The following is a 53,754-nucleotide window of genomic DNA, read 5'->3' on the forward strand; positions in this document are numbered from 1 at the left end:
AGGAATTTGCAGTAATTAGGCAAGAGTATAAGCCCTGCAGCACCTCCTGATTTAGTTTTTCCAGGAATCTTTTCACTTCAGATCTGTTAACACCTCGGTTGTTACTTGTGTACAAAGCCAGTTTAGATTGACAAAGAAAAAACACAGGCCACTGGCTTGCTCTTTTTAATTTTGATTTTAATTTGTTTACTTGGGGAAAAAAATGCTGCTCAAAACCGGAAAAGAATGGTTCTGCACTGAGTTTTATGGTTTGAATGCTGATTGATATCTGAGAGTGGTGAGAGGAGCAGCTCTGGTTTGAAAGCCACCAATGCACAAAAGGCCTTTGCAGAAGTTTCACTTGGTAGTTGTTATTTCTTCACATAAATGCTGATGTTCTTTTACATGCATCCCTTGTACTTTGGTGGCTTCTTAAAGCTGTTTATTAATATAAATCCCATAGTGAGTGAGTGAGTCAGAGTAAAATGTGACCTCTGCCTTGTTCGGAAACTTCATCCAAAAGATGAATTGAAAGTTATTGTGGTTTAAGAAATTCAGATAGGTTGATTTCCTTCGTTTCTGTTACACTTCTGCCCTAGGGGGAGAAGCAAAAGTGCAGAAAAGATATGAAAGTGCCTGTAAGGCTTCCAGTTTTATTTTGTAGGCCAAAGAGATTCAGATAAGCTGTAGAAATCATGCAAATTCTGGACTGATCTCCAAGGTAAATAACAGAAGTGCTGTCTCTTGAACAAAGTCAACTTGATTAAACAAAACATGTGAGACACAGGGGAAAACAAAGAAGCAGCAAAATGGCAACATATCCAGATTTAAATACGATATATTTAATGTTATCTTCAAATATGCTACAACAAATCTTTCTTCAAACAAACAAAAAAAAATTACAACTTAAATACAACATTTAAAAATCACGACAAATTAAGGCTTTGCTGTGAATATTTTCAGAAGTGGATTATTGAACAGGCTACCTATCACTTTTTTTTTTTTAAAGTAACCAAAACCAAACCAAAAACCCCCACCTTCTTTTCTGGACTCAAGTGCAGATATTTTCATTTACCTCAAATCAGGCTGTGTTTGTCCTACTGAAGTCACCTGAGAATTTCGACGTTACAGTGAAGAGAGGTTTGATTTACTGATAGCGAGTCTGATGGCAGAAAGGATGCTTGGAAAAGTATTTTCTGTCTCCTCTGGCTGAGGGTGTGAGCCTCCTGCCTTCACATTGAGTACTCCAAAGAGTCACACTAGACATCCAGTTTCAAAGATACGTGGCACAATTCTCTGTGCTGACCAGTTGCAGGTATTCCAGGGTACCTGATCGGTAGCTGGCTACCCGTGAAAGCTTCCGTGTCCTGGAGCCTTCGTTTTCCCTTTTCTGAAGAATATTGCTTATCATCTCTGCTAAGTCATCTTGTAACCGCTGCTGGTTCTCCCTGAAAGCAACAGGAGGGGGGATAGGGGGGGTAAGAAAGTGGTGATTGACACATTTTTAGTGATCCCCAGTGTTTTTTAAACATTTCTATCCCACATTGATTTTATACTGCTGATAAAAAGTGTGGGCAGAACCAAACTGAGGTTCTATATTTGGGAATAGACTTCAAGTTTTCCAGGTGATTTTTCCTGATACTATAGATCAGAGTCTCTACACAGGAGGTCGCTACCTGTGACATTATCAATCTTAAAACAAAACAAAACCATCATTTGCACGAAAATGAAGATGAATTAGGTTCATGCCCAGTCAAAACAGATTCTAGCTCTCAGCAACATTGTGGCTGTAAAACTTCATGTGACCTTCAGTAAGAATTGAATTGCAGAAGAATTTCCAATTTGATAATTCTGATAGTCTCAACTGATCATATTAATTGGCAGCAGAAGTAAGTTGTATATTTATTTTCACTGGCCAACTAAAATGTGCAGTATAATCGCTTCAAGTTGTACTGAAACACTGTCAATTCAGTGCAGATGACAGCAAATTCCAACTTAGTAAAGAGCAACAGTACACAGAAGTTCAGAGGAGAAAGTGAGGAACTTCCACATTTAGTGAATCTGCAGGAAATGATGCAAAATGCACAGGAACTAAACACATCCAGTTAACCTGGCTTCAGTTTTGTGTAGTTCCTCAAGAACAACACTTGTGCTGTTACTACATTTTGTTCAATACTAATGCAAAATGATAGCTCAGTTGCAGGACATCAACTTCTTCAGCGTCCCTCCCCCCCACCCCCTGCCCCAGTAACTTAGCTCTTATGTGTTAGTACGCTTTTATTCGGGTTTTAAAGACCTCACACCTGTGCAATACTACAATAACTTTGCCTTTTCTAGCAGAACACTGCTCAAAATCCTTCAGGTTTCATTCATAAAATCCTAGAATTGTTCTGGTTGGAAAAGACCTCTAAGAGCAAGTCCAACCTTCAGCCTAACATCGCCACGATTAAACCATGTCCCATGTGCCATCTCCTACGTAGTCACCCACAAGAGCTCACAGGCATGACACACATTCAGTTGTGGTTACCCTCTCACTATACTGTCACACACAGGTGTCATTAGGATTAAAGTTTTGAGAATATTAATGTTTTTCATTTTTCTGCCCACCTCTTACACTTAACCCCATCAGCGTAAGCACTTACATGCACAAATAACCTTCAGCACAAGTATAGTCCTGTGTCATGAATAGTTGTACATTTATATGCACATACACTGTTAAGCCTCTAACTACTGAAGGCAAGTTAAGTTGTATTAAAAAAACCACAAGTGCCAGGGAGGAACAGTGAAAGCTGAAGTGCAAAGACTGTGAATTTCTATTCCTATTTCACATATAAAACCATCTTACACAGAAGGAGGTGTTGGAAGATTGTATTTCTTGTCCTCAGTACCGGTCAACCAGTAGGTAACCTCTGTTCCTCTGCCCTAAATATGTATGACAGAGAAGAAAAAGAAATTAGAATGCTATTTTCTGTAGTTAATTTACTTAATAATACTACATAGCATATTGCTGTGTTTGCATGTTTTCAGTAACTGATGCTCACAGGAAAGGATTAAAAATCAGATGTGAGAAGAAAGAATGATGGGGGAGATACAGCTGCACACCCACTCCCTTTCTCCATGCCCTGAAACACATTATGGGAGAGGTGAGCTGTACTGCCTGCCATCAGCTCCCAAACAGAGACATCTGCCAAGTGTAATAGACTGGAATAAATGGATTGGTAGATAGATACTGGAGCAAGAGCAAATTAACAATAGATTCAGCCTCCCTTCTATCAGATTAATTCACAATTCTCTGTTACAAAAAGTATGTCTCATTTATTCTCAGCATCTTTATGTTGCTGTAATTTTTGACTTAGAGAGATGTTCACTGCCTGCATTGTCTTTACAGAGGTATGTTCAACCAATAAGGACTGTGATACCAACTGATCTCTAACACTTGTTCCCCCAGATGTCAATTAAGTTGCAGGGTACTCAGCTCAGTATAAAATATCCCTCTTCTCTGTGTTCATGCATGCTCATGGTAAAGGTTACCTTCAAGTATGTTTCTCCTCTCACTTCATACTGGAATTGGCAGTCTGTTCTTTTGAGAATGTTAACAGTGGAACCATTTACATGAATCCTTAAAGCTAAAAAATAAAGAGAAAATGAAAGCTTGGCTTGGAAATGTATCACAGAACCATGTGAGGTATGTATGAAAAATGATGCTAGTAGTAGAAGGTCCTCCAGTTATTAACATAAATTCTGAGAGTCAAATCAAATGAGAATCAGCTGTATGAAAAATCTGACTCCACTGTGTTAAGGGAGGAATAGCTTGATCTGAAATACAGGTGACTGTGATTTCTGATGCATTTAGACACCAGAAGGGAAAAGAATAATTGGGAGTGATCCATATAGAGAATAGCAACATGAAGACACTGAGCAGAAGAAGACAAACTGGCTCTTGGCACAGTTCCCTAATGATGACGATGAAAAACATAATTGCTTCAACTCAAAATATACAGTCAGCGTATAAATACACAGCGATGCCGTAATCCAATTCTAGGTCAAACTAAAATCTAACATTCATAGAGTAAAATTAAATTCCAGACACATTAAGTATCATATCTTCCAGAGGAACTCTGCCAACGATCTACCCTACATACTCCCTGTCACCAGCACTGAAGCACAGACAAGAAACAATTCTTTGTTGCCCAGCAGGACAGTAAAATAATCATTCATCAAAACTAGTAAGTCTTCTCCATCTTTAAAACTTCTGCAAGCTGATACTAATTTGTTCCCAGCTGAAAGCAGACGCTTTGATCACAGACTAACCAGTGGCCTGTGGGACTGTTGCGCTGAACAACTAAAATGAAATCCTTACGCAAGCCTGTGGACTCCATCCGCGAAGCTGTGTTCACCGTGTCTCCAAACAAACAGTAACGAGGCATTTTTATCCCAACCACACCAGCTGCACATGGACCTAGAAATGGGATGCAGGGAATGAAAAAAGGTCGATTAAAAGATTGTTTGGAAGGTGTCTCACTGTTTCAGAGCTGTTGCAAAGCTATTGCAGAGTCCAGTGTGTGCTGGAGCTCTGTGTTCTTCACCGATGGCAATACTCTGTACCTCACTTCCCAAAGTATCTATTGGTCTCCTGTTCCAAACCAAGCTTCCCTCTGTTAGTCTTGCATGATCAAGTAAGAGCATATAGAAGAAGTAGCTGCACACTGTTAGTTGTAGTTAAATATGATTTCTGTGCAGGAAAAGAATTGTCAGTTTTGGAAGCAAGAGAAAAAGGGAATAAGCTTCATTATAGAGGGATGCATAGTGGTGCCTCAAGCAGTTTCCCAGTGCTAGAGTCATTTTCACTGATATGTTCCTTCTGGTGTTCAGCAGGTTGTTGAAACAAGTGGAAATAAGATGCCCCAAAGTACTTAGGATAGTTGAGCTATCTGCAATTTGCCTTTGATAAAAAGTATTCTTATGGGTAAATTAAGATATTTATTTCCACACTGGCTTGACAGAACTTTTGCTGCCAAAGCATAAAATATAGGCCCACATTTTTTGGCTAGACAAGCATGACTGGCTATGGCTGATCTCAGCTTTGGCAGGGGAGTAGTAATCTGCATAGGGTTATTTGATATAACTGGCTTAATGATACCAGGAAAAATGGCAGTTCCTATTCCTAGCTACTGAGTTAAGCAATGAATTAATGGGTATGGGATATTTCACCATGTGGGGGGCAAACCAGTGGCTTATTTGCTTCTCTTGCTCTTCCTCCAGGTACATTGTTTTCAACCTGATTCTTCATGAAGAGAGCAGTGAAGTGTGATGTACTACCAGATCTTCTATGGATGTCATTGAAGCTTAAAAACAAGGCAAGAGCATTGTCATTGTGATCTGACACTACTGTGTACCAGAATGAATTCCAATGCGAATCCAAACAGGCAGACCAGGCAGATGTCTCAGTTCAAAAGACCCCATGAAGCTGAGGATGTCCAGAGCCATCATGGAGATGTCTACTGCATGCCGGTTGCCATTCCTCTTTGGCAAACCGCTCACCACCATGTAGGCATCACCAATGGTCTCTACCTGTGGAAACAAAGTTAGAACTCACAACCCACAGAGACAGAATATGACATGTTTAGCTAAAAGCAGAAAGGCTTTATCTGATCCTCTTGTTCATGATTAAACATCTCTTCCCTGGACAGCAAGATTGATTAGTTTAAGGCAGCTGATACCTTTTTGGCATATGAGTGATTATAACTGTACTCAGCATTCCAGTTAATGAATCTGTGACCAGCTGGTACAGACAACTTGGTACAAGCAGGCACAGTGAAAGCATATTGAACTGAGGTAATCTTGACCTGTTTTCCTCCCTTTGTCTAGAAGGCAGACTCCCAAATTCACCACATCGTCAAATTTGATTTGTGTGTCCCTTGGTTGTTAACTGAGCAAAAGTGCAGAGCTAATCACCTTGTAAACATCATGGTGGTCAAGAATGTGGTCAAAGTTCTTGTAGATATCATTCAGCATATCTACCACCTCCATAGGGGTGCTGTATTTGCAGAGTGTGGTGAAGCCAACAATGTCACTGAAGTAGATAGTGACTTCTTCAAATAGTTCTGGCTCTACTAGGCCAGTCTCCTTCAAAGACTTTACTACTGGTCTGTGGAAACAGAGAAGGCAGGAAAGCAGATTAATAGTGTTTAATAGTAAATGTATTTTTTCATGCAACCCAACCACATCATCACTTTCTGTGCAGGAAACATCACATAGTTTGCTGAAAACTGCCACTCTAGTTGCATTTTAGATGCCCATAATGCCTTTCAGCCAGGGACCTCAAAGCATTTACTAATGGCGATTACTGTGCTACACCCTTACAAAATCAAAATGTATTAATAAGTGTAAGGAAACAGGCATGCAGAACTGAGCTTCCTGAGTAATGTCAGAAAAAGGGATATTGGGTCAAATTTAAAACTGACATTCTGAAGCTTCTGACAGGTGGAACTACATTCTACCCACACAATAAGTAAGAACAGACATATTTTTCTGTCCCCCCAGCACAGAAGTAATTCCATCCTAATAATTACATCACTGCATCCTGATCCCAGGTGGGATATCATAGTCTGATAGTTTTATGGAACAAAAGTTCAATACCATGACAGTCAATATCTATTCAGAGGAACCTTCATTTTCTTGCATTTCTAAATTCAGGAAAATATCTGTTCCTAGTGGAGATATTAGAAGAGAATAACTGAAAGCGACCACCAAAATTACTGGGTTTGTGTGATGCCCTGTTCCATCTACAATGAGATGATAATAGAGAGCAGGAATAACACACAGTGGAAGCAAACAGATTCCTTTTCACACAGTCTGCACAGATAGATCATTTCAAGTTTCCCCCCAGACTGGATTGAACAGATTATTTTTTATGAGTCATAAAATCAATACCCTTGACTACTTAAATACCCTTAAAACTAGTAATGACATGCCAGGATACATTTACTATTACAAAGGCACACAGTACCAAAATTACTGGCATTAACTATATTATCAATAATCACAGAATCACAGAACATTAGAGGTTGGAAGGGACCTCCAGAGATCATCAAGTCCAATACTTGCCCTATACCATACTCTGAAGTATCCATCCAGTCTATTCTGGCCCAGTGTGGCCCAGCTCACCTCAGCCCCTCTGTTGCATTGCTAAACCCCAGCTTGAAGTTGGACTGCACTTCTACTCTCCAGCAGACTCTCCTTCTACTTAGCACAGTGCTGCACCAGAGCAGAGCTTTGTGATGCAGGATTACTGTAGATCAATGTCCTCCCAGGGAGACAGGGAAAAAGAGGTTTGTACTAGAAGGGGGGATCGTGTGCACAACAGGAAGTCAAGTACCATCCTGGCATGACACTTCACCACAGGGAGGAAACATTGGGGACAATTTCATCTACTATCCTCTCTAGCAGAATCAGATTAGAGAGAAAGGAAGTAGAAGATTAACAATAATCCCAAAGCCAGTGGAAATTGTCCTGGGCACTTACCTTGGAAGTAACATGAAGTTAAGCCTGTCTGCTCTGTCTCGCTCTGCTTTGTATAGCTCTGTCCTTTCCTCCACCAGGTGCTCGAGGTTCCGGGAATACATCTGTAAACGCCGGATCAGGGTGTCCATGTAGCTTTCATTGTTCTGGCCATGGTAGTTACTGCAGATAACAGAAATACACAGGAGCCAATAAGAAAGGTTAAGGGAGACAGGTGCAAAAAGGGGCAAAAGAGGAACACCAAGAAACTCCACTATTTGTTTTCCCTGTAATTAGAATGGAGTGCCTCAAGTGTATCATTCTTTTTCTTGATTGGAGGGCTTATGGATATGAATTGAAAGTCTGTGATCCACACTGCTCATTTGGAGCTGGTAATTCATAAAGAACCCTTAAATCACCTAGCCCTGCTAATATTGTCAACTCTGGGATACGTTGGGCAATCCATGAACATTCATCTGTAAAAAGTAACTGACAAGCTCAAATTCTAAGATGAAGCTAAAAATAGTAGGTAAAAAATTGCATATAACATTTAGCTGGGGGCTTCAGCCAGAAAGATTAAGACAATTTGGAGTTGCCTGTGTAAAAGACAGAACAACTCAATGTAACAATTGGCAGCCCCTGGGCTATTTGTGCTCACAAGCTCCTACGGACTCCAGCCCACTAACTCCTGGAAGCAGAAGTGCAACACAAGCTACTTATAACCCCTGTTTGTGTGGCTAGCCTGCACTTACCAAAATAGTCTGAAAGCAGATGTGGCCAGGCTGATTGGAAGAGTCAAATTAGTATTGTACCCAACTGGACTTTAAAACAACTTTTAAAGAATCTTTATGTCTTACACCCTCCATAAGGAAAACAGAGTTGCATGTGGCAAGAGGCAACCACTTTGCTCGTGTAGGATGGAGGCTTAGGAGCTGAACTAGGACATCTTTCTATTACGCTGCAGTAAGATTGCTCAGCTGATACATTCTGTTATGCATGGTTCAGTTGTCCTTCTGCCTATGGAAAGCGTAAAACATTGCAAGTCCTGTTGAGGATTGTTGGCAAGCAGAGCTTTAACAACTGGGGAAAAATTTGCCAGGAGAAGTAATTGAAAGCTCACTGTTTGAAATCAAAAATAATTAATTCAGATCAAGCTCTGTCAGAACAATGGACCATCAGCCAGGTGAAAGGCCTGTATGACCCCACAGGGTTTATCCAGTTATGGCACCTGTTATCCCACAGCTTTATACCAACAAACCCTGTAATTAATCCTTCTGGCAACTTACAACCCCGCTTGCAGTCAGCTTGATTTGGGACCATCCAAACTCATTGATGGCACAAACCAGCTCATCCAAACTTTCTAATCATCCTCCAAGCATTTATGTACATTCACTTCCCTGAAACTTAGACAACATGAGTCACTATCCAACTTTTCACTAGAGACAGGGGCTGAATTAGTTGAATGGCTTAAATCTCTAATTATCCAGCTTGCTACTTTAATAACATGGCAGTATGAGGTACGGCGATCGTCTTACCTTCACTCAGCTTATACATGCATAGGTGCCCATGTAGACACCCTTCACTCAGCTAACACATGCATAGGTGCTCATGTAGACACTCTTCACTCAGCTAACACATGCATAGGTGCTCATGTAGACACCCTCCATTCAGCTAATACATGCATAGGTGCTCATGTAGACACCCTTCACTCAGCTAACACATGCATAGGTGCTCATGTAGACACCCTTCACCCAGCTAATACATGCATAGGTGCTCATGTAGACACCCTCCATTCAGCTAACACATGCATAGGTGCTCATGTAGACACCCTTCATTCAGCTAATACATGCATAGCTGCTCATGTAGACACGTGTACATATGCACATGCTCACCTACTTTTCTGACAAAGAGTAAAACAGGATCTAAATGAAGACACTCAGTTCTTCCACTGGCTGAATCATAATCACATCAGCTTACACAATTAAAAATATGATCTTTCTAAAACTTAGGAGGAGTTTGGAGCATCTGAAAAAAAAACACCCCAAAACCAGAGCCCTTGCTGCTCACCTGAATATTTTAGCCAGAGTACTTTCAATTTTCTTAAAGTCAGGCCTTTTCTCTGGATCTTCCTCCCAGCAGCTCTTCACTAGTGTATACAACTTCAAAGAAAAATTTAAGGAAAGTCCACCTGAGTAATGGCTGCAGAAGGATAATGGTGCTAAACAGCACTAGTTCATTAGGGAATTTCCGGTTACTCTTGACTGACAACATATTAAAATGTGTGAGTAACTGTTTTGAATCTATGGTGAGGACACTCATGCCAAACATCATAAACTTAACTCTGTGGTGACTAGTGACATGGTGTTGGATTTGCAGTGCATAAATGAAAGGCAAATGAAATGGATCCAGTCTTGCAGCTGGTGCCAAATACAGTTATTGACTTGGAGATAAATGCTGTGGTAAATATATTGCAAATAACCTGGGTTGGGGATTTTTCTGACCTTGATGATTCAGCCAAAAATAATGCAGTTCGCTGCTGAATATGTGAGTGTCTTCAATACAGACATTTTGCCCTGAGAAGGAAGCTTTAGTGACTGTATAATCACTGGAGAGGTATATGTGACCTGTGATTCATTCCTTTTTAAAGGTATCTAAAACAGGTCAGAAGAGTGGCACCATATAAGCATCCATTTCTTTCCAGTGAAATAATTTTCCTGATTATATTTCATTTCACTGCCACAACTATAGAACTCCATTTTTTCCCATGAGGTTAGGGCATTTGGCATGAGATGTCCATAGCTTTCATCCTCCCATGATCATGATCATGAGCTCTAGTTTGGCCAGGACTTCCACCCTTCACCCAGAAAATGGCTTCGTTAATTATTAGCTTACTTCCACCTGTTTTTCTCCCACTGTTTCCAAGGTCAGGTCTGGTCGAAAAGGCTTCAGTCCTTTGCCACTCTCCACTCTGTAAAGTTTCTCTTAACACAGAAAAAAGATGCAAAATTTTGAACAAACAAACAAAAAAATCAACACAAGAAGGACATTCCTTGCGGGCAGAGTCCTACGATGTTACGAGTTACTGTACAGACAGAAGCCTTGAAGATGGCTCCCTGTAGGAATCCTGTCTACCAATCCTGGATGCAAATCACCTTGTGATTACATCATGGATCAAGAGGTGCCCCAACAAAGGATAACCGGACTGCAGCTGGACTACCACAATAGCCCAAGGACCCCGCCATCACGCATTCAAGACAAGATCATTCCTAGCTATCAGATACCCCCAGGAAGGGAGGGTGATGAGTCAATGGACTCTCCACCTGTCTCCTGATGTGTGAGAAGTGGGTAAACAGGGAGATGGAGAGGTAGGAGGCGGAGGCCCCCCCCCCCTCCATCCAGACCACTGTTCAAACTCACATGAATACACAAAAAGACTTCCTGGGGAACGATACCTGGATACTTATGATCTCCTGGAAAGATTTGATGGGGGACAATACCTGGATGCTTACCTAAGGATGATTTCCCAGAACAATGTCCTGGGGACCAACACCTGGACACTTGCCTAAGGGCTAAAAAACTGTATAAAAAGACCTGAGCAACACTGTCAAGTTAGAAGAAAGAAGACGGCACCACACGCTGGAAACATCACGGGGCAACACAACGGATCTTGGACTCTGAAAACCTCCCCTCTACCTCTGACCGTTGGTAATATAATCCCTTCCCTAACTCCTTTCCTCTTCTCTATCTCTCCCTCTCTCTATTTTCTTCACCCTCTCCCTTTCTTATTTCCATTTTCTCTATATAATAAATAGTCTAGCTGTTGATATTTTGGCCTCGTTTGTGCCGATTAATTTCACAGCACGGGAATATTCAAAAGAACTAGTCTCCTTCCCTCTCCGGACCGAGACATTTAATTGGCGTAGTCGGCAGGATTCCCGTGCAGTGAAAGTATCACAGCAAAACTCCTGTATTTCTGAGAACCCCGAGATGTGTGTGTGTGTCTGAGACGTACTCTGAGTACGAAGTGAGTGCGGAGTCCAGATTCGCGTTTTCACTCTCCCGCGAGGGAAGTGGCCGGAGAAGGACGAAGCGAAATTTTCAGAGAGACTGTGTGGGAGTTCTCAAAAGCTTTCTATGTGTGTGCTTTCTCAAGGAAGATTATCTGGGGTACAAATTTTGAATTTATAGTGTGACCTCCTTGAGAATCCTCTGTACCCTGCTTTAAATGTGTGTGCTTTCCCGGGGAAGATTAACTGGGGTACAATCGTTGATTTTATAGTGTGGCCTCCCCGAGGATTCTCAGTACCCTGTTTTGGTAAACCCAGTTTTTTGTGATATTTGTAAAGTGTGTGTTCTCTCAGGGAAACAGAGATTCTTCCTTAAGAATCACAGGTTTCTTGTCCCGGTGTAACAGAAAATTTGAGGTACAAAAGCCGAGAAGCTTTTGCAAGTGTGGGTTCTCTCAGGGAAATTGTGTTACCTCCTTGAGAAGCCCAGGTTGGTTGGTTGTTTTTTCTTGTGTGTGACCTCTCCTGAAAAATCTATTGTGCATTTTTCCTGGAGAAGATTAGTTTGGAGTAAGCTTTTAAAGGTGTACGTTTTCCAGGGAAGATTTTGTTGGTACAAACAGTGTTTTTGATCTGACTCCCTGTGAAACTTAGTGCCCTGTTAAGAAATGCTTTGTGAAACAAAAGAGATGGCCCGGAGTGAGAGGCTTTTTAACCTTTTAGAAGCTCACGGTGCCCGCCCATCTATACAAGGTCTTGATTGGGCTTATGAAAACTGGAATAATTTCCAGAGTGTGGCTGATCGTATTTTGGCTCTGCAAAAGGAAGCGAGGGCAAAAACCGGAAAAGGGAAAGCTTTTATTTGTGCAGTATTAGGTGCTTGTTTAGCAGCTGCAGTGAGAGAGAGAGAGGAGTGGCACGACCAAGAGAATAAAACTATTTCCTCTTTGCAGGACTTGGTAGGCTCACTACGAAGCCATATTGCCACTTTAAGAAATGTAATAGCAGACCTTAAAATTCAGTTAGAAGCAAAGCAGGAGGGGAATTCCCCGGATCCTGTCTCCTTATATCCTCGGGCAGAATTGACAGCAGCTAAGGAAGCTGCTGTGCATATGAGACCTCTCATTAAAACCGAAATTTTATATGAGGATGGGGAAACTACCCCCACTATCACAACCAAAGAGATGCCTTTCTCTTCAACTGAACTGGCCAAAATTCGTAAAGAATTTACACGCTCCGCTGGAGAGTCTGAGGTGGAATATGTGTGGAGAGTTTCAAAAACTGGAGGTGATCAGATTATGTTAACAGAAGCTGAAGCCATGGGTTATTGGGGTGATAATGTTTTTCTAACCACGAAAAACAGGAGTGGACCCTGGAGCCTTACTCAGCGAGCTGCGTATTGGGCAGGGGGGTTTGATCCAAAGGAGAGAGGAGAACCTGTAGTTTTGCGAGGAGGGATGAATCAGATAATGGAGAATGTGCAAAGGGCTGCATGCCTGCAAATGATCTATGAAAGAGAACTAAAGCATCATTTTGAATCCCCCCTTTCTCTCCTGGTGGATGCAAACAGAATGACTCCTCTGGTCAGGGGTCTCCCTGACTCGCTTAAAATAAGAGGTATCCAGCTCCAAAAGGAAATAGCTGATACCCCATTTTCTTCCAGGATGCAGGCTGCTCTAAGAGACAACTTGACATCCGGGGGCAGTCAGTCTGACTTGAAACCATGGACATGGGAGGAAGTCGGACGGGAGTTATTAGACTATGCCAGGCAATATAGTATTCCTGAAGAAATTAAAAAACCTGACACTAGGGGCTTGAGGCATGTAAAAACGAACCACCCACCCTCAAACTCTCAGGGGTTTAACCGTGCCCCCAGCCGGCTTGGAACAGGGGGCAGGGAACATATGAACACCCGGCAATATTGGTGGGGTTTAGGCCTAAAGAAAAATATCCCCAAAGAATTAATAGATGGGCTAAACACAAAGCAATTAGAAATGATTGTGAAGAACTGGCCTGAGCCCAACCAGAAAATTGAGCCCACCGCTCCCCCCTTAATAGACTTATCTGATGAGAATAAAGGCGTGCCTTCTTTTCAGCCTCAGGGAAACTGAAGTCTTCACTCCTCAATGGTGAGCGGAGGGGTGAGGGGTGGATGTATATTCGTCAGCTCACCGAAAATGGCCAGGGCGATTTACTAATCACTGGCATTGTAGGACCAAAACAAATTCCTATTACATTTTTAGTAGATACTGGGGCTCAGATTTCAGCTATTAAAACAAGGGATGCTACTGATTGTGGAGTGGTGCTCTCCAAACAGAAATTGCTGGTAACCGATGCTCTGGGTAACACCCATGCACAGGCATTAGCAACCATCCGGTTACGCTTGCCGGGAGAGGATAAGGACACAAAGGTGTTAATGGTCGTAGGGGAGTTTCCAATTAACCTCCTAGGGCTTGATGTTTTAAAAGGGAAGACCTGGACAGATAACAAAGGGCGAAAATGGTCTTTTGGGTCTCCCATAATGAGCATTCGGCTGCTGAAAGCAGTACCTCTACTGCCCCACTCAAAGCTTACAAATGTCAAACCTTATCCTATACCTCTGGGTGCTAAAGAAGGAATAGTGCCTGTACTGGAGGACTTAAAGAAACAGGGTATCGTGGTTCCCACCCACTCTGCTTTCAACTCCCCAGTTTGGCCTGTACGAAAGCCTAATGGGACATGGAGGCTAACCATTGATTACCGCAGGCTTAACGCAAATACTGAACCATTAACAGCTGCAGTGCCAAATATTGCTGAGCTCATAGCTACAATCCAGGAGAAAGCACACTCAATTATGGGTACAGTAGACGTGAAAGATATGTTTTTTATGGTCCCGCTGCAACCTGAGGACCAAGACCGCTTTGCCTTTACATGGGGTGGTCAACAATTCACATTCACACGTCTCCCACAGGGATTTAAGCACTCACCCACTTTTGCCCACCATGCCCTGGCACAGGAACTGGAAAAGATCCAACTGGAACCAGGGGTCAGTATCTACCAATATATTGATGACATTCTGGTAGCAGGAGAAAATATTGAAGGGGTACGAATAACCCAAGATAATATAATTTCACATCTAGAAAATTTGGGGCTGAGAATACCACCTGAAAAAATTCAGACGCCCTCAAGTGAAGTGAAGTTTTTGGGAATCTGGTGGAAGGGGGGAATGACCTGTATTCCACCAGACACCCTTTCCTCCCTGGACCAGATCAAAATGCCAGAGTCCAAAAAGGATTTGCAACATGCACTAGGATTACTTGTGTTTTGGAGGAAACATATTCCTGATTTTTCAATTATTGCAAGACCCCTATATGATTTGTTACGCAAAGGGGCTCAGTGGCAGTGGGAAGAGGCCCACGAAGAAGCATTACAGCTGCTAGTATTTGAAGCCACTGCCCACCAAGCCCTCGGTCCTATTCACCCTACTGACCCTGTGCACATTGAATGGGGATTTGCTAAGTCCGGTTTATCAGTACACCTATGGCAAAAGGGTCCAGAAGCCCCTGTCAGGCCAATTTCATTTTACAGTCGTAGCTTTAAGGATGCAGAAAAAAGGTATACGGTGTGGGAAAAGGGTTTGTTTGTGGTTAGTTTAGCCCTTCGGGAAGCTGAGAAGACCATTAAACAACAACAAATAGTGCTGAGAGGCCCATTCAAAGTAATTAAGACAATTCTGGCAGGAACTCCACCACCTGAGGGGGTGGCTCAAAGGGCCTCTGTGAGGAAATGGTATGCCCAGATAGAGCACTACTGTGATATCTTTTCAGTATCTGAAGGAACCACCAAAATGTTGACCTTCCAGGAAGAAATGGGTCCAGACTGGGAGGCTAACAAACCCTCCTCTGTAATACAAGTAGCCCCTACATTCTCTGGACAGATACTGAATGCATGGTTCACAGATGCCTCCTCTAAGCGGGAAGGGAAGACCTGGAAGTACAGATCTGTGGCACTCAGTGTGGACACTGATGAACAGATAATTACTGAAGGGGAAGGTAGTGCCCAAGTGGGGGAATTAATTGCAGTTTGGAGTGTTTTTCAACATGAGGCTGAATCTACTTCTCCTGTCCACATCTATACTGATTCCTATGCTGTATTTAAGGGCTGTACTGAATGGATACTCTTCTGGGAGGAGAATGAATGGGAAGTTAATAGAATACCTGTATGGCAGAAGGAGAAATGGCAAGATATTCTGGCCATTGCTAAAAAAGGAAAATTTGCAGTGGGATGGGTGGCTTCCCACCAAGAGGATGGTTCCTCTGCTAGCCAATGGAATGGAAGAGCAGATGAACTAGCCCGATTGGCTCCCCTGCAAAACACCCAAATAACAGAAAATTGGGAACGATTGCTAGAATGGCTGCATGTGAAAAGAAAACATTCTGGAATAAAAGATCTGTATTGTGAGGCCCAAGCAAGGGGTTGGCCAGTTAGCAGAGAAGAGTGCAAGACTTGTGTCTCTGCTTGTGACCAATGCCGCACCCGTTTGGAAAGACACCCTCTGGAAAATGCCCCCCTGCACCTAAGAGAGGGGAAAGGGCTGTGGGAAGCTTGGCAAGTGGACTATATTGGCCCTTTTCGAAAATCAGAAGGGAAGCAATATGTATTGGTTGGGGTAGAAATAGTGTCAGGATTGGTCTCAGCTGAGGCATTTGCCAGAGCAACAGGAGAAAACACAGTAAAGGCACTGAAGGGATGGTTTGGTACATTCCCTAAACCACAGTCCATCCAATCAGATAATGGTTCCCACTTCACCGCCAAAACAGTTCAAGAGTGGGCAACCCAGGAGGGAATTACTTGGGTATATCATACCCCCTATTACCCACAGGCAAATGGAATCGTGGAACGAACCAATGGCCTGCTAAAACGTTTCCTTAAACCCCATATGCCAGGATGGGCTGAGCGGCTAAGGGAAGCATTGACCAGTGTTAATAGCCGTTGGGGGGTAAACGGATGCCCAAAAATTACAGCCTTTTGCCCCAAAGCCCCAGAAATCATGCCAACCATACCTGACCATGAGTATCCCAAATCTCCCTCATACTCTCCAGGCCAACCAGTTTTGACTGAACTCCCCACTGTGGGAACAGTACCTCTGGTACTCGAAACTCCAATTAATAAATATACCTGGAGGGCAAAAGATGCTCACGGAAAAGAATTCAAGATTAATACAAGGTGGATTATTCCATCTTTCTAATAATAAGTGCCTACCGGTTCCCTAAAATGGACCGAGTCCGTTTTCTTTTTCCCTTCCAGATGAAGGATCCGAGGTCTGCCTCAAAGAACACGTGGAGCTGTTGATCATCTGCATTGATCGTCTGCATGACCTTCTGGGAAACCGCCTTGTTATAATTGTCTATGTGATATTCCCTATAATATGAACAAGATGCTTGTCTCTCTCTTTTGGTGTACCCTCGGAGCATTAACTTTTGATATTTCTGCATCTGCTTCCTCAGATCCAAATGAGGGATTTCTTGTGACCAATCTATTTATGCAGTTAGCAGAAGAAGTGTCCTCTGTATACAACCTTACGAACTGTTGGGTGTGTGGAGGGCCGCAGGGATTCGAAGCCTGGCCGTGGGTTTCAACTTCACTAGCTCCCAAATGGCTTGTGAGCTCCCTTAGTGAAGTGGACAAAAACACCTTTTGGGCTGAAGACGATACAGCCCCATGGCCAATCCAGTATCCAGGCCAAGGAATCTATTGTCTAAACCGCACACAACCTGGTGGTGTTTTTGTAGGTATAAGTACATGTCAATGGACATTTACATACCGCAATCTGAGATCACAAAACCAAAAGAAAAGGCCCAGTTTTAAACGAGAAATACACACATCTGGGTGGATATGGGTTAACAAAACTGGGGGAGTTAAGGACTTTGAGGGGTTTTGGTCAAGTGAAAATGTGTCTCGTGTATATGATTTCAGAGAAAGATATGGTCCACTCCTCTACCAATCGTGTGAGTGGAAAAATGATTCGGGTGCTTGGTATTGTACAATGGTGGGTCATGCCCACCCCGAGGGGAGATGGAACCGTGTCCTTTTCCCCAATCCATTGGGCATGATAAATTCTACATATTTCCAAATGCCTACAACCCCCACAGGCCTGTTTGAGAATGGAACTACTGCACTGAAAGGCCATTATTGGATATGCGGGCACCGGGCCTATAAAAAATTGCCACCAAATTGGACCGGGATATGCTATATTGGACTAATCCACCCATTATTTTCCCTACTCCCAGGTGGAGAAGGGAATGCCCTGGGGATCAAAGTATATGATAACCTGGGAAAAAGGAAGAGGTCCATCTCCACTCACTTGACCGGGGGTAGTAGTCAACAATGGGGAAAGGGTGAATGGACTCCCCAACGGATTATTGAATATTACGGTCCTGCCACCTGGAACCCCCATGAATGGATTAGTGGTGCTCGAGAACCAATCTATAACTTAAACCGTATCATAAGGCTGCAAGCCATCTTAGAAGTAATCAGCAATGAGACAGCTCGTGCCCTAGATTTATTAGCAGATCAAGCTACACAGATGCGAACAGCCATTCTGCAACATAGGATGGTTCTTGATTATTTGTTAGCAGAAGAAGGAGGGGTTTGTGGGAAATTAAATGATTCCAACTGTTGTTTACAAATTGATGACAATGGAAAAGTAGTAAAAAAAATATCATCTGGACTTAGGAAGCTAACACATGTCCCTGTCCAATCCTGGGAGGGATGGGATATGAGCTGGCTCTCCTGGCTCCCAGGAGGACCGTGGATGAAACAATTTTTGTATTATTTGTTATGTGTTCTGGCCTTGTTACTCCTTTTACCCTGTATTATTCCCTGTTTTATACATTTGATTCAACATGTAGTGTCTAATATGCAATTTGTAACTAATGATGATGTAAAACAGATTCGTGCCATTAGGCGACCAAAATCTATTGTGAAAATTGTGTAAACCCATTTTCCTATTTTCCCTGCAAATCTTTCTCTTTCTTTCTTTCCCGTCCCTCTCTTATCCTTTATTGAGGTCATGGGGTGGTGTAGGAATCCTGTCTACCAATCCTGGATGCAAATCACCTTGTGATTACATCATGGATCAAGAGGTGCCCCAACAAAGGATAACCGGACTGCAGCTGGACTACCACAATAGCCCAAGGACCCCGCCATCACGCATTCAAGACAAGATCATTCCTAGCTATCAGATACCCCCAGGAAGGGAGGGTGATGAGTCAATGGACTCTCCACCTGTCTCCTGATGTGTGAGAAGTGGGTAAACAGGGAGATGGAGAGGTAGGAGGCGGAGGCCCCCCCCCCCTCCATCCAGACCACTGTTCAAACTCACATGAATACACAAAAAGACTTCCTGGGGAACGATACCTGGATACTTATGATCTCCTGGAAAGATTTGATGGGGGACAATACCTGGATGCTTACCTAAGGATGATTTCCCAGAACAATGTCCTGGGGACCAACACCTGGACACTTGCCTAAGGGCTAAAAAACTGTATAAAAAGACCTGAGCAACACTGTCAAGTTAGAAGAAAGAAGACGGCACCACACGCTGGAAACATCACGGGGCAACACAACGGATCTTGGACTCTGAAAACCTCCCCTCCACCTCTGACCGTTGGTAATATAATCCCTTCCCTAACTCCTTTCCTCTTCTCTATCTCTCCCTCTCTCTATTTTCTTCACCCTCTCCCTTTCTTATTTCCATTTTCTCTATATAATAAATAGTCTAGCTGTTGATATTTTGGCCTCGTTTGTGCCGATTAATTTCACAGCACGGGAATATTCAAAAGAACTAGTCTCCTTCCCTCTCCGGACCGAGACACTCCCTCATTTGGAGAATTCCAGCTTTGGAGCTTTCCTAAATTTATGGCACAAGATCAAAACAGGATGGCTTGAAGGCCCTTGAAAGCAAAATTAATAGGAATGTACATGACTATTTATTACAGAATCACAGAATGTTAGGGATTGGAAGGCACCTCAAAAGATCATTGGGTCCAACCCCCCTGCCAGGGCAGGATCACCTACAGTGGGTCACACAGGAACATGTCCAGGCAAGTTTTGAATGCCTCCAGAGAAGAAGACTCCACAACCTCTCTGGGCAGCACATTCCAGTATTTTTTCACCCTCACAGTGATAAAGTTTTTCCTTATGTTCATGTGGAACCTCCTCTGCTCCAGCTTGCACCCATTGCCTCGTCCTATCATTGGACATCACTGAGCAGAGCCTGGCTCTGTCCTCCTGATAATACCCCTTTTTATAAAAATTAATGAGGTCACCCCTCAGTCTCCTCTTCTCCAAGCTAAAGAGCCCCAGCTCCCTCAGCCTTTCCTCAGAAGGGAGATGTTCCACTCCCTTCATCATCTATATGGCTCCACACTGGACCCTTTCAAGCAGTTCCTTGAGGTCCTTCTTGGGCTGAGGAGCACACAACTTGACACAATATTCCAGATGTGGCCTCACCAGGGCAGAGTAGAGGGGGAGGGTCACAGTAGACCTGTTACGGCATCTTCCCAAATGAATGTTGGGCATTATTAGTCTCAGCATGAAGTATAGCTATATTAAGAAACTATGTAAAAAGCCCACTGCAACTTGATAAAAATATATGGAAACCTACAGTTCTCATCAGAGCAGTTCAAATCATCCTGCAGGTGCTTAACTTCCTTAAACTCAGTCTCTTCATATATATATGGATTACAATTACAAACACTGCAGTTGTTAGCTCATCTGTTCTCTTACTCCTGAGATCTGGTCTGTGAAAGTTACTTGGATTCCAAACAGATGAGAATGCAGGATGCATTTGCATGACTTGATTTAAGCACAGTAAATGAAAGCTAAAACAAAAATGTCTCTTTTTGTCCTCCTTCAGACCTCAAGAGTTCCAGAGGGAAAAAGTTAAAAAAGAGAAGCCATTTTTCACCTCAAGGGGAGAGAAAGAGAAAGAGAAACTGAAAGGGATATGTGAACAGGCATGAAACCCATTTATTAACAAAGTCTGATTACATTTGGGAGACAGTTTTACTGAAGGAAGCATATAATGAGATGAGGAGTGTTTGTAATCATGTTGGTATGTGCAAGTCTAGAGTAGCTTGCAATGCCTAAGCATGCCCAGTGTGCATGATCACCCTAAAAAAGATGCAGTAGCTTCCAGATTTGTGGTACAAAAATTACAGACTAGAGAAAGAGTAGAAGACTTGAGTGTCCTACATACTGTGGAGTGGAGAGGCTGCTAAGAAGTCTTCTATGGGCTAAGAGACAGAAGAATCTGTGCAAGTTTCACATATGCAAGAGGAATGCATTTGATTTCCACACTGCACAAACCTGAGAGGGGAAGTAACAGCAGCTATTAACAACACTGCAATTAGCCAGTGGCAAAAAGTAGTGGAAGGAGGAGGCAGCTTGAACTGAGCTTTGGTACATGACAAAATTTCACAGTCTTGAGCAGTGAACACAGGGTTTCTACAGAAGAATGGAGCAACCAGCTGGCCTAACAGCTGTCTCACAGAGAAGTCAGAGGAGGACTATGACCTAGATACTTCTATATCTGAGAAATTCAGTTCTATATTCCTGCTGTCTTTGTGAAGTCTTGGAAGAACCAGTTGAAAAGCTGACCTGAAATATCAGTATTATGTCTTCTAACTTGTAGAGATTCGCTTTTGATAGCCTAGCCAATGAAAGGCTTTCTGCTGGAGACTTAAAACCCAAAAGAATCTAACATGCAATGGGGACACTTCTTTGCCCATTGCCATTGACTCTAACTTGGTATTCTTTTCCCTCTTTTTATCATAGATATTTGTACATCAATGGTCATTCCCAGTTCGAACTGCTGTCTTCCAGAGTTAGATGATGTCACGAACAAAATTCAAAGGTGCTTGAATAAGTATGGTCTGCTGGCTTCCTGCCTCATCTGGCTAATGAATGAATCCAGACATTTAAATGAGGAGCCACTTCAGCAATATATAATAACACTCATTGCTTTCTGCTACATGAAATTTGATGACCTGCTGAAACTAGGCTGAACACATATATTCAAACTGCATAATCAAGAGTAACACCAGAAGCCATTAGATCAGCAATACATATTTTAGACATCTACTAATGCTTTTTAAGGAAAAAATCTTGGGGGGGCAAAGCAATCTCCTCACTGAATAGAAAACTTAACATTTCAAGCAAAGCTTACAAAGAAGATTTTGGTTTTTAAAGTTATACTGAATCCAGACTTACCAAAAAGGCTTCAGGCCCAGTAAGTTTATAGCTGTATTACTAAACATGCTGATATGTGTGACTATCTCCATCAACAGCACCTAGAGGTGCTAAAAATCCTCTCAGTTGGATGGATTAACCTAATGCTATTTGAAGGTGGCAGTCTTTCTAAAATGACAACATGCAGTGTTAAGAAACAGGTTGAAGTTAAAAAGAAGGAAGCAAGGTCAAACACAGAGCATTGAGGATGCCATCACATCCCAGAAGAGCCCAAAACCACTGTGATGAGGCTAACTTCATAAACATTAGCATAACACAGAAAGGCTATAACTGCTTAGCAAACATTTAAAAGAATGTGGTTTGTTATAAATTTTCTTGGCAAGCCAAAGTGAGCAAGGAAGAGCATTGCTCTTTCCATTCTCCATGTATTTTGCAGTATTTGTAAAATCCATGAATTTGTGAGGATTGTGCCTGCCTCTTCCCAAGAAATAGGAACATGAAGACTTCGTTGCTCTACCTTATCTTAAATGGAGTCCTGAAGAGTCGACTTGAGGGGGTACAGGAATTTCTAATCTCTTCTAGGTCTGGGTTTGTATTAAAGAGTTGGTGATGTGAAATACTATGTTTCCCCAAATAGGAACATAAATTTACAATTCCTTGGGATGACAAATGTGCCCCAGAAGTTATTCTCAAGTGTAACTCAGGAAAAGAGCTATTAGGTTGTTTAGCTGCTGCTGTAGGTGCTTTTACAAATGTGAGGCAGATCTATTAGAATGACTCAGAGGTAAAGGCAATGTCTAAACCTGTTGTTGGTAACTGTCACTTAGGCAAATCCCAAACCCACACATGCTTTTATGTCAGTTCTCATAAATAATAATGCCTGGAGTCTGGGAACTGAGATTGACTGGGCTGTTAGCCACTCAGAAGGAATGTCACAAAATGCACAAAATGGGGTTTAATGGGGGCACTTGGAGGAGGTGCTTACTCTGACAGAAGTTAAATGACTAAAGTTAATTCTGACAGGCTTTTGAATTGGCAGTTTGTACACGACAACTTTCTTGTGTCATGCTGCTGAGCTTTTGTTGCTCTGTGCTGACACTGCTGATTTATGATGCCTAATATGAGTGAATTATTCTATGTTGTGCATAGCTCATAAAAGAAAAACCTTTGTGGCCCTTAAATGCTACAGTTGGTCTGGACAGCATTGTATAATGTTAACTTACGTAATGCTGTGACCAAGGTGAGGAGGGAGGGGAAAAGGGTAAGAAAACTCAGTGCAAACTCTATTTACAGAAAGAATAAGGACACATGCCCCACAGTGAGGTCCATCAAACAGGCTCTCTATTCATGACAAAATGAAAGAAGCAGCAATTGAAGCAGCTATCAGACAGTGCCCTTCACAAAACGTGGAGAATGGGCCAGTTACAGCTACACCACCTTGAAGGCTGCAACGGAGGAGAAATTTGTGGCTATACCTTTGTTGTCCCAGCAGTGTCCTGTGTAGAAGGTCTCCCTGCGCAGGATGATTTCCTGGGCAATGATCCCGTAGCTGTACACATCACCCTTCTGAGATACATCAGCATGACGGAGATGCTCAGGAGCTGTCCACAGGTCTGAAAATCCAGATGGCAGTGAGGGATGAGGCAAAAGGGGATGGGAGAGAAGAAAATGAAAAAGGGAGACCTTTCTTAGAGCATCCTTTAGCTATGATGATATTCCATTTTACTCTCTCTATATCAAACCCACAGCCCACAGGTACTGTTTATTTCCTGGTTTAGCATTTTTCTGGAGTAGCTTACATCAATACAGCTTAGATAAACCTCTAATGTGGTGGTTTTCAGTTGTCTGGGCTTTGCTGACCTTACAATTTTCCACTGTAGATGCAGACCCTCACACCTCCAGAAAAGTTATGGTTATTGGCGGGGAACTTGCTTTCCTTAGCTATCTCTCTTGGGCATCCTAGTATTGAACTATGCATCTGTATAAGACCAAGGAAATGTCGGTGCTAATAAAGAGAAAAAGAAAGGGGGAAAAAGCCCAACCAACCAACCAACCAATCAACCAAAACAAAACACTAAACCTGAGCCATAACTTTATGAGTTAGATGCATGGAGTATGTCACACAAGATGTCAGATGAGAAGACTAATCTTTCCTAGTGACCTTGATTTCATAAATCTCAATAATTCTCAAGTGCTTTTGAGCCTGACATAATGTTACCTGATCATAACTACTTTTCCTTCTACAGCAATGATTACTCTGTATTTCTAGTGCAGCAAGCACCTCAAAACCAGAATGCTGCCATGGTATGACAGTTTGTTATGACATGCTGGTGATGTATCATAACAGTAACCTGACCCTGAAGATAGTGTTACAGTATCAGGCTGCAACATCTAGCCACAATGAGTCTATAGTTCTCTTGTGAAATAGTAAGTTTTCTTCAAGGAAAGAAATCTAATAACCAGAATTTTGGGACTGCTTATAAGCACTGAAAGAAGAGAAATACATTAAGATGTAATGATAATGAACACTGAAATATGAACTTTGTCAAAGGAAGAAGGAATGGAGCACTTTGATTCAGCGCACTTTTTGTACTCCTTTTTTTAAGTTCTCTTGCTACTCTTGAGCATCTTTTTGTCTGCACATATTTCTTTTTTTTCCCTCAGCCCAGTTGCAGCCACAGTTTTCCCTCAGATTCATGTACTGCAGTTAATGGCACAGTGCTGCGCTTATTACACCCCAAGCTCTACTGTACAGATTCAGAGGACATCATTTCAGATGGACTCATCTTTTCACTCAAGATCTAGTAAGAAGGCAAAGATGAGTAGAAAGGAATGCTCTGTTTTACAGAACTACCCTGTGAATATGAGATGAATAGAAACTATAAAGAAAAGCTGTTAAAAATATCCCAATCTGATTGAACACAGATTTCTAGATTCCTAACTAAGGAACAAAAAGCATTAAGGTTATCATTGCATACCATTACAGATTTTTTTAGGGATGATCAGAGTCACAAGTGTTAGTGTTTAAACTAAATCACAGAGCACTGTATGACACATAGATCTGATCACTGGCAAGATCATGTAGTACTTAACTCTTTCTTCACATGAGTTTAGCATTACTCTTGAACAGAGCTGTTTGAATGGAGACCTTGGATGCTGAAAAAGCTTCTTGCATCTCAGCCAAAGTATTAGTTGAAAAATCATCTTTCATTTCCTTCTCACCTATACTGCCTAATTTCTTTCTCTGCCTGCTTATAATTCTCTTATTTAAGTCTTATTTAAGTCTTATTTAAGTGAAGAGTGTTTTCAGATATCATTTGCATGACGGCTGCTACATGAAACAAAATCATATTGGATGTTTTGTATTGTGTGTAATTTGTTATTAGGCCCTGCTGGATTATGAATATAAGAAAATTCCACTGGGTTGGAAACCATGAAGGAGAGTCCAAGTGGGGACTGGTTTTACCTTTCCGTGGAGGCAGAATCGAATTGCAGCCAAAATCAGTGATCTTCACTACCATGCGATTGTCTACTACACAGTTTGTGGATTTGAGTCGACCATGGACTTCAGTTTTGCTTGAGTGCAGGTAGGACATCCCCTGTGGTTGATAATAAGAGAGAGAGAAAGCAAGACTATGTGTGAGTCCCTTAGCTGTTACCAGACTCAACAAAAATGTGAAGTATTAGTGTAATATCCATCCAAGTAATTAAATGGCTCTCGTCAGCAACTGACATGCACTTACCACAATTCCTTGTCATGGAGGGAAAACAAATGCTCTCTTACAGAGGAGACTTTCCAAGATGACAGAAACAGTCAATGTCAAGAAATGAGGAGATGGACCATTAAAATGGTCATGTCATGGAAGACCATCCTTCCTCTTCACTAACAAAAAGTTTGGCCTAGCAGCTTGGGTTTTGATAAGGTGATTAGAACACAGTTAAGCAACTAGTAAAATTTATTGCCTCCCATAGAAGTTTTGATTTCACTGCCAATTAATTGGTGGGGGGTGGGGGGTGTAAGTATATTTAGTACAGAATTATAGCAATGTCACACAAAAGTGTGCTTCCAGCTATGTGTTCATCAAATGGACACCATAGGTAGTGAGAGGCATTGCTCTCTATATCTGTATCCTCTTTGAAGATTACCACAGCCCAGCAACTTTGCTCAGAAGCATTGCAGCAGATGCCTCTCTACAAAGCAGAGGGCGAAAGATGAGTCAATGCAGTGTGTTAAGTGATGCACTAAGGCTTAAATAAGGCTTAGAACATCTCTTCTAGCCTGACTGATGATGATTTTCTCTGTACTAGTCAGTATAGATCACGTATCCGTGAGCTAAAGTTGGAAGAGGGCACCATGAGGACTGCCAGATAGTCTCATCTCTATTTCCTGACATTCAGACTCTTGACTCACAACACACACAGGTATGTAATTTGCTGTTTTTTACTCATCACCTCCAAATTTATCTCATTTAGCCTAAAATGCTCAAATACGGTGCAGTACATGAGAAGGGGCCAGCACTGAGGCATAGCAGGAAAAGAACATTAGTAAAGTGGGTGTACACCAAAGAAGGGAGTAGGTATGCTAATTAGCACCCTCTTGCTATTATTTATTCTGTTTCATATATTTCTTTGGAGCTACTTCAGGTCACATCTGCTTAGAGCCTACTGCTGGTTGGTTTTCATCCTATAGTTCTCTTTCCTGTACCTCAGTATGTGAAGCACAGCTTATATTCTGGAAGCACAATCTGTGTTCTGGAAGCCAGAACAGGTATGACATGTTTGTTTAGTTTATTGTCTGAACACTAAGTCTTCCCCTTTAGACTCTTATATGGAAAGCTCATCTTCCTGTATGATAACTGGCAAATGGACTTTAATCAGGGTTACATAGCTCATGTGGTCATGAATATCCTGTATGACATGCTGGATTTTCTCCCCAAATGCTGGATACCTGTAAGTGGGGACAGATCAGCAAGTGCTACAAGAGATCACTGGGACGAGCTGAGTTTTGAACACAGCAGATGCCTGAGACACAAGCAGCCTGCAAGAGATGCAATCCCTGGAGAATGTTGTTGGACTGGTTATCCTAGACCTATCCATACCATGCCAAAATTTTACAAAGACTGTGCCTGCTATATCCAAGGAACACATTTCTTGATTAGACAGTTTTATTATGCAGTCCTGATGACACTATCCAGGATGTTTTGCCTGCTTTAGGCCCTGTTTCCTCCAGCTGTGCTTTCTTCCAGATCCTGTCTTCATCATCCAGGAAATATACCCATTGCTACAGCAGAATTCCCAGTAAGTTTTAGCATCAAACAGCAGGCAAATGTAACGCTGATTTCCTTATACCAGTGCTTTCTTTTTAACAGTTTCTGGAGACAGAAGTCCTATAGATGTGCCTGATAAAAACTTCCTCTTTCCTTCCAGCTATCCTATTCACCAATCTGAAAACACAGTACCTGCTAAGAACCCATAAGATGGTTGTCTAAATGTATAACAACTTGCAGTGCAATCATCCTAAATTCTGGAGGTATTCTTGTAACCTCTGTTCTGAAGCTTGGAAGTTTTAGTTCTGAGTGAGAAGCCTTTTCCTGACACAATGCATTAATATTACAATCCCTTGCACAATATCCTGCAGCAGCCCCTCATTTAATAGTGTTGCAACGACAGTCTATGCACTAACAACTGCAAGGCTTGATTGCTGCAATTCCTTCTTGGCAGGCCTTTCATCAGAGCTCTTTGGTCACACGTAGCCAAATCCATGTAGCTACAGGTGGTGCCATCAAACCCAGAGACAGCAAAGATAGCAACAAAACAAAAAAAACCCCACCACCAACCAACCAAACAAACAAAACCAACCAACCAGCCAAACAAAACCAGTAAATGGAGCATATTTAGAGCTTCCTCTTTGCCTGCCCCACTGCCTCTAGTGGCCTAGGGGCTGTTCCAAGAGTAGTCACTACTTGGCTAACTGTACCAGGCAGTAGAAATGATCCAATCTCTGTTCAGAAACACTAATACAGCAGCTTCTGTGCCAGATGAAGAGTAAGCAAAGTGCAAGGACTGTTTGGACAACAGTAAAAGCAGGGTGTAGTAATGTGGTGGTGTGGAGAGGGAAAAACTTAACCCCAACCAGCAACTAAGCATCACACAGCTGCTCACTCATTCTTCTTTCCCCTGTGGTAGGATGAGGGGGAGAATCAGGAAAAACAGGTAAAACTCAGAGGTTGAGATAAAAATAGTGATGAAAAAGGAGATAACAAAAAGGGAGAGAAATAAAGCCCAAGAAAAACAAGGGATGCACAATGCAATTGCTCACCACCTACTGGTTGATGCCGAAGCAGCAATCCCACCCTCCCAGGCAACTCCTCGTTTATGTACTGGGTATGATGTCCTATGGTATGAACAGCACCCAGTGAAAACTGGGGCTGTGCCTGCCCTCTGCCCAGCTCTGTGCCCTCAGAGACCCTCTGGCCTCATGCTGCCCTGGTTTGTCACAGTAGGCCAAAGGAACCGCAGGAGCTGGTCACAGGGATTTTAACAACACCAAGAGATGTGGCTGAGCTTTAAAAGACCAGATACTGAGATGAGAGGCACTGGAGCTGAAAGGCCATGAAATGACCTATGCAAAGCAAGAAGCCATTCAAGTGAAATTAGACAGGGTGCCTGGAGGTTAGGAAGCTACAATTTGGGACAAGCAATACAAGAATTTCACGGAAATGTCTAGGTCCCACACACGTCACCAGTATCAGCATTAGGTCAAGCAATAGGAGTGGCTGGCAGATCATCCATACAACAGTAACTTTCCTGATATTCCCAGGAACATAAAAGTTTCCAGGAAGCTTTTGTGAACCATCTCTACTAATGTGGCTAATAATGCTCAGGAGCTGTTCCACAGGATGGATGTGGTGAGCTGCCCATCCTCAGTTGCCATGTCCCCATTACCAACAGTGCAATGAAGTCTAGATCCTAATGCAATCACTGGGTATTTGGTCACTCCCTTAAGAGGGACTGGGAGTTCTCTCTCCTCCTCCTCCTCCTAGTTCCTGTTTTCCAAAGAAACATCTGATTGTGAACTGCAAAGGGTTAAATATACCCTGGGTTTTGATATGGGTTTTGAGGAAAGAGAACTTCACTGCAGCTACTTAAAGTGAAACTTAATGCTGATGTTAACAGAACTTGGAAGTCATTAACAAGGCCAACAAACTGTGACAGTTTGGATTAAGGGGGCTTTAATAAAGAGCAAGATTTTCAGTATCTCTTTGGAACAGACACAGTGGAGTCATTCATCATGGAAACCAAATTTGAACTGATGCATTCAGAGAAATGGGAGGACCATCCAACTGCAAACCAGCCACAGGAAGGGAAGAGCAGTAGAGCACTAGCATAAAGTCAGAGATAATTCTCTGTTACCTGCAGAGGCATAATAAATTAATATACCTGTGAATTATAAAGGCTCCTGAAGTGCCAACTAAACAGGTATGTCTGTAATGTAGAACAGAATTTCCTTTACCATGCACATTGAATCTATTTACCACAAGGATCTCAAATGAAAAGATCTAGTGAAAGCTACTGAAAAACAGACTTGGTTTCTGTACAAGATTAATTTCTTCTCTCTCAAACTGCCTGAAATAGATAGTTCTAGCGAGAAACTAGAGTTTCTCAATCTAGTGAGTGAGAAAATCAGGATGCAAAATGAACTGCTTGTTTAGAAAAAGTCCATCCCACCTCTGGATAAAATGAGAAGAATTCCTTCATTTGAAAAAACACAGTTTTCCTTTGTGTGCCTTACCTGAGGGCAGAGAGCAGTGTGTTTTGAAGGTCTTGTGACTGTACAAGCCCTGTTAATCAGAGCCACTGCTCACAAGATTGTGATCCTCTGGTCTTTAGTCTACATTTCCTTGTGGCATGCTTTATTTGTTTGTTTATAAGCCAGCTCTGAACCCTATTTTCTCCTTCAGTTTGAGAGCCACTGGCTTCTCATGTATCTGTCCCCATGAAAGAAAAAGAGGAAGAGCATACAGCTCTATCAAGGAAAGGAGAAGATCTTGAGAGCTGTTTATCTGCAGAGGATCAGTTTTGCAAGACAGGACGGGTTGATTAACACTGCACTGTCAGCAGCCTGCTTACCTTGGCAATATCATACATGACAGAGACTTTAAATTCCCAATCCATGAACGTGCCATCAGGGTAGGAGATTTTATCATTTAAAACATCCTGTCAAAAGAAGAAAAGAATAATTCTAATCTACTTCAGGGAAAAAACAGAAGATGGGATATGAGTACCTGATTTGCACAGCCTTTCAACCAGCAGCTGAAAGAGGTAGCCCATTATTTTTGATAGGGAGTGCATGCAGTAAAGCAGGATATGTGCACTAGAGCAGGAGCTGAGCCAGAAAACAGGGAATATTAAATATATTTCAGATTTACACAGGTACTAGGAAGTTGAAGACTCCAGAAATGAAGTTTTGTGTAAATAAGGCTCAATTGTGAATTTCTCGTAAAGCTGAGCCTTTAATAAAGCCAAATATCTGAGACAGAAATAGGCAAGGCATGCAAGACAAAGAGAGAGGAACTTCAGTGTTTTGTGCTCACAATCCATTTTCTACCAATTTATCCATGGCCTTATTAGATCAAAGTAGACTGTTCCTTCATCTTAAAGTGTCAATCATTTACAGTTCTTCCAGCCACTGTGATTTCTGTTGCTAAAAGTAAACATCTATGAGCATGCCAGTTTACAAGAAAAGAGCTAGAGATAGAGCTCTTATTTTGCTGCTGTGTGTTTGTTCCAGAGACCCCTGCTACTGATGAGAGTCTTTGTATGAACTCAGAAGCACAGACAATGTGTGCCTGCAGAAGAGCTGACACTGTTATTTCTTGATGATTAGCACTGGAATAATCTTTCCATAACTTTTGCCAGTCATCAATATATGATTTCTTTTTATAAACAAAAATTTAGGGCTGTTGTCCCTTGCAGCACAGGATTTGCCATACTCCAGGCTCAAACTCTTTGTCCCTTGTTAATACAGAATATATTCTTCTCTCTACCCTTTCATGCCCTGGGGGAACTGTGGGGTCCACAAGGGCATCAGCAGAGACAACACTTTGAAAATAAGGAAAATGTTGTATCCCCCAGTAGGGGACACAGTACAAATACTGGCTGCTGCCTGGCCAGAGCTCTCCCTGTGCTTTTCCTTGCTTTCACCTCACTTCATCCTCTGGCCACTGAGAACCACTGAAGTGGTGGCAGCTGCAGGAGCACCTGGGGAAACCTGGAGAGAACTGAGCAAGGCAGAAGAAATTCCAAGTGAGAAACCTGTTGCCACTTGCTCAGTCTATGGCTGCTGCATGAAGGCCAGAGGCATAGAGAATGGGAATTTTTTTCCTTTCTTTTAAATGTTATAATCTGGGGGTAGAAGGAGACCTGCAAAAGTCTTTACCCGCAGAGAACCTCTTTCGCAGTACTCAATCACTCCAAAGATCATGGCGTCTATCTTCACAGTGCCATAGAACTTGGTCAGGTTGTAATAATCAATCTGCAGGAGCTAGAGCAGAAACATTACAGCTGGTTTGAAAAGCAATCATTGTAGGCACAGAAACCCAAGTCAAGAATACTTGTGTGCTGTGGCTTTTTATCTCAGGCCCTGATAAGATGCATGAGTTTCCTTTAAACCAATGTGTACAAAGGCACTGAGCACACTTTGAAGACATCTGTCATTCCAGAGCCTTCTGGATATTACAAGGAGCTGAGAGGGGCTGCTGTTTGGATACTGCATTTCCAGAGCACATTATTGCCTCTCTACCCAAACCTCCCAGTTGACCAAAATTTCCATTATAAGTGACAGAATGTTGTGAATCAGTCAGTAAATAAGCAAGTAATAAAAATTTAACGATGCTGCACGGCTTTATGGACTTTGTCCATTTACATAGACAACTGTAGTTTACCTTGAGATACTTTGAGAGCTTATTGAATTCACAGTAGAGCTGTGTTACATAAAAAGAAAAACCATTCATTCAAAAAAAGCAGCAGTGCTGAAGCCAAATTCATCTCCTATATTGGAAGAATCTGTATGCACAAGTCAGCAGAGAGTTATTTAGGCAAAAGCTGCACTTGGCACTCAACAATAAGATTTAACTACAACATTCCTCTACTAATGAATTGACATCATTTGAGCAAAAAGAGTGCATTGCCTTTTAGTATCAGATATAAAAATGTATTTAGCAAGGCCAAATGACAGAGCCTGAGTTACTTCACTCATCCCTAGCTTCACTGGCATACAATTCAGACAAAGAGAAAGTTCATCAAGCAATATCCTTTGAGGAACTCTTTACCCATCCACCTCACAAATATGCACAAGCATGTGGCCACTGGAGTTGACAGTAGCAAGCAATGATTTCACTCACAGGCTCCATCCCACCCTTGCACTGTCCAGTTACCTTGTTCAGTTCTATTTTTTGCTTCTCTGAGAAATTACCATCACTGTTTTTGAGATCCTTTAGGATCACCACCTGAAGAAAAAATACCGGGGCAGAGGGGGAGGAAATCATCGGTTTAGCACCACAGTAATTCATTCATCTTTTCCAGTACATGTCCATACAAAGAAATACTTCAGAAACATTTGCCTACTGCTTTGTTGTTGGAATATCAGTGAATCATCTAATAAGTAACAGGGCTGTATTTCCTTCCAAAGATTTCCCAGGTAGATAGGAACTATTTAAAACTGCTGATGATGCAGATTTTTAACACAACATAAATATACCTCCTTCAGGTAGATAGCTCTACCGAATGTACAAAAGCTGCCATGTAAAAGGCCTGTCCTCCATTAATCTGTTCATCTCTTCAGCACCAAAATATATCTGAGTTCTGATCCTTCTCTTTCTATTTCTGCACTTCTGGACTAGGCTAGGGGTTCATGGAGCCTAATATATTGTCTTCCATCAGTAAGCAAAATGCATAATGCCTGCTAGAGAATAAATGGCTTATTCTTTCCATAAGATCAAGCCATTTTGCAAGATCAAGGGAAATGGAATTGTTTCTGATGAGAAATGACCTCCTCCCAGGAAGACCCCTTCTAAACCAAAGAAGTGAGCATGGACACTGCAGTCAGGTTACCTTCTTGTCATATTTGCCTTGGCGCAGTCTCTGGGTGGTGTCACGTCTCTTATCTTCGTCGATCTGAGAACAAAGAAGAATAATTAACTTGCAATTATCACCTACTCCCCACTTGCCAGGTCCGGAGAGATAAGCAATGTCAGTGTGTGCCAGAGAGAAGCATAACCCCCTCTCTAGGGAGGGCCACTACATGCCACAGAAAGTGCAGGACATCCATGCCACTCCCTTGGCTACCAGGGCCTCCACCTGCTGCTTTCATGCTCTTGGGCGTTACATAGGAAATCACTTGTAACAGGAAGAGACTGGGAATTAATACCCAGCCTATTCCCACATCACAAAATGAGCTTTACTGCTGGGCAAGAGATATATTTTATTAGGGAGAGAAAGATAGGGAATAATGCTTCCTTTTTTCTTCAGTATAGCAAATGAGGGTTAAAGAACTTTAACAGATTCTACCTGAGCCTGCATTGTAGTCAGAGCATGCCAACACCCCATCATCAGTGATCTTTAGAAGACAGAATACAAGACCCAGCTTTGGGCATCATGCTTCTCTTACCTTCAAACTGACATGACTTGTCTCACTGGTCTCCAGAGGCAAGATTTCCTCAGGTGGTATATGGGACCATTTCTTCCACCGGCGCTCATTATCCCTCCTGTACTTCCTGCAAAACAAGGGAACAGAATATCCTCCCAGTGAACTGAAACCCACAACAGGAGATTAGAACAGGGAAGCTTCTAGTGTCAGGATGACACAAGATTGGAGTGTCAGGGTGGCAGAGCTTGAGTACAAGCACTGTGGCTCCCATACAGTCTTCCAGTTTGAGGCTGCTCTAATTCTCTTAGCTTTGGGAAAGCCTAAATGCTCCTTCAGATCCATAGACCTAGCAGAAGAACAGAACAGACTTCACTAGATACATTGCCAGAGTCTCATGGTGGGGCAAAACAATTTAAAGCACAAAGGGCCATCTGGGTTTTATAGTGTTTCTTCCTCCATGCTATTGAATGTACTCTGAAGGGAGGTCACACAAACAAATGCAAGTCCTGCCATCAACACTGGATGGTAAGACCTGGTGTGACTACAATGCCAGGAGAAGAGATAAGAGATGAGATGGGGTTGTGTAGGTGTCCCTTGCATACTGCACATTTTGTAACAATTAGGGAAAAGCTCTTGGAAGAGGGAGGAGGAAACTGCTGCCTCTCTTGCAGAATTTCTCTTAGAGAAAAGCTGCAAGATGGCTAGTGCTCATCAAGTTACTTACTTGTGCAATTCCTTTCTCTATTAACAAACAAACAAAACCCTACAACAACACAGGGCTGACTGGAGAGACTGCAGAGGAATCCTAACACAGTAATGACTCCAAGTGAGAGATCCCGTGGTATGGACTGGATGAGGCACTTAGTGCCGTGGTCTAGTTGATTAGTTAGGGTTGGGTGATCAGTTGGACTTGATGATCTTGGAGGTCTCTTCCAACCTGGTTGATTCTGTGACTAATAACATAAACATTCCTTTTTCCAATATATTTTAAGGTATATATGTGTAAGAAGAGGGAGACCAATAGCTGCACTAAGAACTCTTCTTCTCGGTTCACTCTCGTAAGCTGTGCTGGATTACCAGATGCACTGCAGTTCAAACTGGTATCAGCTGGTGATTAAGTAGAAATCAACCTGAACTACAATCTACTAGGTCTACTATATATTTTTATGTATTCTTCAGGACTTTGCCTTTTTATTTAACAGTCAGAACAATGCAAGGAGTTGTGGGATAGTTCAAGCATCCTAGAACCTTGGGAGATAAAGAAGGAATCATGAGTTCTTTTGTTTTCACAGCTTCTCTTCTCTTCTTGTTAGGAGACAATCTTCAGTAGCAATTATAGTTCAGAAGTTTGCTACTGTTTCAACAGTAAAAGGGCAAATTTTAGTCTAAACTATCTTTTTTGATATTTATAAATCTCTTTTTATATTTTATATATCTCTTCTATATTTGATGCTTGGGAATATTACAGTGATCTGTATACATTAATAATGTAATCATCTAAACAGAACCTTAGATTTTATTCATCTACAAATATGGAAGGGTATAGAACCTTTTTACAACAAGACCATACCCTCTCCAGACAAATTTTTACCAGTTTTCATAGCATTTACAAATTTTACATGTTTACATCTTAGTGCTTAGATGTGGCAATATTTAGCCCTCCTGTTTCTTTAGTACAGCTGGATGCGTAAGAGTTGTAGACCTTCATCTTTGATTTTTCCCTTAGGAAAAGCTTTAGTTATCAAGGCAGAGTGGTCCACTCAAAATAAGAGACCCTGGGTATGGTGGGTTTCTAATCAAGTTTAAGAACTTCATCTTTTTGCTTAAGCCCTGATTTTCTCACTTTTTCTGAAGCTCTCTGATATATGGCAAAGAGGGATGCTGAGCTACTGAAAACAGATACACAAGTAAGACATTTTTAAAAACAAATATGAAAGAAAACCATATACTTTGGAAAGAGAGTGGCATTTCTTCCAGCAACTGGAGACATCACTGATTTCTAGTTCTGTTTGTTCCATCATGATAAAGCGTTATCATGTTTTATCATGATGTTTTGACTCCTACAGTGACTCAAGACAAATGCCTCCTTCCAGATTGAACTTTTATGTCACCTAGAGGTTAAAGAAACATAAATGAACCCCAAGTAAGCTAAAGATTTATAGGAAAGTGGATAAGGTCTGAAGACTGCTCTGAGTCATATCTCTCTGTGTATAGCTAGGAATCAGAGCTTTTTAGCAGATGCAAAATCTCTGAGCCTTGCTGCATCTTCTCTCTTTGATTATTAACCTGACATAACAATGCTATGGATGCAAACACAACTTGGCATCTACAAAAGAGTTCATTCTGAGGGCAGCCACCCAGGTATGTAAGATAAGCTAATGAAAGGCTCTTCAAGGAGAAATTAAAGACATTGCCCTAGGAGGAAAACTGTTCAAGGAGTAACAGAAGGGGTTGGTACCTTAGAACCAGCAAAGAGATGATCAGAACCAGAATCACAATTCCCGTGAGTGTGAAAACAGCAATAGTCAAGATGTGTGGGCCTGCAGAAAAGAAAAACTGAAAAATAAGCAACTTGACAGAGGATGTTGAAAAACAACATTTGAGAAAGCAAACCAAAGCCTGTCTTGGGTCAGTTCTTGGAGCTCAGGGGTACTGGGAAGGAAATTTGCAGACACCAACTTCCTTAGAAGATCAGCAGGCCACTAGTGCAGAGCTTCATTTGGTGGCCACACATCTAGAGTATACCTACTCTACTGAGCAACTGTGTCAGGCAAAGAAGGCAGAGGAGAATCTAATTTTGCAGAGTAAAGCTATTCAGTCTTACTGAGGCTAATGCACCTCTGCCTGTGCCCAGAAACAGAAATGAAGGCACACAAAAAAACATCAAAGTGTAGCAATTAATAAATAAATCAAGGCAACATGACACACAATAGCTGCCTTCAGAATCAGGCTGTAAATGAGCAGGGGTTTTCAACCTACCAATGTAAGTCTCTGCATCTGGCATAGGAAATCCTCTGGATATTGAACCCAGCTTTCTAGCTTTGATTTTTCGGTGTATCATGCCTTCCCTTCTCCTTTCTGTGTGTTCATCTTAGCATCAGTCCCAGGGCCTCCTAATAACTTAATGATCTCCATCAAAAACTGTCAGTACTGTTTCCCTCTGCCAAGGAAGGGCATGAAGTCACCACTATAAAACTACAGAGACATGAAGATGTGCAAAGCCATTTCGTAGAAATTCTCTAAAACTTCAGGTTTGTGAATCGTGGCTTGCAGCTCAGCGAGCCTCAGGTTGTCGTTTCCCGGGGAAGCTCTGTGGGAACCACAATTTCCCGTTCCTGAGTCTCTGCTGACACCTCCTGGCTCTCAGCATTACAACGTGCGAACGGACAGTGCATCACAGTTTTCAGGTCCTTTGGAGCCAGCAGTGCTTGTGCATTGAAAGCCAACCTTACCCACACTCAGAGTGAGGGTTAAATCGATTATTTAAATTTTGGCTGTAAAAGTTGCCCTTTGGATAATATATTTCTTTAGAATCACACTGAAGAAAGTTGGGTTTTGGTGTTGTTTTTTTTCTTTTTTAATGTGAAAACAAAAAAAATTGCTGTGGGAGGTAGTTTTACTTTGGTTTGGTATAATCTGACCCAAAAGTCAGGCCTTCATTAAGCACTGAATGTTAAGCTACTGATTTGTAGACATGGGCTTTCTGCAGTTCCCACTTTTGTTTTGCCCTGGTGCAGCATTTTCAAACAAGGACATACTGAAGGGAGGAATGAGAGCTTCATCAGAGATACAAAAGGAAAGCTTCACTGAACTCTCTCTGCTTTTCCCAGAGCTGTCTAACTGGAGTCTCAACAATACTAATGGCGGCTCCCATGGGTCCCTGACAATGAACTCCTACTTCCCTGATAAAGGGAGGCTCTAATTTGGAGCTCTATGATTTACTTCTCCAAGAAATAAAAAAATGTTTGAATCCATGTACCACTTTACTGTGAATGGACTCCTAGCAGGAGGTATTTGCTTCTCTGGTTGCTGCTTTGCCTGTTCCCTAAGCAGTACATAGAAACAATGGAGGCCTTAGTGGATACCTTTATCACTGGCACCTCTGGACGTCATAACCAGTCACAGGAATGACTCAGGTGAATGCAAACCCACTGTGCACTAACCCTTGCAACCACTGCCACTGCAATAATTTTTATCCTGCATATGCCTTTCCATTGCCAGTTCCCATGTGGCATCAGCCTAAACTGGGGAAACAATCCCAGGGGGCTCATCCAGTCTATCCAAGAGTCACCAAACAATAAAAAGAAAAGGAGATGTTAATTTCTGGGGTTTCACATGTGAAGTTTGGGTGTAAACAGAGCAATATCTGAGTTTCCTACTATCTTTCTGCCATAGGCTGGATGTTAGGAAGAAGTTCTTCACAGAAAGAGTGATTGGCCATTGGAATGTGCTGCCCAGGGAGGTGGTGGAGTCACCATCATTGGAGGTGTTTAAAAGGAGACTGGATGAGGCACTTGGTGCCATAGTTTAGTTGATTAGATAGTGTTGGGTGATAGGTTGGACTTGATGATCTCAAAGGTCTTTTCCAACCTGGTTAATTCTATTCTAGTCTATTCTATTCAAGACACAGCTCTTCTAAGACACCCCTCCAGAGAAGCATCCTGAATCTGCACAGTGCTGTCTCCTCTCCCCAGCTCCCTATGACAAGGGGCAAGCAGAAGCCACCATGCTGCATCAGCAATACAGAAATGTAGAGTCAGATAACTCATTTTAGTCTTAACTCTGCTGCCTTTTCTGAACACTTCTTCAAGTAATATACATCACCACCACCTTCTAGTGAAGGTTATGTGTTCAGGGGTGACCTCTTCCAAAACACACTAGGACCCCACAGTCACCGGTACAGTATGGACTCTACCAGAGACTTTGTAGAGTTTAAACAGAAATGCAGATTTGGAGCTGGTCTGGATGCAAAAGACATGGGGGGACTGGGGCAGGGGGATAAAAGATGGTCTTCTGCTCCCAGCTCCTGGTATCATTGGCTGAGGGCAGCATGAAGGTAGTGTGCTGGTCTGTGCAGTAGGTGGACCTTAGGATTGTGTGACTTATCTCTGAAGAAGAAGCAGGTTTAATGGTGTCTCACCAGCGCCTGGAATATCACTGGGCAGCTTGTGGTTCTTCCAGATAAAATCCGGGCTTGTAGCCGCCTTGAATGTCTCATTGTTTTGAGTGTTGAAATACAGAAGAGTTCCAAACTATAAGTGTAGGAGGGAAGAAACAGTCAGCAGCTGTGCTCTCCCTCTTTTGTTCCTCGCTTCAAGCTACCCTTAATGAATGTATTGCCCAAACTGAAAGTAATTTTTGCTCTTTCTGCTACAGTGGTGCATTCCTCAGCTTAGCCATATGTTTGGCTGCCATTTTCTTCCTCATTCCTTCCCTGTCTCTGAAAAGAAATGTATCAGTCCCACAAAACACCAGCTGCACTTCTCCTACTGAATCACCAGATGACATCAATCCCATTAATCTCCAGCACACCTCTCATGACCCCCCTCCCAGCATGCACAGCATGCCTTGGCACACCACCACTTCTGCTGCAGTTACTTTCATCATTCTTATACAATAGTAGAGGGCATTTTGTTTCTCCTTTCATATATAAGGTCGAGCAGTTGCTCCCTGGACGTACGTACATGATTTGCAGTCTGTGACGTGAACAGCAAGGTCATATTGGTATCAATGTCTCCAAACTGATCTAGAGTCACAGGACCCAGTACCCCTGCAGACACAAGGAATTAGTCAGAGGGCTTGTGTTCTCAGAAACACAAATATGTGGAATAAAGGATTTCTGATGCTCAGGATATTTTTCCTCCTCATGCACCTGTCAGAATACACATTGGCTGAGCGTGCTGCTGCTTCTCCCTTAATAGCACACTCCCTTTTTTCTACAAAACCCAATAAAAAGTGTTAAAACTGGCTGCACCGAAGAGGAAAGTCTCCCTCTAGCTATAGAAAAATGTATTTGTCATGTCTCTTCAGCACACCAAGAATGTCAAAGTAACCTCCCTTGAAAGGACCATTTTAGGAGTGAGAAGGGAAATGGCCTGTTTCCACCTGCAGTTTCAATCTATCAGCAAGAAAGGAAATGCAGAGATACTTTCATTGCTCTTAGTCTTTCGAGAAGGGGGAAGAAAAAGAACAAAGTTGTTCTTTCCTTCAACCTCCCGCCTCTGTATGTCAGCAAACGTGCAGACTGAAAAATTGCCTCTGTAGCACATTCCAAGGATTTTAAGGTGGAACTTCCTAAGTCCCTCAGCAGGGCTTGACTTTGTTGTCATAAAGCCAGCCAGGACTGTGCAGGGTTTTTACCTTCAAAAGTGATATTTCGGAATTCATCGATGAGACTGAGAGATGACACTGGCTTCTGGAAGAGGATGTAATTCTTCAGAACATGTCCAAACAGCAAGACTGCATTATAATAGCCAACAACAAAGTCCTCTTCCATCTAGAGCAAGAGGAAAACAAATAAAGCAGCAGTTTGAAAGTTCATGTTTCTGCCTGGTGGTCTCCATTTGGCAAAAAAAAAACCAGCATGGAAGACTGGAGTCTGCTGAACTCTGAGCGAGTAGGTGGGCAATGCCACATCAGCACTCCTGCTTGGGAAAACAGAGGCAAACAAAACAGATTTTTGGTATCTGAAAGCAGGGAGGTCTTAAAAACTTAAAAGACACCAATGTAAAGTTCTGGCATTGCTGATCCTGATGCAGAGGATTCAAAATTTGCACATTGCAAGTTCGGGGGGACCCAAAGCCCCCTTTTTTGGAGTTTCTGTGCAGACAATGCGTTATGGTGCCAGCAAGTCTGGGCTTCCAGATGGCCACAGCTCAGGGGCAAGGAGCTGTGCCAGAATTTTCATCAGTCTGCCACAGAGCTGGTACCCAAGAATCATTGAGCTCAGACTGGGGGATCTGGAAGCTCTCTAATTCCAGCCAGAAAGCTTCGGGCTGCCTGCTGGAGAGCTGGAGCTGAAAGCCACAAATCCTGGAAGGAACTCTACGTGTAGAGTCTGTTTCCTGGGCAGATGGCAGGAGTATCAGTTTCACTAAGCAGATACAGGGTTTGCACAGTTTCTGCTTTTCAGGAAATTTTTAACAGTATGTATTCCCCACTCCCCCCCAGACGCCCCCCAAAAAAGAATAATCCTGTTTTTGAAGTTTAAACAGAAAGCTCCTGGATAGAAACAGAATGGTTGCCACCCCTTCTACATATCTGCACACAGAAATCAGTCAGCAATTATCAGTTCTCAACTTTCCACAGTCCCATCTCGGTTACACCTACAGATCTTCTTCAGGGATGCCTTGCAGCTGCATGTAAGATGGTAGCCACACAGAGGTGGAGTCAGAAGGCCATGCACCTATAAGTGTCCCTCACACCCCACGAACATAACACTTGCAGACCACATTAAAAGCTTGAGTTCAACCTCACAAAGCAGGAATATGAGAGCCTGCATGTTTGCCTTATGGTATTCTGTTTTCCCATCATTATAGTAAAACAAAATGTCATCCTGCAATGATGTATAGAAAACATCAGCATAGAAGCATGATGAGGGATGTCTGCAGCTGCATTTTTAGTTATCATTTCCTAGTGTACAAATATGAATTAATTGAATGCAATAACCAGCTATAAAATGGCGTGGTTACCAGGATGGAGTCATCAATCTTTATGGTATTCATGGTTTCTTGAGCTGGTGGCAGAGTCAGGACAAGTACATTCTTCATGTAATTGGCTGAGATGTTGTTCTTGAAGTACATGTTACTGCAAAGCAAAGCACAAGAGCCCCAAGAACAATCAGCAACAAGGGCAGTGGTAAACATGAATCATTCTCCTCTACCCAGTGGCACTGTTTTTTAACAGGTTTAAACTCTAGTTCTAGAAGTAATATTTCACTGTTGACAAAGCTCTCTCTGTTACTCATTCCATGAAGCCAGCTTCTTTGTTTAACTCCACTAAAAGGCAATATCAAAGAGAGAGATCTGGCAATCTAAAACTCTAAGGTTGCAGTGAATTATTGTTACTATTCTAACTGTTTGGTTTCTGTCCTGTTTATTTCCTCTTCCATCAAGCAGGAGTTTATATATCTTAAAAAAATATTTGTAGTTTCCTCAGGTTATTGTGTGGTTTCTGACCTGTTCTTCACTCTTTTGCATGTTCCTCTGATTTTGATAGAATTGGTCACAGCAAGATTTGCACTAAAAGCATTTAACAGAAGGGTATGGAACAGTTGGAGATGTGCAGAAAGCAGATTAGTGATTTGGTTCATTCAGTGAGCAAGGGAAATCGAATGAAACTCTTGGTTTCATCAGCCTGACAGTCTATCTGGAAGTGCTTTGCAGACTGGCAATAACTGGATTCACATGTTAGAGAGGAATTTAGCAAGAGTGTCAAGTGGCAGCATCTGTTACTGCTATAGATAGCATAAGAACCTTCTCTCATTTTTCATGGTTAACCATCCTTTCCTTTTTTTTCAGTCAATACTGTATTATTGGAGGCCACAGGCTTCAGTCCATGACCATCACATGGTATCCTAACACTAGAGCCCTGTCCCTGCCTTCATTGCACTTTTCACCCTGAGCAATTTCAAAGTGTTTTTCATTCATGCTTGGAATGAGCCAGCCAGGTAAAGAGGAGTATTCAGCAGTCCTCAGCATCCTACCTTCCCTGAGGGAGACTTAAACACTGTGTGTTGTGGCTGCCAGAGGGCTCAGAGCTGAAGAAAATTTAAAGCCAGTGCTTTGTCTGAGGGACTTGACTCCTGGAGATTCAAGAGACCTTGCCTGCTGTCTTCTCCTACATCTTGAGTTAGTTTGAAACTAACATGCCTGTGTTTTGTTTCTATTTTAAGAAGAACATGATCTGAGATGCTTGTGTACTTGGCACTGGTTAGGCCACACTTCAAATACTGTGTTCAGTTTTGGGCCACTCACTACGAGAAAGAGCATGCCCAGAAAAGGGCCACAAAGTTGGTGAAGGGTCTAGAGAACAGGTCTGATGAGGGACAGCTGAGGGAACTGGGATGGTTCCGTTTGGAGAAGAGGAGGCTGAGGGGAGACGTCATTGCTCTCTACAATTCCCTGAAAGGAGGTTGCAGTGAGGTGGGTGTTGGTCTCTTCTCTTTCTAGTATCAGGTGCTGGAACAAAATAAATGGACTGAAATTGCATGAGGAGAAGTTTAAATTGGATATTAGGAAAAAATTCTTTATAGAAGGAGTGGTCAGGCATTGAAATAGGTTGCCCAGGGAGGTGGTGAAGTCACCATCAAGGAACATGTGGACATGGCACTTTGGGACATGGTTTAATGGCCATGGTGGTGTTAGGTCAGCAGTTGGACTTGATGATCTTAGAAGTCTTTTCCAACCAAAATAATTCTCTGATTTGAGATATTCAGCAAAATCAAGGGTGTGTAGCACATTAAAGGAGGGCAGCATATAAGATAGGTTGAGGCAGCTAGGTATTTCAGAAGGATGCCTATCACAGTAGAGAAGCCCCTAATCACCCTCACCTATTCTGAGGCAACCATTATAAATGCAACAGCAGTAAGTAAAAGTATTCCTAAACATAGAGCCCATTGTGTGTTTGCAAAGAAACAGGAATTGTGACCATTTCTTCAGGAAAAGCAGCTGGGGATTCCTAGTGCCTGGATAAAGTGGTGGAAAGTCTAAAGCTCTAGAGGCATTTCTGACAAGTACATATGGTGAAAGTGTACAGAAGATCCTATTAGAACTTGAACCACAAGCTCCACCTTGGGCCCAAAGGCTAAATGTAATCCAAAGTCAGTAATCCGAAGTGCCTCTACCATGCCATGTCAACACCAGCTTTAGACATGAGGGTCAGGAAGTCCAACAGGCCCTAGAAGTTCATGGATTTTTTTGCTGTATCAACAGTGAAATAAGTAAGCTTGAGACATGGGCACAGACATCTGCCTTATGATCATGCATACTATTAAGTTGCCAGCACAGTTCTAAGCATGGTTTGGGTCCAGCATTCTCCCAGACTGTGACTTGCTGGGGTGACCAGAGCCATACCCAAAAAGCACTTTAGGAATCTCCACTTAGCCATATAGATGTGAGCTGTGCTGTGTCACCTAGGGCTCAGGGCCAGAGTTCAGCTCTCAGTTCCTACACACAGACAAGGCTTTGAGGCTACCATTGATAAGGCCAGTTTATACCAGTCCTCACCTATAAGCATTTTGTAGTAGTAAAGTAAAGATTAAATTGAGCAATATATATATACACACACAAACAGAGAAATGTGAAATTTTAGATATTTGTAGTTATAAAGATGTTGAAGAGATGGTTATGAAGTAGAAGAAAAAGTTGTACCACTCTTTAAAATGTAAAAAAGTAAATAAAAAGAGCCTAGGAAAATATACTGAAAGCCACATTTGCCCAATTTCCTGTTTGGGCAGAGTACAAAATGTGCAGTATCTCATATGAACAGCTCATGACCACTCTGGTTTTGGATTCTCTCATGGCTTCCTGACCAAGGATTTCATGGGATGGTTTAACCTTTCTTTGCCATTGCCTTAGAAAAATGTGATGTGAACTAAAGGGGATATTGTTGAGGACATGCCATGAATTTAACACTAAGCTGCTTAGGTACATGGCAAGACATGAGGATTGATGGTAATGGAAGACATTTTGTGAGAAAGCTTTTCTTCAACTAAATATTTCCACTCAGACTATTTCTGTTATCTCTATTGTTCAGCAAACTGCAGAGAAAAGAGGAAAAGCAAAGGTGACACTTTACTTGAAGAGATCTATCAGGATGATAACAATGTCCTTATCCACTTCTGCTGTCTCCAAGTCTTCGGTGAGGTCATTTGGAGAGCCACACATGATGATCACTACAGATTGGACGAAAAATGAAGACAGATTGGTGAAAGGTAAAGACAAAAAGAGAACATTTGTTGGCTTCTCCATTCTTGAGTAACAGGCAGTAGAGCAATACTGGGCTGAGGCACATTGCCTGCACTGTGCTGGACCCAGGCACAGAGTTACACTCTCTGTGGTAAGACTGGGTTATGTGAAGGAAAATGGTAAAAGGTGCCTCAAAACCTGCACCATTTTCTGTCTGATTGCACCAGAGCACTACCATTATCTCACTCAAATAAGCATTAGCAGTTCTGATGCAATAAGGCAACTGAATATGAACATTTCCAGGTTAAATGACATTGAAGTAATAGTTTCATTGGCTTACCTGTTACTCTCTCACTCATCCGGTCTGGTGATGCCAGGTCCTTAGTCTTAGGAGAAGATGAGGTATTTACTCACCCATTTTTTCTAGTTTAGATGGATGACTTCCAGAACAAGTACCCCTTGATGGCACAAATGAGGCCCATATATGTCTTCCTTTCAATGAGGGCCCCAAAACTGAACATATTGTTCAAAGTGTGGCCTCACCAGTGCTGAGTGCAGAGGGACAATCACTTCTCTTGTCTCACTGGCCTCACTATTCCTGATAAAGGCCAGGAGTTTGTTGGTCTTCTTGGCCACCTGAGCACACTGCTGGCTCATGCTCGAAGAGATGTCAACCAGCACTCCCATCCTGCCTCTCTGCAGAGCCTTCCTGCTTTCAAGCAGATCAATAATCCCTCCCATTTTAGTGTCACCTGCAAGCCTACTGAGGGTGCACTCAATCCCCTTGTCCAGATCATTGATAAAGATATCAAAGATAGCTTTAAAAAGATAACCCAAACAGCTTTCTGGAACCACAAGGTTCCATCATATTTTATAGAGATGAAGAGAGGAATCCAGGAACTATGTGCTGGTTTATGTTTGCATCCATGTAAAATGGTATAGCTGCATTTTTTTATCATTTCTGTGGAAGGATTATCCCTAAGGGGTAGGTCTGGTTTCCTGGGAGAAGCAGTTTACCTGCACGAGACAGTGCACCCTCAGCACCCCCTTACCATTGCTTTTCCGGTTGGGATCGTTCACAGTTTTTCTAAGCTGCTCTGGAGTCCTTAAAATGTCCTTGAACTTCAGTCTTTCAGAGAATTGTGTGATTCCAGCATCTAGTGCATTCATGTACCTGGCACAAGGGAGCACAGATACTGTTAGGAAATTGCTAACTCCTCACATTCTCCTAAATAAGCCAAAAGGTGAAATCGGCTGTTTACAGCACACGCGAGTGTCTGCAGGGTGGCATGGAACAGGTTTTTTCTGCAGTGGTAGAAGATAGAAAATCAATACAGGACATAAAAGTGTTTGGAAAGTTACTCAGAGGTATTTGAGCCTGGTTGTACAACTAATGGGCTTGGAGAATAGAATGATGTAATAAGATATTAACAATTAAGAAAGAAATCAGGGGTATGGAGAGATTACAGTAAGTGAGAGTAACTGGGAGGCAGAGCCAAAAACCTCTCCTGATTCATGACATCAGTGGTAATCCTAGAAGACAAATGTGCAGGCTCAAAGGAATAAATGAGAGCTGCAGAAAAAAAATATGAGAGAAAACCCATACATGTATTCTTCTGTGACAGAAGTAAAGTAGCAATAAAAATAGACAAAACCCTCTGCACTAAGTCAGTTAAAACTTGAAGGGGAAAAAAATGAGGACAGAAAACCAACCAAAAAAAAACACCAAACAACCCAAAACAGAAAATAAAAACCCACCACTTACAGAAGAAACAACCAAGAGAGTAAAAGATAGATGAAATACTAAGCAAAACCAGCAACTCCTAAATCCTAATCTTGCCTCAACATTTTGTGTCTGAAATAAAGTCACTGCAGAGGAAAAATGGAACAAATACCTTATTCTTCCTTTTTGTTTTGGTTTTTTTTTTTCAGGAACAGAGTCATTAACCATTAATTTACAGACACAAATGCATAATTGAGACATGCCCTGATTTTGCTGTCACTGTGGGTATTGGCTTATTTTAATACACATATGGGGAAGTCAATTAGCCCATCCAGTATGGCTTGTGCTTTAGCAAAAATAGATTGTGTTTTTAATGAGATAGTTCAAAAACCTTCAAACTGACTCTGTTAAAGCAGAAACTGATAATTCTGAACTCATTAAAAAGGCCCTGAAAAGAAGTATTGATAAAGACAAGGTAGGAAACACATGGTAAATAACTTACATGCACTGACCTCCCTGAAAGGTAGGAAATTTGCAGGATTAAAGGGATTTAACTAGTGTGTGTGTAGTGTTTTGGCAATGGTAGCTGCAAATATGGAGAAAGAGGGATTACAGTAAAAGGTAAGCAAAGTGCACTGATATTTCAAAGCATCAAAGAGAGGCAATCATTGCAATTAAATCATGTGATGAAATTGCTATCTGTACTAAAAAAGGAGGAAACAATAAAAGTCCCTAAATATCTACAAAGTAGTGAACTGGAAATAAGTTTTTAGGCCTCTTAATTAATAAAAATAGCTATTTCTGTACACAGAATATTCTCTAAGTGCATGCATATATCACTGTGGAGCCAATACAGTAATACATTTTACTTACAATTCTGCAAGTTTCTCATGTTATTAATTGGAAAGATAAATAATAGTTATTTCCATGAATTCTTGCCTGCCTTTGAGCTACATTCATAAAATTAGTAGGCCCAATTTTTGTCCCAAAATTGGAAAACTAATTCAAATGAGCATAGAAAACACTCATGTGAGCTGAAAATTAAATAAGAGTCAATAATAGAAGAGTAATGATAAATATCAGATGATTAAAGAGCCTTCTTGACTAAAACCAGCCTTTGATTTTAGGCCAGCAGAACACCCAGCATTCTTGAGAATCAAGCAGAGGCTGATGTTTCAGGTTACAAAGTGAAAACTGTCTCCTTTGATCCAAGCTGGTGAGAGCATAGCAATCATTGGGGGTTATTTTGTTCAAAAAAAGATGCAGTTTGAACTTTGGGAATGTCCCTGCTTACTGCAGGGGGGTTGGACTAGATGACCTTTGGAAGTCCCTTCCAACCCAAACCATTCTGTGATTCTATGATAATGTTTTGGAGCAACAATAACACCCACAGACTGAAGCCATTAATGTGGAGAAACATTACAAGAGTTTGCTAAGACCTCTGACCTAAAAAGTCATCTATGAAGAGCTGGATGGAGGTGCCTCTCATGTCACAGTGTTAACATCAAGGATGCAATAAACAGGTATTTCTGCTAAGGACAACATGTGGGCTATGCTGTGCACAGGTAAAGCCAAGGCTTGAGAATACTTAAAAGTAGACTGAGTGAAATATTCAGATAGGTAGTAGAGCTAAAGGGCTTGATCCCTCATTTGGGAGGTAACTACAAGGCACCTCCCAAACTGTAGGACTCAAAGGACAGCTTGCAAGAACCATGTCCAATGGATGGAGGCAGAGTTTATCAACAGCTGGGTTAGAGGTGGGTTTAGACCTTACCAGAGGCACGCCTCCGAGTTTTTGTTCCTCTTGTAAATATAGGTAGTGTCCCAGCTTGTTGTTTTGAATGGCAGCCGAGATTCTTTCCAAAAATAATAGAAGAAATCATTCACTTTCCTGGCTGGGGTCAGAAGGCGGGTAAGGTTTGCTTTGTAGTCACAGGACAGTCCAAAGCTCCCTACAGAGATCAGAGGCAGGCTCAGTATTGTTTCAACTCTGAAGGGAGAGACAAGAGGACAAGTCTGAATGGATTGCTGTTGCACCAAGGCAGCTACCACGTGATTTCTGTCCTCAGCTCCCCCTCCTCTTGTGCCCTGCATTAGTTTAATAGCAATTTGAACCAGAAACAGAAGGATCCTCAAGATTTCAAGTCAGTATTGGCACTGCAAAGCCCCACTGAACTTGTGCAGGCAGCTTCTCTCGCTGCCCCCGTACCATGCACCATTTCAGCCCAAGGGCTATAACAAAACTTCAAAGGCTCGAGGACTCATCCATTTCTGCTCCTTGGCTGCTGAGAAAAAAAGCCTTTGACATCATTCTGGGCAGCTGCATATCCAGCAGATGACAGAAAAGCAAACATAAAGTTAGGCACAAAGAACAGGTGGTACTTACGAGACCATTTGGTAGGTGGCATAAGTGCAAGCAGGTCCTATGACAACACAGCCAAGTGCACCGTCATCCTGCAAGGGATCAGAAAAGATCAGTAGTGGGGACAGTGCAGAGGGACTGGCAGAAGAAAAAAACTTTAGGATATGAGAAAAAGTCACAGAATTTACCCAGCAAAAGCAAGAGTAGCAAAAAAGATACAGAAAGGTTAAAAGAACAAACCTAGAGGGAAGGAGGGAGGAATTACAGCAAGCTAAGAAAAGGCAGTGGACCAAATTGTGCCTGTGAGTATGACCCTTGTTAAAATACAGACAGCAAGTTGGGATTAAAATCTTGCAACTTTTATGACTGCACATGCCCCAGAAGTGCTTGCATTTGCAGAAGTGGTTGGAATTACAAGATACTGAATATCAGAAAAACTATCAGTTATGTGTACATGAAATGAAGATTGTACCAAAAAACCCTTCCTTCTGTGACCACCAAGTGAGGCCTGATCAGCAGCTTTCTGTGCCGTTAGTGACTTCTTCACAAAAATTATAGCACTTGATCATACCTCAGTAGAATTGAAAATTCACATTGGATTGACAGAGTTTCACTCAAAGGTGAGAGACAGTGCAGTTATTAGCCATGAGAAAATCCAGCAAAATACAGCCTCTTGTAAGGCACCAATTCTGAATGGAGCTTTTCCACACAGCAAGGTGTTCACATAGTTTCTCCCACGTGATTTCTTTGATTTCTAGTGAGAAATGAGCACTTCATCTTTGCCCTCTGGGCATAGTTCCACACACATTTCTTTGCTATCAGTGCCAGCCTAATAATCTCTCTGTCTGCATGTTTCCATCCTTGTACAGCTCTCTCTGTGTATTTGTGTAAACTGATAGCAAACCAGGCCAGGGTCTGATCCAATCTGAAATGGATCTTTTTATTTTCACTTTGTTTGTGCTGTTGGAGTGGTTGGAGTTTTTCAGTTGGCTGTTGGGTCTTTTTGTAGCAGATTGCTTTGACTATGAGGCTACACAAAGAGCTGTGCAGATACAAAAATGAGGACAATTTAAGCATAGGCAAAGGAGCCTGAAGCAGAAGACTGCTTTAGCTAGCCCCAAACATCTAATGACAGCCTCTGAGAAGCACGCATAGAATCTCTCTCCAGTATTTGCCTGTCTTCACAAAACCTGCAGGAACATCTTCCCCTTGAAAATGTCACTTCTCTGTCAAATTTGTTTGGGACTGAACAACAGGACCAGAAGTTAATAAGGAAAAACAGAGACTCATACACACAGAGAAAGAAAAAAGTCTTGTCTTTTTAGGAAAACGACTTAAAGAAGCCTGCTACTCACATAAATTTCCTTGATGAGCTCCACACCTTCACAGGTGCTGGTATGACAGCCTTGTGAGACATAGAGTGAGGAGGTGAAGCTGTGGAAGGTGGCATTGACTGTAACATTTTTTTCTGTAATACAAATGTAAAAGTAACCAGCATTATGAGTTGCGGATAGCCACTCATACACTCTATGCCTCTTCCTCTGACACAGGTCTGAGCAGTCTTCTGCTAGGATGTCTCCCAACAAAAAGCTGCTAGAAAGTCCACCTAACTCTCCGCTACTTTGGACAACGCTGTAAAATTTGCTCCAGTGTGGACTGCTGACTTCTTTAGCTGAGTGCTACTACTTTCAGTACAAAGTACTTCCAGTGTTGGCCATTTTATAGGAGACATTTTTTGAAGCTCTGTAAAAACTAACTGAGAGATCACTTTCCAATAAAATCAGAGTAAATCTCTTCAGTTAGAGGACAGAAAAGGAATAGGTATCATTTATTTGGAATATTTTCCCCATGATATTCTAGAGAATGACAGTAGATTGGTGACAGTAAATGGAGAGGTAGGATATCAAAATAAATAAAAGCATCATCTGCAGTGACCCTAAATGAGGGAAAAGCATAGGGGCTACAGATTCTTGACACTTCAAGTCATAATGCAATCAACAGAGGGGGACAAGAGGAAAAGTATTTTCAGAAAGCAGAAGTTAATCCAGTCAGGAGAGGAATCAAGGGCATCCCAGTTACTACACTAGGTCTAGTCTGATCCCATGTTCTCAATCCCAACTGAACATCTCCAGAAAAGTAGTCAGGAAAAGTCTGCCCAAACACCATTAAAGCAAAGATGGTTTTGCCCATCTGTAGAGCACTTCTCTTTGTACAGTAGGATATCATTATTTCTGAAAGATTTACATAAGCTGAACAGACAGGCAAGGAGCCTGCCTGAGGAGCAGTTTTCTGAAGGTCAAATGAGGGATAACCAAAAGCTGTTGCCTTACCTGTTGTCTGGATTTCTTTTTGTACCCTTTCCATGGCTTGTTCCACAGCCAATTTCAACATATGAGTAGATGATGGTAAATCTGAGTAATTCATGAGCATCACATTGATCACATAACTGTTGTTGCTGCACTCATTTGAGTCCACTTGCTGCTGGAGTAGCTGGAGTAGCTGGAATGAAAAATACAAAGGCCAAAGGGCCAGACCCAACATTCTTTTCTTCATTGTTGCTCAATTTAGACTCATTGTGTGTGCTCTCGTCTTTCTTCTTCTCTTCCGACTCTTTCTTTCAGATACTCTCCATTGCTTTTGTCCCTGGATAGGATAAAAGAGATCTCCACGCTAGAGATTCAAACAGGCTGTACAATCCTTCTCTGAGGCACTTCCCTATCCCTGTCCCTGCCTTCACCTCTGCCCACCCCTGCAGTGTACTAGATGGCACTTCTATTTGTGGAAAAAATAGCAACAGGAAAACTGAGGAAGGGAGAGAGACTAAAGGTTGCTTGATTGTTTGCTTACGGAAAGGCTGAGGCTATAAAACTCAAGCATTACCTGAAACCTTTCCTGATAAGGAGACTAACTATTTATCACAGGGACGAGATGAGAGAAGGAAGGGGAGGGCACAAATGGACTGTAAAGACAACTCTTTAAAATGGAAATAAAATACAAGATCCATTAAAACCTGGAGGAAAACAGATGGTTGCTTCCTCTTTGTGTTGCCCTCTATCTCTGTCTACATTGCTACACCATCTCTGCTGGCTGGCCTTATAAATCAATGGTGTATTTTCTTCTGTGATATTATCAGTTTCATTCCTTTGGCTTTTACCATTGAAGAACTTCTTCTGCTAGCAGAATTGTCCTCCAGACCAACACCTTTGTTTCTGCTTACAGAGCAGACTCAGCACAAAGCTTGTCCATTCATATCCACCATTGTGCCCCAGGTCTGCCCCACACACATTGCTTCTAGGCAGCACAGGTTCCGTTGCCCAGTCTCACCCTGTCAGACAGCTCCTCAAATGTGGGCCAAACATACTCAAACAAACCTCTTACATCAGGTCAGGATTCGGAAGGCTGAAGGCCACATCTCAGATCTCTGGGACCAAAGCTAAATTGTAAGTGGTATCACTAAAAGGCACACATTAAAAGGGCATTGCAGTACTGTTCCCATGTAGGATTTTGGGGCTTTCCTGAGTGCTTTTCCTAAAAATGGTCTCAGGGAAGGTAGGTAGGGTGAAGGGAAGACAAAAACCCCACAAGCCTTACGGATAATTCTGGCCACAAAGGAGAACAGCGAGGCAAATTTAAATACAGTTCCAAGTGTGATTGTGCATGCCCAGAGCTGTCAATTAATACATCAGTTTACTTTTATTACCTTCCTGAAATAATTTTAAGACAAACAAGGAAAATAATCAGCAGCAGTGTAAGTAATAGTGGGGTTGGTATGAAACAGAAGTGCAATTCTGTGATTTCTTTCAAAGCCTGTGTTTAAAAGATGTTGGGAGCACTTCAAATGTATTTGCACAGAGTTCTTACATGATCCTATTTTAACACCAAAGTATTATGGTTTGACCCTTTCTTTTACCCAATTATAAAGGAGACCATGAGCCAGCATTTAAGAAGAGACCTTGAATACCTCCTGGTATCTAATCTAGCATTTGTAATTAGTAATAAAGTAATTCTAAATGATCAGTCTGTCATGTAAACATCTGGACTAGTATGGCTGGCTAGAGCCACAGACTGAGAATGGAATATAACTTTTCATGCTGAGATCATCTGCTCATCACAGCCCCATTTTATAGATATTTACAAAGTCCGTGAAACTAATCCCATATAAGTCAATAAGAGATTTGTCATTAACTTCAGCAGAGCAAGATTTGCCTTTTTATACTCTTCTTAGCCTGTGTGAGAGAAACAGTCAGCCAGCATGGATAATGCAAGTAGAACTGGGTGTTTTACATTGTTATTCACACAGGGAGTATGTAATGGCAATGAGATCTCCCTGGGTTTGATCTGTTCCTGTGTTCATTTGGTTTTCAAAGCAGCTTTAAAACACCCTTTAAAAACAAAAGGTAAAATCAGCTATAGCTTTGGCTACAGCATTTCTTTTTACTGTCTGCCTTCACAGTGCCACCGTGAGTCTCCAGCCAGAGCATGTTATAGAGGACTTGTTGAGCTCTCCGTTTCTTAACTGCCCTGTGTGTTAGTGTCTCGGTGTCAGTGGGAGCAAGCTGTGAGCATTGGGTAAGATGAAGCAGGAGGGCATGTGGCAGGAGGCGGTAGCTGGGGTGAAGCAAGCACTCCGTGGAAGCAGCTGAACACATTTCCCCTTGTACTGGTTCGGGGCTTTGCACATCGGGCACAGTTGCCTGGCAGACTGATCAGTAGCATATGTTTCCTGGCATAAGAGAGACAAAGAAAAGCTGAGGCATCATGCTGTAAACCTGAGAGTTACTGACACTATAAATGGTCCTGAGAGTGGAAAGAAGTAAACAAGTGAGTCAGATGTGTAAAGCACAAAATTTGATGGGCCTGCCACAAGCAAAAGCCAAAACTTCTGTATGTTTGTGTTTGTTGCTGCCTGTGCCTGTGGGATCTTAGCTTTGGGGAATAGAAGAGGTGAGACATCAGTGCCAATACACTTATAGTGCCCTGGCTGCAGAATTAAGCTAAACTCCCAAGGATCCCAGCCAACCTGATTGGGTTTTTTGTTGTTGTTAACGTCCAGTCTTGCAGTCTGTAAAACCAAGAGGTTACCACAAGTAATACAAACCAGCCAGATACTGGGGAAAAAAGAACAATAAAAACCCAACAACCTTCCCTATCTCTTCAGAGCACTGCCCCCACTATCTCAGTAACTTTTCTCCAACCATGAGCCAGCTGTCACACTTCAAATATTAGTCAGGGAGGGATACACTTCAGAAACCTTGAAGTCAAATTATGTGTCAGAGGAAAGGAAAAAAGAGCTTTTTGCCTTCTAAAGGTGACTGCAGCTTTAATTAGAAATACTGTCTTACAACAGAACTACAAGTAGTGAGAACATCCTGAAGGCAATGCAAATGACTCTGCCT

At 42.1% G+C, this 53,754-nt stretch overlaps 1 protein-coding gene across 1 annotated transcript; it reads right to left on the reverse strand.

Moving 5' to 3' along the window:
- Positions 1-1,252: 1,252 nt before the first annotated feature.
- Positions 1,253-50,911, reverse strand: GUCY2C (guanylate cyclase 2C). The gene is made up of 27 exons (XM_009902436.2): positions 50,689-50,911; positions 49,714-49,826; positions 48,383-48,450; positions 47,771-47,986; positions 45,326-45,447; positions 44,164-44,260; positions 41,058-41,172; positions 39,727-39,862; positions 39,051-39,136; positions 38,507-38,618; positions 35,825-35,906; positions 33,388-33,493; positions 32,832-32,894; positions 32,156-32,227; positions 31,159-31,263; positions 29,850-29,936; positions 25,186-25,318; positions 23,195-23,332; positions 10,372-10,460; positions 9,547-9,638; positions 7,504-7,662; positions 5,935-6,127; positions 5,376-5,550; positions 4,340-4,438; positions 3,511-3,605; positions 2,825-2,901; positions 1,253-1,427 (listed from the first exon to the last, which is right to left on the reverse strand). Exons 1-27 carry the CDS (start codon positions 50,909-50,911, stop codon positions 1,253-1,255), a joined length of 3,228 nt encoding a protein of 1,075 aa, XP_009900738.1.
- Between the last annotated feature and the right edge of the window lie 2,843 nt (positions 50,912-53,754).

This window comes from Dryobates pubescens, chromosome 15 (assembly GCF_014839835.1).
Source record: "Dryobates pubescens isolate bDryPub1 chromosome 15, bDryPub1.pri, whole genome shotgun sequence".
NCBI classification, from domain to species: domain Eukaryota; kingdom Metazoa; phylum Chordata; class Aves; order Piciformes; family Picidae; genus Dryobates; species Dryobates pubescens.

Excerpts from the sequence above, each read along its gene's own strand:
- GUCY2C (XM_009902436.2), bottom strand. The coding sequence starts at position 50,911 with ATGAAGAAAAGAATGTTGGGTCTGGCCCTTTGGCCTTTGTATTTTTCA. Across the intron at positions 45,448-47,770 it reads AACTCGGAGGCGTGCCTCTG|GTACATGAATGCACTAGATG; the intron begins GTAAGGTCTAAA and ends CCCTTGTGCCAG. Across the intron at positions 41,173-44,163 it reads ATCCTGATAGATCTCTTCAA|TAACATGTACTTCAAGAACA; the intron begins GTAAAGTGTCAC and ends TTTGCTTTGCAG.